Below are 72089 nucleotides of genomic sequence, written 5' to 3'. Positions count from 1 at the left end.
GGACAGTTGAGGGAAGTTACAATACTGCACAAAGGATTTTGTAAAATGACAGAGCCCAAAGTGAAGATCATGTGTTTTCTTTATTTTAAATATTTTTTTAATTGATTTCAGAGCAAAAGGGAGAAGGAGAGAAAGATAGGAACATCAATGATAAGAATCACTGATCAGCTGCCTCCCGCAGACCCCCTACTGGGGATTGAGCCTGCAACCCAGGCATGTGCCCCTGACCAGAATCAAACCTGGGACCCTTCAGTCCACAGGCCAACTCTCTGTCCATTAAGCCAAAACAGCCAGGGCCATGTGTTTTCTTTAAGTTCTGTGTGATTGTAATGGTCCCCAAATCTATACTAATAAAAGGGTAATATGCTAATTAGAGTGGTTGTCTTCCGGACATCCTTCCAGACAAAGTCACAGCAGCTGTGATGGCCGAGGCTCAGGCAGCCATGGGTGGCTGTGAAGGGCTGAGGTTCAGGTCGGCAGTGGCAGCAGCAGCGGGGTAATGGGGGTGGTGCCTTCCCCTGATCCGCCTGGTCACCTCCGGCAGAAGGAGGCCAGACTGGGGGCCAAGGCAGAGGCAGTTAGGGGCAATCAGGCCAGCAGGGGGGCAAGGTAGGGACAATCAGGCCAGCAGGCAGAGGGGTTAGGGGCAATCAGTCAATCAGGCAGGCTAGTGGTTAGGAGTTAGCGGTCCCAGATTGTGAGAGGGATTTCCCAGATAGGAGAGGGTGCAGGTTGGGCTGAGGAACTGCCCCCCCCCCATGCACAAATTTAATGCACCAGGCCTCCAGTCTTACCTAATAATAGACAAACATGTAATTTGACCATACCTCTGCTACACCCACAATCAGAGTGAGTATGCAAACTAACCCAAAAATATGGCGAGTTAATTTGCATATGCATGCATGGGGTGGCCGGGACGGGTGGGACGCTTGCTATGATGGGGAGGAGGGGTGGCGGAGGGAGCTACAGGAGTGGTGCTCTGGTCAGAAGCGAGGACTTGCCAGCTCCCGAGCGGCTGGGGAGCGGGGACGTGCCGGCCCCTGGGCAGGCTGGGAGCGGGGACTTGCTGGCTCCCAGGCAGCTGGGAGTGAAACCAGGGGAAGGAAGGCCTATTCTTACATGAATATCGTGCAATGGGCTTCTAGTATATATATATAAAAGCCTAAGCGACCATTACGACTGAATGACCGGAATGACCAGAATGACTGAACATCCGGTCAACAAGTTGCTATGATGTGCTCTGACCACCAGGAGGCAGATGCTCAACGCAGGAACTGTCCCTTGGTGGTTAGTCTGCTCCCACAGCCAACCTCCCACAGCCGGACAATCTCCCTCAGTCCCTCCCCATGGCCAGCCAACCTCTCACAGTCCCTCCCCCTGTCCCTTCCCCTGGCCAGCAGGCCCTGATTGGCCTGGCCCTGACTGGGAGTGGGTGAGACGGCCCCGATCAGCCCTGATCACCGGCCAGGCCTAGGGATCCCACCCAAGCACAGATTCGTGCACTGGGCCTCTAGTATTTTCATATGACTGTTCCACAGAAATTATAAACAATATATTTGTCATTTTCACTCATAATTGATCAAATAAGAAATATAGGTATTGTCCTTACTCTTCATTCTTTCTCACAAGCAATACCAAATTAATCATAAAATTGTAATGCTTCTTTCTAAATATAGCTAAGTTAATCCACTCTTCTGCATACCTATTAAACTATTCTAGTCTAAGACAACATCACTTATTACTGCCTTCAGTAAGTTTCCTAGTTGTACTTCCTACATGCAATGTTGCCATTATACAAAGAAAAAAAAAATGAAGCTGTTTGCTGTGCAAATCTTATCTGTCATCACATGTTTAATATTTTTAAATATTTTACATTTCTCTTAAAACAAATTCCAAAAGGTTTAAAGGCCCTATGTTATTAAGTAGGCATTGCTCATAATTATGAAGTTAAATTAATTTGTGAATATTTTATTCTGTAAAACTATATAGGTTAAAAATAAAATTCCTTTAATATTACATCTCTTTAATACAACAATGTATAAGAAAGGTAGACACCTTCCTTTGTTTATGATTTAAGCTATAGAGTACTTCTAAGTGGTATCAAGCCACTCCTCTTGTCCAGAGACTTATCTTTCTTGTAGAAATATATTCTATTTTAAAAATATATATATTTTATTGATTTTTTACAGAGAGGAAGGGAGAGGGATAGAGAGTTAGAAACATCGATGAGAGAGAAACATTGATCAGCTGCCTCTTGCACACCTCCTACTGGAGATGTGCCCGCAGCCAAGGTACATGTCCTTGACTGGAATCGAACCTGGGACCTTTCAGTCCACGGGCTGATGCGCTATCCACTGAGCCAAACCGGACAGGGCTAGAAATATATTATTTATTATCTGCATCACATTTAGTACTATGGACCATTTTGGATGCACAAACTGTTCATTAACATCATTTATTACAGATGAGAAAAAGGTAAAATATTCAAAGAAAAATTTAAAATCTCAGAGATAACACAACCAGTATACATGCAATTACATAATCTGATTTTTAACTAAAATAGCATTCTGAAGCTGCTCACCTTACATTAATGATTTCTTGATGTGCCTACATGTAATGGTGTCATACAAGGTCCTTTCAACCAAACAACCCATACTGGGGAATCTCAGCTCCTCCAAAGCTAGATATGAAAAAGCAAGTTCTGGACAGAGACAAATATTTTCTTCCCACCTTCTTAAAACCTTCTCTCTTGATTCTTATTTATTGTCTAACACCTTTCTCTTCACTCTATGACCAGCAGTATAATATTTATACCTAATAGGAAAAAATAGAGAGAGAAAGGAAAACACAGAAGGTAGGCCGAGTACATAGTGGTCAAAAGCTACTTTGTAGTTCAATAATCTCCTCTGTAAAATGCAAATAATGAAAGTAACTACCTTAAAGGGTTGTTATAATGATGAATTGAATTATTTGTAAACTGCTTAGACCAATTCCTGGGGCTGAGGACAAATATATAATTGTTAGTTATGATTACCCAAGAAAATTTTTGCATAGAAATACACACACAGTAAAGAAATACTTTGTATGGAAATTCTTCAAATATTTTCAAAAAATAATGTCCCTCTCAAAACTCTTCACCTTTTTTACAATGCCTAATCCTGTCATGCATTTATCATAGAAGAGCATTTTAAGTGTCTGAAACAGTCTGCCTATTAATCTCTCAACATACATATATATATATATATATATATATATCACTTAAAAACTGAAAAGTAAAACCTATAGGAAACATAGCCTGAAAGAATAAACTAATAGCATCACCTCTATTTCATTCATCTGTCCATTCATTTATTCATTGAACAACTTTGTATTAAATGCTCACTGTATGCCAAGCACTAAGCAAAGTTTTAGGGATAAAAAGATAATTAGAAGCAACCACTTCCCTTAAATAGGTCATTGTCTACAGAGAAACTATTTAAATAACCCTGTACCATCAAAGATGCCAAGGAGTAAACTTTGGTCAATATAGTGTCTCAGGTCTAGAGTTAAAGAAGAAAGTGGAGCCCCGTCAGTCTGGCTTGGTGGTTGAGCATCAACCTATGAACTGGGAGGTCAGGGTTCAATTACTGGTTGGGGCACATGACTGGATTGTGGGCTTGATCCTCAGTGGGAAGCTTGGGGAGGGCAGCTGATTGAGGATTCTCTCTCATCATTGATGTTTCTATCTCCTTCCCTCTCCTTTCCTCTCTATGAAGTCAATAAAAACATATTAAAAAGAAGAAGAAAGTGCCTTAGAGCACAGCAACATTTAAACCGGATGCTGAGATTCAGCAAGGCAAAGGGAATCTTGAGGTATTTCTGTAGAAATTGTTATTAAACCTGGGCTTGGACTGCAGGATTCTAGATGATAACCACTTAAATGAGATTAAAGGTTTCCATGTAAACATGATTTGGATTGGGGCTGGTCAGTGCCTAGAATAATTTGTTTTATTAGAATGTTGCATTTCTTATCCTGACCAAGGACAGGGTCTATGAAATAGCCATAGAAAAGAAGGAAATACATTATCCTACCTAATAAAATGGTAATATGCAAATTACCATCAATCCGCTACACCCACGATTGGGCCGTTGGGAGGCTGGGGGAGGGACTCAGGGTGGCCAATTGGACTGGCGGGGGGCGGGGACCCGTTCCTCCTGCCGGCCCCAACGGCCGGCAGCGCTGGAGGAACTCCGGGTGGCCGATCGTGCTGGCGGGAGGCGCTCTGATCGGCGGGTGGCCAGAGGAAAACTGGTGCTGGCGGAAAACTGGTGCCAGCAGCCAGGTGAAGGAAGGTCTTTTGCACAAACTTCGTGCAATGGGCTTCTAGTTTTAACATAATAGGGAGGTGTTTTTCCCTAACATTAATGGGGCCAAGAATAAGGGGACAAGTTATATTTAAGAAATACATAAAACAAATTGTTAAAATATGTTCTCTCCTCTTACTGTCATGATTACACCTTCACACAAACAAATGAGATAGAGAAATTACATAAAAAACTCTGGTATTGATATTACAATAATAGCAAAATAACAGAGAACATTTAATTTACTATTTATATTTCAGGTTTGATTGCATAATTGATGATGTAGCAATATTTAAATTAATGATAATTGAAGGATAATTAATAAATTACTACATAAGTATTTCATAAAATTATTTTTGTCATCATGGTAGCAAAACCTCTTTTTCTTGGTACAATAATGATTTTCAAAAACCTTATCATTGACTAGAGAGGCCCAGTGCATGAAATAAGTTCATGGGTAGGGTCCCTAGGCCTGGCTGGTGATCAGGGCCGATCTGTGGGGTGACTGGCAGGGTGATCGAGGGGCCCCTGCTGGCACCCACCTTGGCTGGCCTGGCACTTCCTGCTCACTGGCCCCGCCCCCTGCCACTGCCTGCTTGCCGGCTAGACCCACCCCCTGTCACCACTGCCGCTGGTTGCCTCCCTCTGCAGGGTAACCAGCGGGGTGATCAGGGGGCCCCTGCAGGCACCCACCTTGGCTGGCCTGGAGCCTGCAGGCTGAGGGCAGCTCCTGTATTGAGCATCTGGCCCCTGGTGGTCAGTGTGCATCATAGCAACAGGACATTCCACCGGTTGTTCTGCCATTCAATTGATTTGCATATTAGGCTTTTATTATATAGGATAGTAAGGTTCTCAGAATAAAAAGTATTGTACCAAAATGTACAATTTGTATATGTTCTTCTAAAGCTTAAAGTGAAAATTTCAAACATATTCCTTTTTCAAAACTATGTCTTTTCAAATAAAAATAGTTATTTACTAAAGTAAAATCAACAGTTTAAATTCAAAATGATATAATCAAGTTAGTAATTTAATTTTTTGAAAAAATTATTAACTATTAAATTTTTATGAAAAATAAAAACTATTCAAAATTCAAATGGTCAATTTTCATTTTATTATTGACTAGAGGCCTGGTGCACAAAATTCGTGCAGGGTAGGGGTGCCACAGCCCAGCTTACACCGTCTCCATCCGGGACCCCCCAGTGGGATCGGGCCTAAACCAGCAGTCAGACATCCCTCTTGTAATCTGGAACCGCTGGCTCCTAACTGCTCACCTGCCTGCCTGCCTGATCACCCCTAACTGCTCTCCCCTGCCAGCCTGATCACCCCTAACCGCCTCTGCCTCAGCCCCCACCACCATGGCTTTTTCCGGAAGGACGTCAGGAAGGATGTCTGGAAGATGTCCAGTCTAATTAGCATATTACCCTTTTATTAGTATAGATGTCAAGAATTAATATCATGCTATACATACATTTCATCTAGACCTACATATATATGTACACACGCATAATAAGAGAGATTGTTTAATATTTCCATATATTCTTCAGTCACCATGTGAAACTGTTCTGAATACCATGTAATTCTTGAATATCTCTGGAACCACAAATTGAAACAAAAGTGAAGAAAGAATAAAAGGTCACTCAGCGCTACTGGGAAATTATACTTGGTTATGCAGGAATCTATTGCATTCATGCCTAGAGAAAGAATTTGACAAGTTAATTAATTTGTCTTTTCTCTTAACTAAATGCTTCTGCTGCTCAAATTGTCTCCACACTCTGTCACAGTGCATTCTGTAGTATAGGCAGCAGTACAATCCATAAATATTCTCAGTATTCAGACATCCATTATTTCAAGGACATGTGCAAGTGATGCGGTGAAGCATTACCCCAGGTCCAGAAAGGCATTACTCACAGGAGCAGACATTTAGGGTTATGGTCACCCTATGTCAACCTTGAGCATTGGATCCAGAGAGACAGATGTGCCCAAGTGTACTTTATTAAATTAATTTTTTCTATGTGTTTATGGACTGTGGATCTTCTAATGTGCTGGTAAAGATCAGAGGCCTCTTCTGCCCTGCTTTAAGGCAGGTACTGCTTAAGGTATATATGTGTACCTTAAAAGCATGTAAAGGACATAAATAGACATTTTGGGGGAATGAAGAGAAGTTTCATAATTGTGTGTGTTCTTTTCATAAGTGTTAAACTTTAAGATAAGTTGAAGAGGGTGGGTAGTAAAGTATCTATAGAAGTATATAAGAATTTAGGCCTGAGGGCAAAGGTGAAAATCTGACTACAGGAGTAAACAAGACCTTACATCACATGCTAATGAGCTTGGACTTTAATCTTTAGGATAAAAATAAGTTATTTCATTATTTTTATTGGAAAAACAGTTATTTTTAGAAGGATGATTGCCAACATATGGGATTGTAAGGAAGCATGTCTGGATACAGGAGAAGAGCTAAGATGAAGTTGAAAAAGATTTGGGGAGAAATGTAAAGACTTGTACTAAAATGATGTCAGGGGTATTGGAGAAGGCAGTACTTGAAACAATGTAGGAGATAGTTACTTGGCTATCTCTGTAGTTGAGGATCTCATTAGGTCTTTTCAGAGCCACATCACAGGAAAATAATTATTTTATGTAATAAATTTAAAGATGCTTTATTTGAATTAAAATATATTTATCAATGCAATTACCAATGTAATTTTCTAAAAAAATATAAGTACTCAGAATTAAACATTTAAAAATAGAATGGAAAATAAAATATTAATCCAATTTACACATTTTTAAGACAAACACACCGAATATCAAAGATGGAAATAGATTCCCTTAAGATTCTCCAGATGATTAATACTAGAGTGGTGGCTAAATCGTGGTTTCTAGAGTTCTGTTCAATTCACAATATTTTTCTCTAAATAACACCAAAGTCTGAGAAAATTATTTTTATAGGCAATATAATTTTTAATATGCTACTGTACTAGATATATAAGAATATAAAACATGACTTATTTTATAATACTTTAATTTGTGGCATTTAATTTATTGTGCATAATAATAATCTTGATCAGATATTACAAGGAAAAATAAGAAGAGCTTAAAGAACCCATGAAACCCCAAGTTTCCAAAACCAACCTTACTAGCAGTTCCCATAGGAAACTGAGACAGGAAGTAAATAAAAACTAGAACAAATAAATTTAAAGAGGCTGACATGCCCCAATACCCAGAGAAAATGTGTGGGGGAGAGATGATTCCTTAAAAAATACATATGCCCTTGAAAATATATGCTATATTATAAAGAAGATTATGTATATTTCTCAAAAATAAAAAAAATCAAATTGTTAAACAATTACAGTTTGCTTTCAGAATTTTCCAGGTCAAAAATATCAAAGACTATAAAGGACAGAAAAAAAATCAAATTGTGCCATTTTTAATCTTGCAGTTAAAGATAAAAACAAGTGGTTTATAAACAGCATGCAAATTCAGGCAACTTTCATGGAAAGTGATTTACAGCAATTGTGGATATTTTTCAACAGAGATATTGTACCTATAATCATTTACGTTGACCAAGCATTAATAAGCAAGCCTCTGCTTATGAGCAATGAATGCAGGATATTGGTTTATGTGACTTATTAATGAGGATAATGACAACTGTTTTAAAGCTAGTCTCCAGTGTCTAAGGTCCTATTACCCTGAATTTAAAATATGTATACCAATCTCTTCTAACATGGAAACTTCACACTTAAGAGAAATAAGTGAAAATAAATATGTTATATAATTCAAAATGTGAATAGCTAAAAAAACAATAACACTCAACTCAGAGATGTGTGTGAAAACTTATTAGCATCTATATCTAAAACATGCTTCCTAGTATTATTTTAAAATATATTTGTATTAATTTTAGAGAGAAAGATAGAAACATCAATGATGGGAGAGAATCATTGATTGGCTGCGATCAAGACCGAAACCTGGGCATGTGCCCTGACTGGGAATCAAACCTTGACCTCCTGCTCAATCACTTAGTCACACTGGCCAGGCACTTCCTGATATTTTTATAAATAGGGGCATTTCAACTATCCTATCAGTATGCTCTGTGAATACATAATATTTTAAGAATTACAAGGACTAAATGATAAGTAAAAATCCCTGCCTTGTTTTAAAAACGAAGAAATACTAACTTTGTTCCTCATATTTTAATATATAAAGACAAACTAGGGCCTCAAAATGGAATTAATAACAAATTACTATTTTGATACATATACACTGAGTGGCCAGATTATTATGATCTCTGAATGCATAATAATCTGGCCACTCAGTGTATATCCTATATAATGAAAGGCTAATATGCAAATTGTCCCTTTGACCAGGCATTCGACCAGCAGGCAGGCCAGCCAATCACCCATGTCCCCACCCCCTGGCCAGGCTGGCCGGACCCCACCATGCATGAATTCATGCACCGGGCCTCTAATATATGTATATATACACTGAGTGGCCAGATTATTATGCGTTCAGAGATCATAATAATCTGGCCACTCAGTGTATATCGCTCATTTATTAGTAACATTTGAGTTTCTAAACTAAAAACTGTGTTCTGCTTGTGATGTTTATGCTTATAATAATACCAGTAGCAATCATCTTTAAAAAACAGGAATGCCCACTAAGTAAGCAGGGCCTTTCTCTCATAATGTATGGCACACACTGTGGAAGCTTTTAGAACATTACACCATCAGAGCAGGAAGGTCCTGAGTAACCAAGTAATCCAGTTGTCTTGTTTAGCTTAGGCATCTGAAAGCTCCAGAGAGGCCCAGTGTCTTACCGACAATTAGTGGCTGAGCTAGAATGGGAGCCTTGTATTCCCAGTGTCGTGTCAGTGGTCTCTTTGCAAAGGTTTCTTAACAAATTTTCCTGCCTCCAGTCATGCCCACAACCAATCCATTCTCCTCACTGCTGCCAGAATGATCTTTCATAAATACAAATCTGACCAACGTATTCCCTTGCTTAAAAGCCTTTAATCGGCCCCATTACTCACAGGACAAAGTTCAAATTTCTTAGCATCTACTACAAGATTGTGACATCTGCTTGATTTTCTGGCTTCCTCTTTTACCAATTCTTAAAACATAGAGCCTGAGTCGTCTGTGTGTACTTCTGCAAATACATAATGCTTTGCCAAATTCTGCATCCAAAACTCATAATTTCAAATGGCTATTTTCTTATTATCTCCTTTAATTATCACAGAACAATCTACAGAAGAAGATTTTTATTTTTTTATTTTGTGAAAGAGAAAATATTTGTCTAGCATAAATGCATACATGGTTATTTATTGATATAAAATGAAAACCTTCATCATTTGCCCCATGTCTTCATCAAGATCACCATGATCATGAACAGAAAATTAAAGACATAATGAGCAATTTTTAAAAATATATTTTTTAATTGATTTGAGAGAGAGAGTGGAAGGGAGAGGGAGAGAGATATAGAAACATCAATAATGAGAGAAACATTGATCAGCTGCCTCCTTCACGTCCCATACTGGGAATCGAGCCCGCAACTCTGGCATGAGCCCTGATCAGGAATTGAACCAGTAACCTCCCCGTGCATGGGACAATGCTCAACTAACTGAGCCACACTAGCCAGGGCAACATAAGAAATTTAAGGTAATTATTTTAAAGAAGAAATGTTAGCATTAGAGAATCTCAATGCTCAATTTAATTTTTCTTTTTAGATAATGAAAGTGTTTAATGCCATTTTATCTTTCTTCATATTAAAGAGTAGGGATAAGATATTAAGATAAAGAACTTCAAGTTTATTTGAAAGTAACTATACCCATATTTAGATTCCACTCAAAACTTGATCACTATATGAAATCAATGCATATCCTGTTTTTTAATTGAGAATTTAAAAATCAGGATAAAGCATTAGAAGAGAAAATTTAATTTGAATGAATCATGACCATAGTTATGATAAAAACAGTGGGAATTTTAAAGAGGAACTAAAACAAAAAAAACAAAATAAAATCAAGAAGATTAATATGAGATTTATATTAATTTATTTTTAAAAGAAAGCTACATTAAATGTGTTTTAAATATATTACCAATTATATAAACCTCATTACCATCTGATATATGTGTGGACATTTCTTATTCCTATGATGAATTTGGTCTCAGGGTCTACTAATGAAAGTGAAAAGCACTAATTTATCCAATATTTTATAAAACAAACATGCAATAGATATCTGATCTTAAATGATATACCAATTGATTTGATGTATTTGAAATTAAAGCTATGATATATATATATATATATATATATATATATATATATATATATATATATTTAAAACATGAGTATGTAAAGAGTTAAATGAACAGATTATTTTTTGTCAAAAATAAGTGTTTAATATAATTCTAGACTTGGAAATAAACCAAATATTAAACTCATATAAGAAGACAGTTTGAAATTTATCTATAATGAACATAAACTACATAGAACATAAAATATAAATATAGCCCAGCTGTTGGGCCTCAGTGGTTGAGCATCAACCCATGAACTAGGAGGTTGCCAGTTCAGTCCTGGTCAGGGCCCATGCCTAGGTTGCGGGCTCCATCCCAAGTAGGGGGAGTGCAGGAGGCAGCCAATCAATGATGTTTCTCTCTCATCCATGTTTCTATCTCTCTATCCCTCTCGCCTGTCTCTCTCTAAAATCAGTACAAACATTTACAAAAAGATAAATATGTAGAAGACACTCCAAAATAATAATGCTTACTTTAGTGTATTTATTAACTTATTTTAATTTTATTTATTACAGCAATTAATTGGGTAAAATCAGATCATCAAGATGTGGTAAACTTAAACTAAGTGAAGGCCATATCAATCACTTATTATTGTGTCCAAATCAGAGAGAAATTTCCAATCAATTAATTTGTTGTGTCCTGTGATAGAGATATAGCTATCATATAAAAGAGAATAAGAATTTTTAAATACATAAGAAAATGAGCATTGTGAGTTTATAATATTTTACTTAAATTTAAAAGTTGTTCTTTAGCACTCCATCAATATACTAGTATATGTAAATATTTTCCCAAGAATTTAAAAATATTTAAAGTGTTGTCAAATTTTATTGTTACTACTTTTAACACATAAAAAAGCTGAATTAAAAAAAAAAAACTTCTCAATTAAAGCATCTGCTTTTAAGTTATGACAATTAGACATACAAATGTGGTATTTTGATATTTACTTAGTTTATAAGCCAACAGGAACCTGTGTCACATGTTAAATATATAAAAGGTAATTGCAGTGAGTAGTGAAGAGTGGTTTTACCAGGTTTGCTTTAATGTGTGAAAATCTGCTATTCAAAAATTCCAACTTCCAATATAATGTTTTATGTCCTTTGGGTTCTTCATTGTGCATAAGATACTTATTTATTTAAATTACAAAGGAAGACAATCAAATGTAGTTAACTAAAAACCTGAGATTCTAGATCTGGTATTTGTGACTTTAGAAATGGTTTGGTTCCTTAGTTTCTGTCATTACTATGTTATTGTAATATGAAACACTTCAGAAAAATTACTACAAGTTCCTCTACCAATTCCATTATTGTTGAATCTACAAATATTCTGTTACAAAAATATTTTCTCCACAATTCCCTCTGATTAGATATATTCAACTATGACAAAATGATTATTGATGATTCTTGCCTTCAAATGTCACTAGTAACATTATTAATGTTGTTAATATAATTATTAACTTCAAAGGGAAATATAATTGATATGATCATTGAAACAATTCAGTTTGCAAAACTGCAAACATAACTCTTTCAATAAATAAAGCAAAATATCATTTATAAAATCATCATAATGTCTTTAATAAGAAGTCAAGCTTCTGTTAATAAAATATTTTATTAGATGCCTCACATATTTTGGTTTCATATATTTTTATAATGTCACTAGAAGCCCGGTGCACAGATTCATGCACCAGTGGGGTCCCTCAGCCTGGCCTGCGCCCTCTTGCAATCCGGGACACCTCGGGGGATGTCAGACTGCCAGTTTCAGCCTGATCCCCACAGGCCCGACCCAGACAGAAGCCTTGGCGGATGGGGGCCGAGACAGCTGCCACAAAGGCGGGGGCTGAGCCCTTTGCACGAATTTCATGCATTGGTCCTCTAGTATTTAATAATATTTATAATATTATTTTTTATGGTATATGGAATATACAACTCTCTCTTACAGTGTTGGAGAGGAAAACTATTTTTTTCTGTATTTCTTTGGGTTCTCCAACTGAGGTCCTGTAAATTAGCTAACAAAAGGCAGACTAACAGGAGAAAACAAACAAGCTTATTAACATGCACATCGTGCATACACTTCGGAGGCTCACAGATGAGTAATTCAAATGGTTTATTAGAATTTGGGCTTATATACCCTTTTACAAAAAGAAAAATACATTTTTAGAGAAAGGAAAAGACAAAATAAAAGATCTTTGAGCATAAGAGTCAAGAAATTGTCAGAAGGCAAATATATTAGGGAAATATATTATGGCCGATAATGGCCAGTTTTAGCAAGGTTTGTTATGTAGATTCCTGTGGTGACATCTCTGAGCTAGAGTTCTCCAGAGTTGTCTCCAGTGATTAACTTCTGTTCTTCCTGGTAGAGTGGGGAGGGGTGCCACTTTTACAAAATTATGCCCTAGACATGGGCAAATGGGTGAGGGCAGAGAGCTTTTCTTGTATTATTTTGCTTTCAACTCAAAATATTCTTATGTAAAAGCAGCATATTATATGAGAGTGGTATGTTCTGCTACCCTTTAAAAGATATAGGCTCTTTATTACATATTATACTCTCTATCATACTAAGCTTTAGTATGTGATACTAAAACATTTATTGGCAGTAGTGCAGAAAAAAATATCTCTGGGCATAATAAATGATAAATATCCTTTACACTTTTTCCCGTAAAGGAAATAGCATAATTTTAATTTATATATATTTGTATTAAAGATTGGGGAACATTATTTTCTATATACTTGAAAGCAGAACTAGTTTAATGAAGTCATCATGATTTATTTTTTTTTTAATAAAATTCATCCATATCTTTTCATTTTTTTGTTTATAAAACACTAGGATTGGATTTTTAATTATTATTTTTTAAATTTCATAGTACTCTGGGTTTCTTCTGACTTTATTTCAAGATAAATATCCTATATAATATCCTATATAATAAAGAGGTAATATGCAAATTGACTATCACTCCAACACACAAGATGGCTACCCCCATGTGGTCAAAGATGGCTGCCCCCATGTGGAAATAAGATGGCCGCCACAAGATGGCCACAGGGGAGGGCAGTTGTGGGCGATCAGGCCAGCAGAGGAGGGCAGTTAGGAAGGACCAGGCCTGAAATGGAGGGCAGTTAGGGGTGATCAGGCAGGGCAGTTGGGGTGACCGGGCCGGCAGAGTAGGGCAGTTGGGGGTGACAAGGCCTGCAGGGGAAGGCAGTTGGGGGGACCAGGCCTGCAGGGGAGGGGAGTTGGGGGTGACCAGGCCTGCAGGGAAGAGCAATTGGGGCAACCAGGCCTGCAGGGGAGGGCAGTTGGGGGACCCAGGCCTGCAGAGGAGGGCAGTTGGGGGAGACCAGGCCAGCAGGGGAGGGCAGTTAGGGGTGACCAGGCCAACAGAAGAGGGCAGTTGGGGGCAATCAGGCCAGCAGGGGAGCAGTTAGGCGTCGATCAGGTTGGCAGGAGAATGGTTAGGGGGTAATCAGGCTGGCAGGCAGAAGTGATTAGGTGCAATCAGGCAGGCAGGCAGGCAAGTGGTTGGGAGCCAGCAGTCCTGGATTGTGAGAGGGATGTCCAACTGCCCGTTGAGTCCCGATTCCACCGGGACCAGGTCTAAAGGGGCAGTTGGACATCCCTTGAGGGTTCCCAGATTAGATAGGGTGCAGGCTGGGCTGAGGGACACACACCCCCCCTCCCACCACAAGAATTTTGTGCATCGGGCCTCTAGTAAAATATATAAAGTATTACAGTATTTTATAACTATTGAAAGCATAACAAACAAGGTTATTTTGTTAAATAAACAATTTCATTTTTTTTTTTTATTTCATGACCTTAGTAAGCCTGTTTTTTGTTGTTCTTCTGCTTGCTCTTTGTTCGTCTGTTTGTTTGTTTGTTTGTTTGTTTTCATGACCTTACTAAGGCTGATACAAAATATTTCTGGTATAATGGCTTTAACTTTTTGTGGCATATATATACCAGGAATATATATGTATACATGTGTTATGTGAAATAAAGGCATTAATTCTATAATTAAACTTTGATTTGTACCAACCAGAATGGAGCATTTGGTTGGCAATATTATTATGTTCCACATCTTGTCAACTGAGCCTGATAGTGCTGGGCCTCGGAATGTCTTACCCCCTATGTGGCAGGGTTCCAGAGAAGCACACGGAGCCACGTTCCAGCAGAGGCCCATTGTTCCCCACCTTCTGCTCACGTTGCATCTTGTAAACTTGGGTGAGTTTTTCTTGGAATTCTGGACTTCCCTGTTTTAAGGTAACCAATTGGGAAAAATAATGATTTCAAAGGAACCTCCATAAGAGGAAGCTAATCTTGAGACTGACTGCAGTTGGTTAATTTTTCCTGCCATGTCTGTGCCCTCCCATACCCAGGGGTATTTGGCAATTTATGATCTTCTCACAGAAGGTTGACAGGATTTTCCCCCAGGGCCTGGAGTGCTGTCTCTGTCTGAACAGCCCAGCTAATAATCATAGGTCACCAGGGGTCTTCTCTGATCCCTCTTGGTTCCATGTCTTTTAAAACACCTTTTATGTGTACTTCCTAAGACCCATGAAACTAGGAAAGGGACCATCCTCAACTCTTCTACACTTCTCTAACCATTTTTTCTTCATTATTAAATTCCATGGGAGCCTCAGGGACAGCCTAAAAGGGACCTTTCCTTTCCTTCTATGGGCTGCTTTCCTCTCTTCCTACTAGGACTCTTAAAGGACCAAGGTTTCTGGGAACATGAAAGGCAGGGCAACATGTCACCAGTCCACTGAAGGCCAGAGTTATAGGATGAGTTTTCCACCTAAGGAGACAGAGGTACTAAGCACCCGTTGTATGGATAGACACAAAGGGGCATCTCCAGTATGCTGGCTAGGCCAGAAGTCATCAAGCAGGGACCCCTGGCTTGGGAGAAATGGACCATATTTATTCTTCATGTAGTGTAGAGTCCACCTGTCTGAGCAGAGTAAGTTCATTGTCACAGCGCCTAGCCACTAATGTGACGACTGCTAAGGCTTCCCTCCGAATATGTAGTAAGCCCTCTACACCCTGGGTAGCTCCCAGACGACAGGGTACCCACACTACTATACCTTAGGATGGCCCAAAACAGCCCAGAGACTTGCAGGTATGCCTCTGACTCTTGACTTGTTCCGTATCTGTCTCTTCATAGATGGGAGACTAGTCCACTCTACTTCAAGATACCCCTTTTTGGATGCATAGTCACCAACTGGAAAAAACTTAACCCTGAGTCCCTCAAAAAAAAAAGGGGGGGGGGTTTAATCTTGTTTTGTAACACCACCTGGCCCTGGCATAAATTGGGCAATGGAGTAGTTGGGCCAGTTAATAGCACTATTAATTTTAATATTATCTTACAGCTAGATCTATTTTGTTCTCCCAAGGGAAATGGATGGGGGTTCCATCATCCAAGCCTTTATGGCTCTGAGGGATGACCCTAAGCTATGTACTCCTGTAAACTAGATCCCTCTGTAATTTCTATAGTACACAAACAGTTGTCACCTTATAACCTCTCCTCCACTTCAGAGCCCAAAAGAAAAATGTACTCAGGTGAAAAGAAACATCCCCAAAAGGGGTAAATGGATTTTTCAGTTCTTTGCCAAAATTTAGGTGGCAACCCAATTCTTGAGGTATTAAAACAACTATCTTTTACAGGGTCAGAGATGTGGTTCCAGAAACAATTGAGATCCCACCAATTCCTTTTACTTCCCCCAAATATCTACTATTCATTTCAAAGGCTTATAAATAATTGTTTTTTATGAAACAAAAGTCCTTCTAGGAGGAGTTTTTACATTTTTCTCCCTTTACCTCTGAGGTATAAATACCTCCTCTTCTTCAAGAACTTTCATCTGGGCTATTTTTTTAAATTCAAGTTTCTAGGTGGTAATTCTTATTTAAACAAACAAACAAACAAAAAGTAGCTATTTGAGCAGACCAATTTATTTATTTATTTATTTATTTATTTATTTATTTATTTATTTATTTATTTTTAGCTGGTTCTTTCTAAATTAGTGAGTTTTGCTTTATGGTACCTGTCTCATGGCTAAAAATATCTTTGTGTCTGTTTGTCTGTATGTTCATGTGTGTTGTGGCATTTTCCATACTTGATTAGAAGTATGTCTCTTGAAAGTGTGTGTGTGTTTGCCAGTGAGGGAGTCTGTTTCTGGAAGTTAGGAAATGTTTTTGTCAATCTAAAGAATGCTAATTGCTTATTGTTTACTCACTAGAAATTGAGGTTTCTAAGAGTTAATAATTCTAATTAAGTGGAAAAGAACTATATGGTTTTGGTAACAGAAGTTATAAGATATGGAGATACATTTTGAAGGGACCAGGAAGATTCTAGAAGGTTTGTGAAGAGAAATCTTGAGAAGAAAATATATGGTTAGCCTTAATAATAAATTTAATTAAGTATATGAATTTAAACATATTGCTAAAGAGTAAGCTAATACAGAGTTGGAATTTGGTTCTTATTTCCTCTGTTAAAAGGACAAGAATTTTACTTTATCTTTTCAGGTATGAGTAAACTTATTTTTTTCTTAAAGCAATTTGGTAAATTATACCATTTTAAGCAATATTAAACATTTATATTTTTCTTCCTACTAAATCTCTGTTGAACTTGGAAACTCTTAATAAGTGAGTATTATTTTCATGGCAATATATTTTTTGCATGAATCCAATATGAATATTATCTTTTATAATGGGACACAATTGAAAACTAGTTTAATTAACCAAGATTTTTATAGGATTGTCATGTTTGAAAGAGACATGTCTACAACTTGGATGTCATCAGAAAGCTTTAAGAAATGGAAATTGGCTTTGGAAGCCAAAAAAAGCCCCTTGGAAAAATAGCCTGTTACCTTGCTTATTTACATGGTTTATGTCAGTCTTTTCACATAAGGAATGAAGATTGCATTCCTGGGAGATGGCAAAGAAAGAACATCCCAATATTTTGGGGGACCTCAATAACCTAAGGAATTCCACCCAAAACTATAGGCATTGCAGGCAAAGCCTGATGATAATTTTGTGGCTTATTTTCCCTTAGAGGCTAATTGAAACTCAATCTAGAGATTCTTATGAGATTCCAGTAAAGCAAATTTAAGAGCATATATGTACAATTACTATTTTTGTGTGTTTATGCAAATAATCAGGCAAAATTAAAACAGGACTTAATGTAGTAAACAAATTGGTCTTAGTTTGTCTTTTTATAAAAATGAGAATGGTTTTAGGAGGAGCAATTGTGTTTTAGCAAAATCTATAATGCACAGTTGTAGGTATTAGACTCTAGTTCAGTTAACTGTTTTTAAAGCTTTAACTTTTACCTATAAACTGAACTGGATCCTGAATTTTCTAGTGTTCTTCAAATATTTGGCTACAACTCTTCAAACTAATGTTTCATTTTTCTCCCATTCTTTGACTTGGAATTATTGAGAACTAAAACTTTGTTCTTAGTTTTGCACTCACAAATTTCAGCCAAAGGACTTGACACAAGCTTGAGATATTGCCACAACAGCTCTTACTTGAACTATCTTAGTGACTGATGCTGTGTAAACCATGCAGAATTTACCTGAGCACCGGTGACATCACCAGAGGTATGATTTATTAGTCAAGGTAAACAACATCCAGAAATTTAGGCCAACTAGCCTGGGCACCCTCCCTCTTCCCAGTATCCTTACCTGAAAACTTCGAATCCTCAGACCCTTTGTCATAATTCTTGTCATTCTACCTTTTCCCCCAGTAATATTAAGATGTATAACACAATTTGACTCCACCACATTACATGCCCTACTTGTATTCTGGGAATACTGTTTTTTACCAAATCTACACACCATTGCAACCTGCCCAGGCCTCTGATGGAAAGCAAGAACCACTTGCCTTTTCAACAGGAAGCAGTTACAGAAAAAAAACCCTACACCCCTTTTCCTTTGAGAATTCAAAGCCAAGAATCCTCGAGAGGGAAAGGTAGAGTAGGCAGTTAGGCATGAGCAGAGCAGGGATGATAGGCCAGGTACAGCATGTCAGGGTGGAAAGTGGCGGGTGGCTAGCAATGGGCAAAACTGGGAAAACAAGCATTACAGGCTAGGACCTTACCTCCAGGGTGACCTTCCATCCCCGAGCATGTGGCTCAGTCATGCAGTTTAGACACCCAATGTTTCATATTGCTCATCCTGTGCTACAGGCTATTTAGAGGAGGAACAAGTGGCCAGAGAATATACCCTCATACAACATCCATACAAGCCTTTGCACAGCCACTGCCTTAAGCATTAGCGCTCAGGACAATGAGGTTCTGCTTGTCTGTTGACCACAGACACAGAGTTTTGGTCCAACGAGAGACAACATCGAGTCCTCAATAGTGTTTCAGCTTCACATCCAGAAAAGCAGCAAAACCAGATGAAGTGACACCATGGCTGACATTAGGACCAGATACAATAACTAATAACCCGGTCCCCTGGCACTAACCAATCACCCTAAATGGACACACCTGGAAAGCTGATGAATCTTTTATTGATATCCTCCCCTGAGTCCTTCCCTAAAATGTCTGCCCTTAAAGCACAGATAAAAAAATCTTAAGATGAAAAACCCAGAGCACACACTCTCTCTCTAGAGCGAGCTCATGACTTTCCCTCTTCTTTCCTCAGGTGCGTTATCCTTGCCTTTCCCCCCCAATCTTCATGGGTCCTTCTTTTTGCCTCCTTCACTTGTTTCCTGAGTCCACGCAGCCCAGATGTCTCACTTCTTCTACCTCTATGACTTTCTAAATAAACTTCTGCGTTAGAATTCTTAGCTCTGAACTTTTTTCTTAGCTAAACTCAAGAACAAAGATCCTGCTCTGCTGCGAACTATAGTGATAGCCTCAGTTACATGATAATTTACACATATAGTTTCAACAGTGATTGAAATGTTCAAGCACCATCTGGAAATTTTAAATTTAAATGTCAGGGGCTATGATATATAAATAAAGTGAGGAATATATTTTAAGCTATTGAAACTAATAATATTTTTGATCCATGTAAAATAGTCAATTAAGACAATTTTAAATTTTAAAGTATTTTACTGTAATTGTATAAAATTTTAAAGCTAAGTAATTTAGTTATTAACATTTCTATTTCATTTTATTCTATGTCAGTCAAAGAAGTCAGAAATTTAAAATTTATCATAGCTTTTAAAATGCTGCACTTTAAATCACTTTAAATTAGGCATTTTGATAATTTTGTGTAATAGATTACTTGAAATTTTCCTAGTGAAACTCAAAATCTTATTTATTTTTTAAGTTATACTTTATCTTCTTCCATAAATTAATTTATATAGCAAGGTCAATCTTTAAGAAATAATTTGCAGTGAAAGATATATGAAATCACATGAATTTTAAAAATTATGCTACAAGTTATTTCTTTAGGTCTATCCTTTTAGTTTAACTTACACTTTTACAAAATGTTCTAGGGAAAGACAAAAATCAAATAAAAGTTGCCATGAAGAAAATATCTCAATATGTCATAAAAATAAAGCATATTTAACACTAGTGAGGGAATATACACATATTTATAGACCCTGCACAATTGTTTAACAGGGAAAATTTATGATAAGCATTGGCCTATGAAGTTTTCCAAAGAGAAAATAGTTCTCCTTAGTGATTAAGGTTATTCTGTCAAATTATAATCAGTGTAACTCAATCTACTTTAAAAATGCATATCCTTTTATTCCCCCTACACTTCTCTAATTTTAAGCCAATGATTTTTTTAACCCTATAAAAGAGCTGATCATTTGAGGCATAGCTGATATACATATATGCATACACATTTCATAAGAATTTCACATATAAATAAAAGTGATTTCTTCATATAGAATTTATAGTTTTAGAGAATATGACAGTTGGTGTTTGGGGAGTAGAGAAATTTTATCTAATAAGAACAAACTAAATTCTGAAATATGCAGCAATGCTTTCTCCTAGTCTTTTCTCCATAAATGCTCTAATATAGCCACAGGCAGGATTCAGTGCTGGCTCAGGGGTCAAAGAGAAATTCAGTGTCTGTCTTTCTGAAGCTGCTGTTTTTCAAATTAGTCTGCCTCATGGGGAACCCAATGGCCTTTTCTGGGAGATCATCCTGAATTATAAAATTTGGTACTTTTGGCATAGTTCAATTTAACCAGAGAGGAAACATTTTAAAGATTATTTAAAATAATATTTTATTTCTAATAGATAAAATGAATGTGTAGTGTTTAAAAAATATATATAGCCATTCTGCCATATTTAATGATATTATCATTAAAGATCACAGTTTATAAACCAAAAAGAATAATATTATGCATGCAAGTTATCAGAGTTTCATAGACCTATGACATCAAATTAAATTATGTTTTGCTTTAAATTGCTCATCAGGCAAAACATTTCAAAATGCAATATTAGGAAAAGGAATATGTGTAAACTATTAGATAATATTTATCATAAGGTGCTGTGTGTTTTTGTGTTTATGTGTGTGTGGGTGCATGTGAATGTATTTTCTGGCTGGCCCTACTGAAGTTCATAATTGAGGAGTTTTTGTTTAAGCTTTCCTAGTGAATTCAAAGGGCCAGACACTAGTTCAGGATATTTTAGGCAAATTCATATGTGTGAGTGAGCTGGGTTAGTCCAAAAACAATTCAGTGCGACACAATAAGAAGCTGAATCTTGTGGTCTCTCTTGGGGACATGAAAGCAGAAAACTGCACATTTGAGGAACCTTAGGAGGCAGGTACTTCATTAAGGAAATTCAACCAGTTTTTAGCCACTGCTTCTGGTGAGTTCTCTCTTTGAAATATTTTCCCCTCATGTCTAGTCCATATACTGTATGTATTCCATGGTATTTTCTAAACCATTATGTCACTTGGAATTTTGATTAATATGAAATAATTTATTTTTCATTCTGTTCATTCATTACTTTGTAATTCCACGTTTCTGCCATCATTTCCTAATACAGTTCTCTGAGAAGTGAGACTTAACCTAAGCTGGAAATAGACATTTTCACACTGTCCTTCAGTGACCTTGCAAGCCTAATGGTATCCTTACCTCCAATACCTACTACTGGTGCAATTATCTCCAGTTGGGCTATAAGGGTGGAGAATTTACATGCAAATTTGGATGGGCTTCTAGGGCTACCTAGCAGTGGGAACTACAGAGAGACATATTTTAAGGGATGAAGTATGACAGGCTCGACGATGATCCCTATGCATTTTCTGAAATTAGAAGCTTAAAACATTATTTTTTTCACTGAACAAAATAAAAAGGTAAATATTATGTGCATTGCCTTTCTTTTAGAGAATTTATAGAAGTTTAAAAATAAATTTGCAAACCCTCAAGCCATTTGCTAACGCGTCTCAAAGGACAGCCTAGGCCCACTCTACTTATTTCAGTACAGAAGAGTTAAAGGAAGTTTGCTGTCTTACAAATTACGCATGAGCTGCTCTGACTGATGAACAAAAGGAGCATTTGAAGTAGTGATTCTTATCAAAAAACAAAAACAATGTATCCACAACTACTACTGAAAAGTTACCTGAACATTCAAGATCTCAGTTACCATCAAGCAGGAAATAAAGGATAGTTTGGCGGGGTGGGGGGGTGGGGAAGTTTACTAATGAGTTAAGACACCATGAGAAAAAAAATTGTATTCTTCATATTTAAAAAATAATTAAACATATTGTAGGATCTAACTTTGTTATGCAAGTGACATCAGCTAGATAGAACAATCCTATATAATAATAGAGGAATATGCAAATTATCCGAGATTCGGGTAACCAGGACAGGAGCGGGTGGGCGTGGCTGCGTGCCACTCCAGGCCCGGGGACTGAGGCTCCATCACATAAAAGAAAATGCATTCACATGCCCTAAAGCACAAACATCCCAGCAGGTAACTCAGTGCAGGTTATTGTGTAATCACAGTGATTACACAATGAATCACAATGATTACACAATATTGATTTACCACAATAAACTTATTTTCACACAAAAAAATTACATCTTCATTTAAAGATGCCCCAGTAAGGCTGCTGAGGCTTTCATCTGCTCCTTTCTACACCGAAGATGAAGACGACAGGGTTCAAGGAGGAGGGCTCCAGTTTCGTTTCCTCAGCACCCAGCTAGGAGGCCTCCCTGGGGTGGCTCTCCCCTCCGAGTCCAGTGCAGGATGGGTGCTCCGCTCCGGCCGGGAGCCCCAAGGGGAGGCGGAGGAAGTGCTTTCCCTCCGGGACCCCGCTCTCCCTGGGAGTCCTGCCTGGAGGGCGCTCTCCCTGGGAACCCAGAAATCCGCCTCCCGGGGCGACTGTGCAGCAGCCAGGCCTGGCGAGAGGCGGAGAGGGCGACCCTCCCATGCGGATGTGTAGCTGGTGGCGGCCCCGCAGCTGCCATAGTTGAAGTCGTCCTGGATGGAGGAGCCGGGTAATGGGGATCGGAGGCGGCCATGTGAGCAGTGGAACCCCAGCTCCCCTCCGAATGACTACAGCACACGGACCTCAAGGGTCCTCGGTCACTTCCTGAGCAGCAGTCAGCCCGGACCTGGGATCAAACCGGAAACCTAAGTAGGTGCCCTGACAGAATGGAGCCCACACCTTTGCTGTGGCGGAGGAGCTCGGCCCACAGCAGGCCCAGGGCACCCAGAGGGGTTTTGCTGAGGGGCCCGGACAGGCAGCCCGCAGCGCAGCGGGTTAGACCCTCCTCCTGACACAGCAAGGCTGCCGGGTGGATCCCTGGTCAGAGCACAGACAAGAAGCAACCAAAGAGAGCATGATCAGTGGAACAACACACTGGTGTTCCTCTCGCTCCCTTCCTCTCTCTAAAATAATCAATCAATAAAAATTAAAATTAAAAATAAACCCTCTGGCTTGCAGAGTTGCTAAAACAGAAAGTGAAGTCCCATCCCTTCCTGTTCATTCAACAAATACTTCATATGTTCCTTCAATAATCACACTGGCGATGGGTGTTTGTTTCTGTTTTGGTTAATTCTCACCTGAGGACATTTTTGCATTGATTTTTTTTTTCTTTTCTTTACAGAGAGTGGAAGGGAGGGAGAAAGACAGAAACTAACGTGAGAAACATCAATTGGTTGCCTCTGGCTGAATTCCTGACCAGGGCCCGGATTGAGCCTGCAACCCAGGTACATGCCCTTGATCAGAATCCAACCCGGTACCCTTCAGTCCATCTTCAGAAGCACTATCCACTGAACCAAACCAGCATTTTTTTCTTTTTAAGTCCTCCTCTAAGGATATGTTCTTTTTCATTGATTCTAGAGAGAGAGGAAGGGAGAGAGAAAGAGAAAGAAAAACATCGATCAGTTGCCCAAGCAATCCGACAGGGATGGAACCCACAACCTGTGTATGTGCCCTCACCTGAAATTGAACCCATGACCCTTTGGTGCGTGGGAGGACACTCTAACTACTGATCCACACTGACCAGGGCCTGGAGGCACATTAAAAAGGTTTTCTTCAGATATGCCCTAGCCAGGTGGTTTAATTGGTTGGAGTCTCAATGTGTACACCAAAGGATTTCCTGTTGGATTCTAGGTTAGGGCACATACTTAGGTTCAGGTTAGATCCCGGTGGGTAAGCAGGTGCAGAGGCAGCCTACTGGTATTTCTCTGTCACATGATGTTTCTCTCTCTAAAAATCAATTTTAAAAACATCCTCAGGTAAGAATTAAAAAAAAATAAATATATTAAAAACTTTTCAGATCTAAAATTTTATTTGATTCTTTTTTAAATTTTCTTTTTCATTTACAGTTCACATTCAATATTCTATTCTATATAATAAAACCCTAATATGCAAATCGACCGAATGATGGAATGACTGGTCGCTATGAACTGACCACCAGGGGGCAGATGCTCAACGTAGGAGCTGTCCTCTGGTGATCAGTGCGCTCCCACAATGGGAGCGCCGCTCAGCCAGAAGCCAGGATCACGGATGGCAAATGCAGTAGCGGTGGTGGGAGCCTCTGCAGTAGCACTAAGGAGCAGCGAGCTGAGTGGTAGGGAGCAGCAAACAGGTGGGTGGTAAGGAGCGAGGGGTTCCGGACTGGGAGAGGGCACAGGCCGGACTGAGGGATCCCCCCCACCACCCCCTGTGCATGAATTTTGTGCACTGGGCCTCTAGTTAATTATAAAAGGAGTAATTAGAAACTATACAACCTAACAGATAGGGCCCATCCAGTATGGTGACACAGGGCTCAAGTGAGTACAGGAGGAAGGCACATCTCAAACACAAGGGCTCACTGCCCTGTGGTTACAGGACTCTAGCTGGCTAGCATTTTTGTCCTGAAAACAATATGGGAGAATCCTTTGAGGAAGCAGATTGGTTAAAAGAAAGCAGATTCTGATATTGACATTTGTGGGGCAAAGTGAATCTAGTTATATGACCCAGGTAGGGAAGAATAAGAAAGGTACCAAGAAAAAGATTTGAATCTTGAAAGTGAAAAAGAGGTAAGATAAAAATTAAAGATAAGTTAGAAGATTACTTGTGACCAAAGAGAACAATGTTGCTGGTGTTAATAAAGAGCCCTGACACGATCCAGAAACAAATGGCAAATCAGAAGCGAGTTTTCTACTTTTCCATGGACATTTTATTTTTAAAGGTTTTTATGAACAAGGGTCCAGGACCATCCAGAATCCTATTTGAAATATCAAAATAATAGAAAATATTGTGAAAAGCTTATTCAAAGATTAAGTTAAAATTGTTATAACTGGAAATATTTCGTAAAAGCTTATTACCATTTTGTACTGTATTAATACACTGTAGTATGAACTGTACATTGATACACTTCTCTCACTGTGTTTCCTATCCCTATGAATTCATTTAAAAAAATCACGTATTTTAAAGCAGCTACATTGAGTCTATTGAATTTAAACTTTGTTGTTATTTTCTTTATATACACTGTAAACTGTGTTTTGTTAGTGTTGGGGGACAGGACAGGGTAAAAAAATGGAGAGAAATAGGAGGATAAAGACATTTAAATAGCAAATGATTTAACTGTAGCTGGCTAGCATACATAGCTAGATGATGTATATTAATCTATTATTACATGTGAATAATAATACACAGCTAGTTAATGTGTGTTATTAATCTATTATTACATGTGAACACAATGATTTAATGTATATTAGAATATGTATAAGAACAGGTTGAAGATTCTCCTTGATCTGGATTGGACTGTCTGGTCTTAAATTCTGACTCTGCTGCATAGTTACTTGAGTGAGCTATTTTGTCCTGTCTGTATTCTTCATCTTTAAATGAAGATAATAATGAGAACTAGCCCACAGTATTTTTGCCAGGTGCTACAAACTGAATATTTGTGCCCGCAAAATTCATATATTTAAACCTAATCCCCAAGAAATGGTATTTTAGATGGGGCCTTTGAAAAGTAATTAAGTCCTAAGGGTGAGCCTTCCTGAATGAAATTAGTGCCCTTATAAAAGAGACTCCAGAGAGCTCCCTTATTCCTTCTGCCATGTGAAGACAGAGCAAGAAGACTGTTTACGAACCAGGAAGCAGGCAAGGAACCAAATTCACCAGACACTGTAGCTGCAAATGTCTTGATCTCAGACTTCCTAAGCTCTAGAACCATGAGAAATAAATTTCTATTGTGTATATGCAATCTGGTCTATACAGTATTTTGTTATAGCAGTGCAAATGGACTAACATGAGATTAAATTGAGTAATGTTTGTAAAGCTCTTAGAAATGTGTTTGGAACATACTAAGACTGAAGTCCGTGTTAAAGAAATAAATATCTAAAAAATTAGATATTATATGAAAATTGAAAATAAGATATAAATTAAAATTGAAAAAGTATTTTCATATATAATTATATGAGTTGCAATTTTTGTTCTATATATAAAATATACAAACATTACTATGTCATTATAAAAATAATAGCAGTTAAATAGCTGTGGGAGCTTTGTTAATCTTTATACAGGCGAGGGGGGAAGCAGGTTTACAGTTGTGCGTATGTGAAACAGAGTTAATTCTTGTATTATTTATTAATTATTTCACTATTTCCCATACAAACAACTATAAACCTACCTTTGCTCTCCTCTGTACTTGTAATTGTTTGAAACCAATTATTATGTACTAAAATTCAGACTGTTTAAAGGGAAATTAATTATATATGTCAATAATTATTTATTGTTGAAAGTATTACATATGTCCCCTTTTTTCCCCCCATTGACCCTTTCCAGCTCCCCCACCCCCACACTCACCCACCCCAGGCCTTCAGCACCTTACCATCAGTGTCCATGGGTTATGCATATATGCATACAAGGCCTTTGGTTGATTACCTCCCTCCACCCACCCTCTCCAGCTTTCCCTCTCAGATTCTGCACTTTGTTCCAGGCTTCCATGTCTCTGGATCCACTCCATTCATCTGTTTATTTTGTTACTTAGTTCCACATATAAGTGTGATCATGTGATACTTGTCTTTCTCTGACTGACTTATTTCACTTAGTGTGATTCTCTCTAGGTCCCTCCATGCTGTCTCAAAGGGTAAGATAGTCTTCATTTTTACTGCTGCATAGTATTCCATAGTATAAATCTACCACAGCTTTTATATCCACTCATCTACTGATAGGCACTTGGGCTGTTTCTAGATCTTAGGTATTGTAAATTGTGCTGCTATGAACATAGGGGTGCATACATTCTTTCTGATTGGTGCTTTGGGTTTCTTAAGATATATTTCCAGAAGTGAGATCACTGGGTCAAATGTCAATTCCATATTTAATTTTTTGAGGAAATCAAAAAATAAAGCTACCATAATCAAAACAGTCTAGTACTAGCACAAGATCAGGCATATATATCAATGGATTGGGTTGATTTCCTGCCGGCAACTGGCGAAGAAAAGCAGCCGGGATCCTGGGTGCCAGAGGGAAGCCAGTGCTGGCAGCCAGGGGAAGGAAGGCCTACTCTTGCACAAATTTTCATGCATCGGGTCTCTAGTGTTGAATAAGAGTGGTGAAAGTGGACATCCTTGTCTTTTCCTGTTCTTAGGGGAAATGCTTTTAGTTTTTATCCATTGAGTATGATGTTGGCTGAAGGTTTGTCATATATGGCAATCACTATCATGGTATGATATGCTCCCTCTATTCCCACTTGGCCTATTCAGGTTTTCTAATTCCTCCTGATTCAGTTTTGGGAGATTGTATTTTTCTAGGAATTTGTTATATTTTCTTAATATTTGTTATATGACATTTGCATGTTCTTTGCAGTATGTGGGTTACCTATAATTTATTCTATCTTATAGGTCTTGGAAGTCAAATTATGTGCTTTTATATAAAGAGTACATAATACAATTAATATGCAATAAAACTTTTATGCTTTAACTGTCATTTGTGATATTTATAATTAACTTGAATTTAATGTGGAGCATTACTTTTCATGAAACTTGGCATTATCTAAAAGTTATTATAATATTCTAATTAATTTTATATTTGTCTTTTTGGATTTAAACAATTTCAAATTATATATTTTTATGTAATTAGAGTTTTCACATACATTTTAATCATACTATTCATGCATATTTTTTAAATATGCAGACTTGTGATCTGTGAATTTCATATTCTAACAATCTATCTTATATGTTTCTCAGTATAATTTATGGTAAATAGTCATTAAGCATAAAAATGCCACCCTGACCGGTTTGGCTCAGTGGATAGAGTGTCCCCCTACGGACTGAAAGGTCCCAGGTTCAATTCCGGTCAAGGGCATGTACCTTGGTTGCAGGCACATCCCCAGTAGAGGGTGTGCAGGAGGCAACTGATTGATGTTTCTCTCTCATCGATGTTTCCAATTCTCTATCCCTCTCCCTTCCTCTCTGTAAAAAATCAATAAAATATATTAAAAATAATAAAAATGCCTTTTCTGTGTAGCCATATATCAAAAACACATATAAGAAAAATACAAAGAATTTATATTAGTGAAATTATCATCTATCTGGATATTTTTATATCCATAAAATGGATATTATTTTGTATATTAATATTAATTAAATACTAATATTAGCAAAAAAGTTCCAGAAACATTTTAAAATAAAGATCAAGAAAGGTTATTTCACATTGTTTTACTGCCATTTATAAGAATTCATTTTTTGAAATTTTAAGGATAATAAAATGTATTCATATTATATTTATATATGTAACTCATAAAAAAATCCTGAAAATACCTTTCTAGATATTTAAAGTATATCCTTTCATGTCAATCAAATAGTATAAAATAATATTTGTATTTTAACTTAAAAAATTAGAATATGCTCATATAGTTGTTGTTGTTTTTTCCTTTTAATCATCACTAGTATTTTTCCCTTGTATTCTTTCTTTTGCTTTTTTTTTTTCTTAATAAGTTATATAACTGGCTGGCAATAACATGGTCTAATGTATATCTCAAACTTAAAAAAAGACACTTTATATTAGAATCACATTAAGCTTTAAATTCTTCACCAAAAATCCCTTTGGTCTTTCAAATCATTTTATCTGTGACTATGATATCTTCTCCCTGGAATGACAAGGCAATACCCTCTCTTTACTCAAGTCCAGACTTAAAGCATTCTCTGTTTGTTCTAAAATTTCCAGGAATTTAGCTTTTCTAGCCTTGGAGCTTCAAGAACACTTGATTCAAAACTTTGTTGTATGTTATTCTATATTTCTGCCAACCTTAACTAGATCATGAGCTCTTACTTTAGGACAGAGATATAAATGATTTATCTTTATATTCTTGGCAGTTATCATAGTTCCTGTCACATAACAACAACTTAATAATAAAGGTGGCAATTTAATATCACTACAATAACCAAGTAATTGGCTATGGGTCTGTTTTAATCTACATCAAGAAAACCCAAGTATTTTAGGAAGAGTATCTAAATTAATTAACAAATACATTATCTATCTATAATAATAAAAGCATAATATGCTAATTAGACCAGACATCCTTCCAGATGACCTTCCAGAGGAAGCTGGGGCTGTGAGGGAAGCCTGGGTCCTGGGTGCCTGCTGGCAGCTGGAGAGAAGCCAGGGTCCTGGGTGCCTGCTGGCAGCTGGAGAGAAACCCAGGTCCTGGGTGCCAGAGGGAAGCTGGTGCCAGCAGCCGGGGAAAGGAAGGCCTCTTGCACGAATTTCATGCATCAGGCCTCTAGTATTATAATAATAAATCAAAGTTCTATGTGGCCCCAAAACATGATAAAGGAATTCTATATAGAACTTGGTTTAGGATAAGAATGGTTCTTCTCAAGAAGGAAAAAGAATACACTTTGACATATTCTGTTTCAGAAGATACTATAAAAAACAAATGTAGGCCCCCCAAAATTTATAGAACTCTTATAACATTTACTCATCTTATTTTGAATGAGTAAAATTTAACAACAAAGTAATATCACTAGAGTATACCTTTATCCAATAACATTCACCAATAAAATTATTATAAAAAAGCAAACTGTCAGAGATAACATATTTAATTTCCTGCATGAAGTGTTAACACATAGCTAATTTAATAAATTATCTCTCACCTCTAGGCTAAAATGACAGTGAATTGTTGTAAGATAAAATACAAATGACATAGATACCTGAAAACATATTTGCTTCATGACGTTTTGTCATGTGATTTATAAATATTAAATAAAAAGATGCCTTTACTAGAGTCATCAAACTCATTTTAAGTCATCATGATCTAAACAGAAAATAAACTGTAATGTTAAAAAAATTCCTGATTCCACAAGTTCCTAGGTATGTAACCTTAGGCAATACATTTTATCTCTTTGTCTGACTTAAACTCACCGTTTCTATTAAATTAAAATATTAATACTTACAATGTCCTTATGAGGAGAAAATTAAGCTGTATGCAACTACCACAAATCGCTTCCTGGCACATGGTTGAGCTAGACAAGATTTAATAAACAAAATTTAAATTAAAACAAATTTGTCTCCAAATTATATTCTAATACAATTTCTATTCTCCATTATTACATTGTTGTTCATTTTAAGAGAACATACTTATGTGGGTTTATACTTACTTGCTTGCTAAGGAATTTTTAAAAAATTATTATTGTTGAGAGTATAACAGATGTTCCCTTTATTGTTCCCCCAATTGCCACCTCCACCTGGTTCCTGCCCCACCCTAGGCCTTCACTACCTATTGTCTCTGCCCACAGGATAATGTTTATATGTATCTAATCTAATAATAGACAAATATGCAAATTGACCGCACCTTCGCTACGCCCAAGCCACGCCCACCAGCCAAGCCACGCCCACCAACCAATCAGGACGAATATGCAAATTATCCCAACAAAGATGGCGGCTAATTTGCATATCGCGACAGCGTAGAAAGAAGCCAAGACCTGCAGAAGGGAGCAAAGCTGCAGAGAAGCAAGCAAGCCGGGGGGAGGAGAAGGGAGGAGCGGAGGCGGGGCCGGGGGAGAAGGAAGTTGAGCAGGCGGGGCCGGGGGAGAAGGGAGGAGCAGAGGCGGGGCCAGGGGAGAAGGGAGGAGCGGAGGCGGGGCCAGGGGAGAAGGGAGGAGCGGAGGCGGGGCCGGGGGAGAAGGGAGGAGTGGAGGCGGGGCCAGGGGAGAAGGAAGGAGAGCGGGCTGGCAAGTTAGAAAAGCAGGGTGGCTGGTGGAGATCGCAGGGCGGGGGACAAGGGAGGAGAGCAGGCAGGGTGGGGTAGAGTGCAGCAGGAAACCCTATTGCAGGATTTTTCCTGCAACGGGAACGCTAGTATGCATATAAGTTCTTTGGTTATTCTCATCCTGCCCACCCCCCTTCCTCCTTCTGTCCGAGATTCATCAGTCTGTTCCATGTTTCCATGCCTCTGGTTCTATTTTGTTCATCAGTTTATTTTGTTCATTAGATTCTTTGTTTATTTATTTTGATTTTGGGATTCAATTATTGATAGATATATATGTATTTCCACTTTATTATTCATATTTTTATTTATCCTCCTCCTCCTTCTTTTTCTTCCCTTTTTATTATGAAAGAACTATAGGTCCGGTACATGAAAATTCATGCACTGGAGGGGGGGTCCCTCAGCCTGGCCTGCCCCCTCTCACAGTCTGGGAGCCCTCAGGGGCGGGAGGCACCCAGTGATCAGGGAAAGGTGACACGCTATCACACCTCTGCTGCTGCCACTGCCAGCAGCACAAGCCTCGGCCGGCCCTGGTTACCTGAGCCTCGGGCGGCCCTGGGCAGCTGGGCAGCTGCCATCTGAGGCTTGCCTGCACCTTGTGTCGGCCCTGGGTGGCTGGGGGGCTGAGGGGACTGGGAGACTGTGGAGGTAGGTGCCCTGGTGGGGCTGTGGGGACTGGTCGCCGCCATCTTGTGGCTGTGGGTGCCACCATCTTTGAGGGTGGGGCAGTCAATTAGCTTATTCTCTCCTTATTGGCTTTGGGCGCCACCATCTTTGCGATGGCAGGAGGGTCAATTAGCATATTCTCTCTTTATTAGATAGGATGCACTTCTACATTTTATGTAATACCTGTTTTGTGGTGTTGAACTCCTCTAGCTTTTTCTTGTCTGTGAAGCTTTTTATCTGACCTTCCATTCTAAATCATAGCTTTGTTGGGTAGAATAATCTTGGTTGTAGGTCCTTGCTATTTATCACTTTGAATATTTCTTGCAACTACCTTCTAACCTTAGAACAACTACCTTCTAACCTGAGCTCTTACTTTAGGACAGAGACATAAATGATTTATCTTTATATTCTTGGCAGTTATCATAGTTCCTGTCACATAACAACAACTTAATAATATAGGTGGCAATTTAATATCACTACAATAGCCAAGTAATTGGCTATGGGTCTGTTTTAGCTTATTGCGACGGCAGGAGGTTTCTGTTGAGAAAGCAGCTGGCAGTTGTTTGGGCACTCTCTTATAGGAAACTGGCTGCTTTTCTCTTGCTGCTTTTAATATAATCTCTTTGTCTTTTACCCTTGGCTTTTTAATTATGATGTGTCTCTTTGGGTTTCTCTTGTTTGGGACTCTCTTCACTTGCAGGACTTGTAAGTCTAGTTGTTTCCCAAGTAGGGGAAGTTTTCTGTCATTTTTTCAAATAGTTTTTCAATATCTAGCCCTCTCTCTTCTCCTTCTGGCACCCCCATAATGTGAATGTTGGTACGCTTGAAGTTATCCCAGAGTCTCCTTACACTATCTTCATGCTTTTTTAGATTTTTTTTTTTAATCTTCTGATTGGGTGTTTTTTGTTTCTTTATATTCCAAATTGTCGATTGCTTCTCAGAATCTTCTACTCTACTCTTGAATCCTTGTAAATTATTATTTTTTTTTTTCTGTTAGCGTATGCTTAATTTTTGACTGGTCCTTTGATATTTTTACTAAGGTCCTTGTAAGTCTCACTAAGTCCCTTGAAGTTCTCATTAAATCCTTGAGCAACCTTATAACCCTTGTTTTGAACTCTATATCTAGTAGTTTGCTTGCTTCCATTTCATTTAATTCTTTTTCTGGAGATTTCTTCTGTTCTTTCATTTGTGACATATTTCTTTGTCTCCACATTTTGACTGCTCCCCTGTGTTTGTTTCTATGTATTAGGTAGAGCTGTTATGTCTCCTGGAATTGGTAGAGTGGCCTTATGTAGTAGGTATCCTGCCTCTCCAGTCACCTGAGCTTGGAACTCTAGGTGTGCCCCTGTGTGGTCTATGTGCACAGTCTTGTAGTTGAGCCTTGATTGCTTTTGACATCATAGGGAGGAATTGACTCCCAGGCCAATTTGCTGTGAGGACCATCTGTGACTACAGTGGAAGAGCTGCTGTGCAGGAGACACCCCTATGGAGCAAGACTTACTTTAGTGGAGGTTTGGTGTTCACTGAGTCTGTCCTTGAGTGTATTACTTGTGGATGTGTACAGTTGTATTCTCCTATGGTCTGAAGCTGTCCACCAGGTGCACTGGCTCTGGGGCCTCCAGGGAGGTACAAAGTCAGCCATTGCCTGGGGCCACCAGGCTGGAGCTACAGAATGATCTGAAGATGGATGCTACTTCTGCTGGGCTTGGAAGTGCTAAGGTGAGGCCAAGTTCTCAAGTAAGGCAGGCTGCTGCTAGTGCCAGGTTTTGGGCACACTGTTTGCAGCTGCTGCTTGTTTTAGAGATTTTTAGGAAAGTCTGAAGCCTGAGTCAGTACAGGCCATTCATACAGGAAAACCGCCATTCATAAGAGGCCATGCAAACAGCTTGGGTGAGGCTGCAAATTGGATTGGGTATAGTCTCAGGGAATCACCAGGGTGTAGAGAACAGTGTGCATTATGCTGATGGAAACTTAGATATGGTTTCCAGTCAGCTCTGGAATGGCGGAGGTCCCAGTATAGAAAAAATGACTCTTGTAAGCACCCCTGTCTGGGAGAAAGCCACCCCCCAGTTCTTGCTCCAAAGCCAGACAATTCAGTTTCTCCCCGTAAGTCTCTGGATCCCCCCTAGCTGCTGCTCCAGCGCTAGCACTTAGAGGGAGTCAGATCATGTAAGTTTGTATGTTGGCCCCTTAAGGGGGACTGCCTGGGTCTTCAGCAGCCTTCCTATCACTCAGCCACAATCTCTGCTGGTTTTTACAGCCCAAAGTTATGGGGACTTCTCTTCTCAGCTCTGGAACCCTGGGCTGGGGGTCTCTTATAGGGCAGGGACCCCTTGCTCCTCATGGGAGTTCTCCACAGCTGAGATTTTTCCTCCTGATTAAAAAAACACCACACATGGGTGTTTGATCAACCTGTTCTGTGCCTCAGCCTCTGCTACTAGTCTCAGTATTTTTTCTTCTTCACTTCTCTCATTGTAGAACTTCCATTCAACCAGATTTCAGGTGGTTCTGAATGATGGTTGTTATGTATTTTAGTTGTAATATTGATGTAGTTGTGGGAGGCAGTGAATACGTGCATTTACCTAAGTAGCCATTTTGGTTTTTTTAGCAGGAATTCTTAATGATTTGGGAAATCTCTTCACTGAGGTAGTCCCAAATTCTTATTATTCATTTTACCATCATTATGTTAACCCCTCATGTTAATAAAAAATTTTCATAATCTGTTTTTATTTTTAAAAATGTGTCTGTCTAGCCCTAGCTGGTATCGCTCAGTGGTACATATAGCATTGTCCCACAAACTGAAGGGTTAAAGGTTCAATTCCTGGTCAAGGGCACATTCCTGGCTTGTAGGTTTGTTCCCAGCTCAGCCAGGGCATGTGCAGGATACAACTCATCAATGTGCTTTTCTCTCTCTCTCTCTCCCCTCCCATTCCCTCCTTCCCTTCCACTCTCTCTAAAATTCAATAGAAAAAAAAAAAATCCTAGGATGAAGATTAAGTAAACAAACAAATTAATAGAATCTGATTGTCCCATAAGATTATAATGGAGCTGAAAAATTCTTATAAACTTGTCATGTTGTATCCATCATAACTTCATATTGCATGCATTACTCATATATTTGTCACAATGCTGCTGTAAACAAACCTACTGTGATGCCAATTGTAAAAGTATAACACATACAATTATGTACAGAACATAATACTTGATAATGACTACAAATGACTATGGTTTATGTATTTACTATATGACACTTTTTATAGTTATTTTAGAGTGTATTCTTTCTACTTATTAAAAAACAACCCAAAAGTTTGTTGTAAAACACTGTGCCATATTGCACAGGCAGCAACACTGATTGTATTAATTTAATTGACATGCAGCACTGACAGTTATATTTTATCATTTACATCTGATCACACATTCCTTCAAGTTAAATACATTTGATGATTATTCTTCACCAGAAAAATAGTTTAAATTTCTTATTATGTCACAAAATAGTCTTAATAATCAGGCCTCATCTAATTTTCCCTCTTTACCTTCTCTCCCCTTATTTAACATTTTTTTTTCCCCTGAAGGAAGACTCAGCTGTGAGACTTTATTTCAACACCGAAGGATATATCCATCCCTTCTGATGCTTCTCAGTGTGATAGGCTGATCTGTGGAAGTTTCCTGACAAGGAGCAGGAAGAGCCCATGCAGTTGGGCGACCCTGCCCAGTGACTGGCCCTGACTGTTGCTTACTTGGCATATTCAGAAATACATAAAAGGTCAGATTTAAAATGTTAAAAACGGTTGATCTGGTTGACAAAGGCAGACTCTGGGGCTCCTCTGGCTACAGACAGAAGTGATGTGACGCCTGATGCCTGCAGGGCATGTGACCTTGGACCACACAGGTGCGGCAGGCCAGGCTAGCCCTCCTCCCTCTCCGGGTCGGTGAGGTGAGCCTGCTGCTTGTGCACGTTCCAGTGCAGACTCTGGGCCAGGCTCTGGGACCAGTCGCTCACAGGGGCTCGCACGCAGATGGAGGGGAGCCGGTAGCACTAGGTAGTGCTGCTGATGCTGTCTCCCTGGCGGATCTCCTGCCTCTTTCGTCCCACATGGTGTTCCTTGCTTCCGGTGACAACATGATCTTGAACTCGACTCCTGAAGGGACCCCAGATTGGCCGGAATGACAGTGAGTGGGGACAGATGGGCATGATCATGATGGCCGGCATGTTGGGTTGGATCATGGAGACCCGCGCTGCCACCTGGTACACCGCCCTTCGGGGTGGAGACGATCACGGCATCACCCTGCACTGTGGTGATGAGGTGTCCGTCCAGGTGGGCGTCCACATTGGACAGGTTGGAGGAGGGGACTCTGTCAATCACCACTTCGTTCAAGACCTGGTACCGCAGGACCTGCTTCTCGGCCTCCGTGTCCCAGTTGGAGGCCCGGACCCCATTCTCACTGACCCCATTAGGCATGTCAGTCTTCTTTCCTCCGAGCTCCTTCACGACCTTGACCTTCAGCCAGCTCCGGAGAACAATAGCTGCATTCCCCTGTATCACCTGAGTAACTTGGGTCTGAAAGTTCTGGAAATTGAAGGGGGGTCAGGAAGCCCGGGGAGCCCAGGTGCAAAGCCAAGACCGGAGGCACGCTGCCCTGGGCACGGGCACTCAGCTGCAAGAGGAGGCCGGCGCAGAGCAGGATCCGGTCCTGCCCTCCTCCTCCCCCCCCTCACCCCCCGCAGATGATGAAATTGGTCTGGTCAGGAAGGTCGTCATAGTCTTCTCTGCAGGTGCAGAACTTCTTCTTTACCAGCGGAAGCTATCATCTCCCATGATGGCAGGGTTTTCTAGAACCTTCTCCACATACAAGATAGAGTTGGTCTCCTCCATGAGGTACATGCAGAGCGCCTTGAAGGCTGCAGCATGCTGGCCTCCCGGGTCTTCTTGATGGCGAGGACACTCTTTGGGGACTTGCTGCACGTCAGCCGCTGGCTGGCAGGTCCTGGATGTGCACAGTGGTCTGGGGGTTCTGCAGCACACAGGCCTTGGGTCCAAAGTGGTCACCGGGCACGGCCTTGCAGAGAGCGGGTCCTCCTGCACTCCTTGGTGCTCGCCAGGGCGGGTGAGGCAGACAGGCTGCAGGACTGGGTGCGACCCGGTGGGGTGGCCCAGAGTGGCTCCTCATCCCCGTGGCAGGTGGCACTGCCGTAGGAGGACCTGCGCTCAGCCCCCTCTGCACTTTGACTTTCTCTGGCTCCATCTCCATCAATGATAAAGGAGCTTCCCTCAGAAGAATGCTGATCCCTGTTCCCTGGGGGCCGGCAGGGCCCTCCCCTCCACCGGCTCCCAGGCGCAAGCACACAGCCAGTCTTAACTTCTTACTCCACCCAAATTAATAATCCCAAAAGTTATTTCATAAATTATGATATCTCACAACTTACAAGAGCCTATTTATTTATTTATTGTTGATCCTCACCCAAGTATATTTTTCCATTGATTTTTAAAGAGAGTGGGAAGGGAGAGGGAGAGAAAAGCATCTATGCACGTTGATTGGTTGCCTACTACATGAACCCCAACCAAGGCGGGAGAACCTGCAACCAAAGTATATGACTTTGACAGTTAAATCCATCACCCTTCAGTCGCCAGCTATGCTCTATCCTCTGAGCCAAACTGGCTAGGGCACAATAGCCTTTAAATGTACCGTTCTCTATACCTATATTCTGTTTTCTCTGGCAAACTTCATATTCCCATCATCAGTGCTGTGTTCTGTACTCAAAATATAGTATCTACACATATATTTTAATTAGATAACTTAAAGTTTCCTACCTAAAGTTTCATTAGATTTTAGTTCATAGCTACATAAAGTATATATTTTTTTCTATATCTCCCAGAAATGTTCTAGTAATATCTTCTGTGCTTTAGTACTCTGCCTATTTAATTGTTTATTTTTTAGGGTATATTTTTGCAACAAAGAAATTAATTAGTTGCTAAAACTAAATAGTATTAAAATGCTTTTAGTGAAATGTAACAAAGTTCACACCCACTCCTCCATACCATTAGATCCACTATGTAGGAAAATATTTCAACTACTTCTTTAAGGTATCTTTGAAAGTTATATCCAGACTCCTAAATTATACCATCCACTATTATGTGTATTAGTTATAGACATCATCAATTGAGTCTCTCTACAAAAGTTGAGAATCAGTTTACACTATAGATCTCATCCACCTCTACTCATCCTTCCATTTTATTAAATTAAATTATTCTATTTTGTATAGAAAAATATGTCCTCAAGAGTTCTTGATACTTAATTTTGATCCATAACAGTTTTTCTGTTATTTTCTATAATAATTTATTGGGATGTTAAGGCATTGATAGATCTGATTATCTATAATATTATGTATTACATGAACATTTTTTTAAATGTTCCTTAATTGTTGAAAGTACTATTACAGATGTCCCCTTTTTTCCCCGATTGACCCCTTCCAACCTGCTCAGCCGCTCCCCCCAGCCCTCCACCCAGGACTACTGCACTATTTTCTGTGTCCATGGCTTATACTTATCCTATATAATAAAAGGCCAATATGAAAATCACCCGAATGGTGGAACGACCAGTTGCTATGAGGCACACTGACACCAGGGGCAGATGCTCAATGCAGGAGCTGCCCCCTGGTGGTAGTGTGTTCCCACAGGGGGAGCATAGCTCAGCCAGAAGCAGGGAGTGGGCCTAAGCTGGCAGGCAGACATCCTACAAGGGGTCCCAGACTGCGAGAGGGCATAGGCCAGGCTAAGGGACCCCCCAGTGTGTGAACCGGGCCTCTAGTATGCATATAATTTCTTTGGTTAATCACTTCCCACCCCCCTCTCTTCTCTTTCCTCTGATATCCATCAGTCTGTTCTGTGCTTCCATGTCTCTGGATCTATTTTGTTGTCAGTTTATTTTGTTCATTTGATTCCACATATATGTGAAATCATGTGATACTTGTCTTTCTCAGACTGGCTTTTTCATTTAGCATAATTCTATCCAGGTTCCGCTATAATGCTTCAAAGGATAAGAACATTTTAACTTTGACCTTTGAGATCTTCCAATATATAAGATAAACTTTGTAATAGCAGTAAAAACAAAATAGTTTATATTGCATACATAATGAATGACTATAAGCTATAGATTTGTGTTTGATTATGAGGCTATCCTACCTAATAAAAGGGTTATATGCAAATTGACCGCACCTTTGCTACACCTAAGCCACGCCCATCAGCCAATCAGGGCGAGTATGCAAATAAACCCAACCAAAATGGCTACAGCCACAGAGATCAAGGTTTCCAAGGCAATGGAGGAAGCCAAGCTTTCCGCCTGCCCTTGCTAGGCCTAAGCCTCCACTCAAATTACAAAGTTTCAATTATAGAAGGTAAACAAATCCAAACAGAAATGGCGGCAGCCACGGAGCTGGAGAGAGCAGGCCAGGGTTGCCCCTGGCAATAGAGAAAGAAAGCTTTCCGCAGACCCTGGCCAGGCCCAGGCCTCCGCTTAAGGCTACAAAGTTTCAATTATAGAAGGTGAATTAACCCCAACAGAAATGGCTGCTGGCCACGGAGCAAGCAGGAGGCTTGGATCCGCTCCAGGCTACAAAGGTTCAATTGTAGAAGGTAAATAAATTCCAGATACCAGGACCTCCTCTTGGGTCACCAGGGGGCATGGCTGGCCTGCAAACCACCACAGGCCCCTTGCTCAGGCAGCCCCACACCCCAAGGGAACCCCCATCCTGATCTGGGACAACCTTCACGGCAAACCAGCAGACCCCCACCCCTGCACCAGGCCTTTATCCTATCTAATAAAAGAGTAATATGCAGATTGACCATCACTCCAACACACAATATGGATGCCCCCATGTGGTCAAAGATGGCTGCCCCCATGTGGACACAAGATGGCCACCACAAGATGGCCAGCAGGGGAGGGCAGTTGGAAGGCACCAGGCCTGCAAGGGAGGGCAGTTGAGAGGGACCCAGGCCTGCAAGGGAGGGAAGTTGGAGGCAATCAACCCTGCAGGGGAGGGCAGTTAGGGGTGACCAGGCTGACAGAGGAGGAAAGTTGGGGGCAAACAGTCTGGCAGGGGAGCAGTTAGGCATCAATCAGGCTGGCAGTGGAGTGGTTAGGAGGTGATCAGGTTGGCAGGCAGAAGTGGTTAGGGGCAATCAGGAAGGCAGGCAGGCGAGAAGTTGGGAGCCAGCAGTTCTGGATTGTGGGAGGGATCCCAGATTGGAGAGGATACAGGCTGGGCTGAGGGACACCCCCCCTCTCCGTGCACGAATTTTGTGCAACGGGCCTCTAGTCCTATATAATAAAAGGTCAGGACCATAAGTGTAATGACCTGAACGACTGCTTGATCAGTCGCCATGAGGTGCATTGACCACCTCTTCGTCCCTACCCTCCCCCTCACCCCACAGGCTCCGATAGCAGCATGGAGAATGGGGGGGCGGTTGGCAGTGGGGCGGAACTGGGGACTGTTGAGCGGTGGTGGACTGTGGGCAGCAAGCAGTGGTGAGCATCCAGCAGTGAGCAGTGGCAAGCATCACGGGGCTGTGACAGCGGAGAGAGTTGTGAAGCATCGCAGGGTGGGGATCCTCGAGGAGCATCACGGGGCAGGGAGCATTGAGGAACATCGCGGGGCAGCGGAGGCAAGCATTGTGAAGCACCAGGGAGTATCATGGGGTGGCGGAGGCAAGAGTCACAGAGCATCAGGGAGCATCGTGGGGCAGTGGCGAGGAGCATCGCAAGGTGTCATGGGGCATTGCGGGGTGTTGCGGGGCATCGGACATGGCCCTGATTGCAGGCTAGGCCTAGGGACCCTACTCGCACATGATTTCGTGAGCTGGGCCTCTAGTGAATTTATAATTGCAAGTATAAATTTAGATTAGAAGTCACTTTCTATAGCACAGTTATAACTTTCAATGAGCAGTTGATATTTTCAATAATTCTGCCTCATTAAAAATTACTTTTACATCCTCAAATAAGTCTAGTTTTCACCAACTTTGTTTTTATAGTTTATTGCTTTTATTTAGTTGTTTGTTTTCCATTTTACATGTCAATAAAAGTATTTTAATTCTAAACTAGTATAATTTAAGTTAATTTTAATAATTCTCAACATGATAAAGGAGGATTGTAGTGGAAGAGGCAGACAATTTTTAATCATCTCATTACTACCATAATTTATCTTTTCAAACCCAATGTTCAGAAATATAATTAGTGTTTATCAAATGTTCTTTCTCCCTATCTCCTTCTCTCTTTCCTTCCTCTCTCTATTAAACTCTTATCTACATCTCCCCCCTCACCAGCACCCATTCTTTGTAATTCTGTCTCTTTGTAAATGGTCAAGGTAAATTAAATTAAGTCCTGTATATTGTAAAAATTTAGAAGTTTATTTGTTGTCTTTTGAACCATGACATTTATATTTTATTTCAAACAATTATTTGGAACTTATTATAAATTACTAATTTATTTATTTTCTCAATATATTTAGTTAAAACTAGCAGAGTTGAAGTGCCCTAGTGAAAGATAAGGTTTTGCTAACAGCTTCATATCTAAAGTTGGCTTTCTTTTCTTTCACACAGCATGACTATAGCTTTCAAATGCATTTTGCTCCTGGCAATGGCAACTTTTACCTATCATTTCTGATTAAAAATCATGTGTCACTTGTGTATTTGGGCATGCATACCATACTGAAATATTTAAGAAACAGTTCCTATTTTTATTTTATTTGATCCCTTTTTATTTTCTGAGGAATCTTGTTGAACATTTCAGAGAATATGTAACTTAACAGCCAAATAAGCTTTTAATTTATTTTATATATTTCAATAAATGCATTTGGGATCTGGATTATACATTTAGGCTTTTGGTAATTAAATGTGTACATGTTTTATTATAAATGACTTCACTCACTAATAGAAATATATGAATTTGCACTTTAGAATAAATTTTGTCCTATAAAAAACTAGAGGCCTGGTGCACAAAATTCATGCATGAGGTGGTGTCCCTCAGCCAAGCCTGCATTCTCTTGCAATCCGGGACCCCTTGGGGGATGTCCAACTGCCAGTTTAGTTGGGCCTAAACTGGCAGTTGGACATCCATCTCGCAATCTGGGACTGCTAGCTCCTAACCACTCTACCTGCTTGCCTGAATGCCCCTAACCACTCACCCTCCTGCCTCATTGCCCCTAACCCCTCTGCCTGCCTGCCTGATCATCCCTAACCACTCTGCATGCCTGCCTGATTGCCCCTAACTGCTCACCTACCTGCCTGATCACCCCTAACCATTCACCTACCTGCCTGATTGCCCCTAACGCCCCTAACTGTCTAAGCCTTGGCCCCCGCCACCACAGCTTTATCTGAAAGGACGTCTGGAATGATGTCCGGAAGGTCATTCAGCTGTCCGGTCTAATTAGCATATTATGCTTTTATTATTATAGATTATCTCAATGTATCTAATAACATACAGATGACTTTCCTTATTATTGTAAAAATTCAAAAATGACAAATAGTGAAAAAGGAAAAAGGATATTTAGGATAATAATATAAGTATATTACTGATATAAATATCTCTCCATCTTTTAGAGAACAATGAAAATTTTTAAGCACTAAGTAAACATTGATGATATATTATTTAATGAAATTTAAATACTTTTCTAAACAAAATATTTACAGCCTTTGTAATTAATCATGAATCAATACAAATTTCTATGAAAAATGCCCACATAGAAGCAAATTTTAAGTAGAATATAAATCTGTACTGCAATTTTTATAAAATTTTTGTTTTGCTTATAATACAGTTTTATTTTACTACTAGAGGCCCGTTGCATGAAATTCGTGCATGGGGGTGGGGGGTGTGTCCCTCAGCCCAGCCTGCACCCTCTCCAATCTGGGACCCCTCGAGGAATGTCTGACTGCCCGTTAAGGTGGGATTGGGCCTAAACGGGCAGCCGGATATCTCTCTCATAATCCAGGACTGCTGGCTCCCAAATGCTCGCCTGCCTGCCTGCCTGATTGCCCCTAACCTCTTCTGCCTACCAGCCTGATCACCCCGTAACCACTCCCCTGCCAGCCTGATCAATGCCTAACTGCTTCCTGTCAACCCAATTGCCCCTAACTGCCCTCCCCGGCCAGCACAGTCACCCTTAACTGCCCTCCTCTGCCGTCCATCTTGTATCCACATGGGGGCAGCCATCTTTGACCACATGGGGATGGCCATCTTGTGAGTTGTAGTGATGGTCAATTTGCATATTACTCTTTTATTAGATAGGATAGGCATTTTCTTTAGATCAGTGTTCCCATTCTCAAAACGATTAGAGTTTCTCTTTGTTTACTCTCAGATATAGGAAAAGTATCAGCATTTATTATTATCCACTAAAGAAATATATTTATAGTTCCATTCATGATGACAACTTAGGAAGATCCTAAACTCACCTCTTCCAATGGTCACACCAAATCTATAGCTATATGTGGAACACTTTTTTCTGATAAGGAACTGAAAACTGACAAGGTGACACCTTTACATCAGGAAAATGGGAGAGAAACCATATTGAACCAGGTAGAAAAGGCTGAAATACAATTTCATCATAAATCTTACCCCATTTATGGTGACCCACAATCAGGTAAAAACTCAAAACTCAGAGCTTCTCCCTAAGGATTGAAGGGTTTATACCACACATTAAACAAACAAGTATTAAGAACAACACCTGAGAGAGAAGCCTCCAAAATATCTGTCTTTGAAGACCAATAAGGCTTACACCCTCAAGACCCTTGAGGCTGTGGTGAACCGAGGAATATCTCCTAAAGCGCCTGCACAAAGATTTAACTCACCCCATTGCCTAGTGCAACAACAGTCCTTTGTAAAAAACATGCAGACATGTGAAAGAGACTAATTTCTTAGTTTTAAAAGTATCTGCATACTAGAAGCTGCTGATTGTCTGCCTTCCAATCATCCTGTATCTAGGTGCTGACTGATACTCCCCTTTGGGACAATGACTGGTCTTGGCACACCCTCAACTATGGGAAGCTATTAAAAATAATACAGGCTGCTTGACAATCACCAGGGTTTGAAAGACATCTAAGGACTAGAACAGGGTTGAATGATAAGCTTCATCTCCTACATAAGACCAACCCTTCAAGGAAAGATAGCTGCTTCATCTAATCCATAGAGACCAACACAGATTTAAGCAAATTGAAGAAACAAAGAAATGTATTCCAAATGAATGAACAAAATAAAACATTAGGAAAAACATCTTGATGAAACAAAGACAAGTAATTTACCTGATAAAGAGTTTAAAGTAATTGTCTTAGAGTTCCCATTGTTGAAAATAGAATGAACACAGAAAGAACATCAGTAAAGAGATAGGAGGAAAAAAAAAAAAAAAAAAAATATATATATACACACACACACACACACACACACACACACACACACACACACATAAGTTCCAAACAAAAGTGACAGAGATATAAAATATAATAACTAAACTGAAAAACATGTAATAAGGGTCCAATATCTGACTAAATGAAGCAAATGAAAAGAAAAAAAAATAATGAACCTCAAGTCAGGACAGAGGAACCCATCCAATCAGAGTATCAAAAAAAAGTAAAGATATCTTAAGAGACTCAGCAAACAGCATCATGTAGATAACATTTGTATTATAGAGATTTCAGAATGAGAAAAGGGAGACAAAAGTGCAGAAAACTTATTTGAATAAATAATGGTTAAAAACTTCCTTAATCTGGGGAAAGAAATAGACATCCACACACAGGAAGCAGAAAGTTTTTAAAAAGAGTAATCCAAAGCACCCCACACCAAGACACATTGTAATTAAGATGTCAAAAGTTAAAGAAAATAAGAGAATATTAAATGCAAGAAAAGAAAATCAACTTATTACATAGAAGGGAACCCCATGGAATATCAGCAGATTTTTCTAGGAGAGACTTTGAAGGCCAGAAGAAGAGGCACAATATAGTCAAAGTGTTGGGGAAATAATCTGCCTACCAAGAATACTCTACACAGCAAAATAATTCAGAATTAAAGGAAAGATAAATTGCTATACAGACAGGCAAAAACTAAAGGAGTTTATCACAACTACAGTGCTCTTACAAAAAATGTTAAATGTAATTTTAAGTTAAAACAAAAATGTGCTAATTAGTGACAAGAACAATGAAAGTATAAATTTTAATGAAAAAGATAAATACATATTATAGGTACTATATTAATCACTTATAATGTTAGTATGAAGGTTAAAAGACAAAGGTTGAAAAAATAACTAACTAAATAACTATTTAAAAGATTCTCGTGGTAAAAAGATTTAAAATGTGACATCAAACATACAAAATGTTGAGGAAAAATAAACATGTAGATATTTCAAGTGTGTTTAAACTCAAATTGTTATCAAATTAAAATAGTCTTATAAATATAACTTGTTATATGTAAGTCATATTGTCCACAAAGCAAAACCTTCTGGTGGATACACAAAAGATAATCAGAAAGTAATCAAGACATCACTAAATAATGTCATCAAAACACACACACACACACACACACACACACACACACACACACGAGAGAGTAGGAAAAGTAGAAAGAAAATAAGGAACTGTAAATCAAGATTCAAAAATTTAAAAATTGGCAATAAGTATATACTTTTCAATAATTACTTTAAATATAAGTGGGCTAAGTTCTCAAATCAAAATAGACAGAGTGGCTAAATGGATAAAACAGAACAAAACGTAACTACAACAAAAAACACACACAAAACAAAGCAAATAAACAAAAACACTACCATTCTACCATTTTATGTTGTCTACAGCAGACTCACTTCAGATGTAAGCACAGAGCAGACTGAAAGTGAAGGAATGGAAGATGATATTCCAGGCAAATGGAAACCAAAAGAAAGCTGGTGTATTTCAGAAAAATATACTTAAAAAAAAGACTTTAAGAAACAAAGAAGCTCACTACATAACGATAAAGGGTCAATCCAACATGAGAATATAATGTTAGTAAACATTTATGCACCCAACGTAGACGCATCTAAATATATAAAGCAAATATTAATATGCCTAAAGGGAGAAATAGACAGCAATGCAATAATAGTAGGGGACTTTATTTTTCACTTACACCAGTAGATCGATTATCCAGATTGAAAATCAATACATAAACATCAGACCTGAATGACACATTAGATCAGATGCACTTAACAGATATACACAGAAGATTATGGTCTATCCAAACACAACAGGATACACATTCTTCTCAAATTCTCGTGGAACAATCTCCAGAACAGATCCTATGTTAGGCCACAAAACCAGTCTTAACAAATTTAGGAAGCATTGTTTGCAACCACAATGGTACAAAACTAGTAATCAATTACAAAAGGAAAACTGAAAAATCCACAAATATGTGGAGATTAAACAAATGCCACAGAACAGCCAATGGGCCAATAAAACACTTAAAAGAGAAATAAACAATATATTTATCTCAATAAACCTTGAGATAAATGAAAATGGAAATGCAATATATCAAAAATTATTGAATGCAGTAAAACCAGTTCTAAGAGAAAATATTTATAGCAATAAAAGTTACTTCAAAAAACAAGAAAAAAATCTCAAGAAATGTAACTTTACACTTCAAGAAAATAGGAACAACCAAAGGCATGAGTTAATTGAAGGGAAAAGAAAGAACAAAGATTAGAGCAGAAATAAATGACATAGAGACTAAAAAGACAGAAAAGATAATAAAATCAAGAACTGGTTTTTGGAAAATATAAACAAAACTGGTGAATCTTTAGCTGGACTCACCAAATTAGATGTAAAAGAGAAAACTGAAACTGATATCACAGAAACACAAAGAATCATAAGAGATGACTATCAATAATTACATGTCAATAAATTAGACAAGATAGAAGAAAAAGATAAATTCCTAGAAATACAGCCTTCCAATACTGAATTCTGAATAAAGAGAAAATCTGAATAGACTGCATGCTAGTAAGAAGACTGAATCAATAATTAAAAACCTCTCAACAAACAAAAATCCAGAAACAGATTGCTTCACTGGTAAATTATATAAAACATTCAAAGAAGAATTAATATTAGTCTTGCTCGAACTCTTCCAAAAATTAGAAGAGAAGGAAATACTAGTACTTCCAAACTCGTTTTATGAGGCCAGTGTTATTCTGTTACCAAAGCCAGAAAAGAATACCACAAACAAATTAAATTATAGGCCAATAACCCTAATAAACACAGATGCAAAAATCATCAATAGTTTTCATCATCAGCAAATTTAACAATACATTAAAAAGGGTCACAGCATGATCAAATGGGATTTATTCCAGAAATGCAAAAATGGTTAAATATCCACAATGTGATATAACAAATTAACAAAAAATTATAAAAATCATTATGATCATGTCAATTGATGCAAAAAAATAATTTAACAAAACCAAACATACATTTATGATAAAAACTGTCAACCTAATCGGTGTAGAGTAGTTACTCTCAACATAATAAAGGCCATATATAAAAAGCCCACAGATAGTAACATACTTAATGTTGAAAATCTGAACTTTTTTCTCTAAGATCAGGAACAAGACAAAGATAGCCACTATCACTACTTTATTCAACGTAGTATTTGAATATTTAGCCAAAGCAATAAGGCAAAAAAGAAAAAAAAAGAAAACAGTAAAATAAAAAAGTAAAACTGTCACTATTTCCAGATGGCATGAAATTGTATATAGAAAATCCTAACTATTCCACAAAAAAAATCCTTAGAACTTGTAAATAAATTTAATAAAGTGGCAGGATACAAAATCAATATATAGAAATCCATCAAGTTTTAATACACTAATGATGAACAATGAAAAGGAGAAATTAACATTTACAATTGCATGGAATGGAATAAAATAACTAGGAATACATTTAACGAAGAACATGAAAGATCTGTACACTGACACATTGATGAAAAATATTGAAGAACACACACAAAAAATGGAAAGATATTCTATGAACATGGATTAGAAGTATTGTTGTTAAAGTGCCCATCCTACCCAATGAGATCTATAGATGCAGTGCAATCTCTATCAAAATTCCAATGGCTTTTTAAAAAGAAATAGAACAATCTATCTAAAATCTGTATGAAACCATATACACACAAATACAAAACCAAGTAGCCAAAGCAATCTTGAGAAAGAATTACAAAGTTAAAGGCATCACATTCTTTTTTTTTTTTTTATCAAACTTGGCATTGGCATAAAAACACATAGAATAGAGTGCCTCAAAATAAACCACTCATATGTGGTGAATTAGTTTATGACAAAGGAGCCAAAAATATACAATGGGCGAAAGACAGTCTCTTCAGTAAATGGTGCTAGGAAAACTGGACAGTCACATGGAAAAGAATAAAACTGTATCACTAACTTAGATAAGATAAAAAATTAACTCAAAATAGATTAAAGACTTTAATGTAAAACCTGAAACTATAAAACTCCAAGAAGAAAACCTAAGTGGAAAGTTCCTTGAAATCAGTCTTGACAATTAATTTTTTTCATCTGTCCCCGGAAGCAAAGACAACAAAATAAAAAATAAACAAGTGGGACTACATCAGACTATAAAGCTTTTGCATAGCAAAGAAACCATCTACTAAATGAGAGAAATATCTGAAAAGGGGTTAATATCCAAAATATATAAAGAATTCACACAACTCAATAGAAAAAAAAATCCAATTAAAAAATGGGCAGTGGATCTGAGGAGACATTTTTTTTTTCCAAAGTAGACATACAGATGGCTAACAGGTTCATGAAAAGATGTTCAGCATTCCTAATCAAAAGGTAAATGTGAATTAAAACTACAGTGAGATATCATGTCACACCTGTCAGAGGGACTGTTATAAAAAATGACAACAAAGAGCAAGTGCTAATGAGGCTGTGGAGAAAAGGGAACCCTTATGGTGAGAACGTAAATTGGTGCACCAACTACTGAAAATAGTATGGGCATTTCTCAAAAATGTAAAAATAGAACTATCATATGGTCTAGCAATTCTACTTCTGGGTTTTATCTGGAAAAAACAAAACACTTACTTATAAAGATACATACATCCTTTTTTTTGTTGTACCTTTACTACAATAGCCAAGACATGAAAGCAAACTATATGTCCATTGATGGATGAATTAATAAAGAAAATATAGCATATATATATATATATATATATATATATATATATATATGCAATAGAATATTATTCTGCCATAAAAAGAAATGAAATCTTGCCAGTAGCAAAAATATGGATGGACCTTGAGGGCATTATGATGAGTGAAATAAGTCAGAAAGAAAAAGACAAATAACTTGTATCTCTCTATTAATATATGTAATCTAAAAAATAAAACTAACAAACAAGCTCACAGAAGATACAAAGAATAAACTGGTGGGTTCCAGAGGCTGGGGGAGGGGAGATGGGCAAAGTAGGTCAAATATGTCAAAAGGTACCAACTTCTAAAAAAAAAAAAAAAAAAGGTACCAACTTCTAGTCATGGAAATAAATAGATTATGGAAATGTAAAAAAGAAAATAAAAAAAAAGCATAACTACTATACTTAATAATACTGTATTGCATATTGGAAAGTTGCTAGGGGAGTAGACCTTAAATGATCACATTGTAAGAAAAAACAAAACATTTGGCCCTTGCAGGTTTGGCTCAGTGGATAGAGCGACGGCCAGCAGACTGAAGGGTCCCAGGTTCCATTCCTGTCAAGGGCACTTACCTCCGTTGCAGGCTCCTCCCTGGCTTGTGCCCTGGTCGGGTTGCATGCAGGAGGCAAACAATCGATGTGTTTCTCTCACGTAGATATTTCTCTCTGTCTTTCCCTCTCTCTCCCACTCTCTCTAAAAGTCAATAGAAGAATATCCTCAGGTGAGGATTAAAAAAAAAAAAGGCAAAATAACTATAACTATGTATAGTGACAGATATTAACTAGACATTGTGGTGATCATTTCACAATATAAATAAATATCAAATCATTATGTTGTACACTTAAAACTAATATGATTTTATATGTCAAGTGTACCTCGATACAAATAAATTGAGGGAAAATGTATATAGTATGCTTCTTGAGGTAGCCTTTATTATCAACTTAGAATTCTCTAAAAATGTGATCATCTAGAATTAAATATTTTCTTTTTAATTTTTACATCTTTCTCCCTAGGTGCTTTTTGGTATCTTTTATGAGTAACAGAATGAAGATTAATTGACGTAATAAATGTTAAATTTTTTATCACTGACTTAATAAAAAAATTTTGTCATCAGATTTTGTCATCAGTTACATAAAACAACATGTAACAGAAACATGAGCCTTCATAGTTTTCAAATCTTTAGTGACTTCTTTAAAAACCAGTCTAGCCCAGCACTGAAGTTGGAGGAGGCGAGTTAGATAAGGACACATCTGATGGAGGAGCTTCTCTTAAGCAGACAGCGCTCTTTCGGCTTCCCACTACGGAGATTTGATATGTACGTCAAACCCACTCACTTTCAGTCCCATTTATGGCACTTACTTGATAGATCTGATCGTCAAATTGAGATGTTCAGTCAAAATCACTTTTGAAAAAAACTAGTCCCAATACAAAATGGTTTTAGTAGGTTATAAGACAGAATTTTATAAAGATTAATTTTTAAAATAATATTTTTATGACCATACAGAATAATGATATTTAAAATTACAATGTTTATTACACATGGTCATTTTTTGTTAAAAGAAAAATAGAGTATAACTGATTTTTACCTTTTGGAAAATATATATTCTTTAAAGTATTTACATTTTCAAATATTTTGCGGTTAAAGGACTGAAAGTACTTTAGAAGCTTGGACCTTACCTACCCTACTGGGAAAAATATGAAGGGATCTAAAGTAAAATAACATTTGTGATACCTTAAGAAATGATGCTAAATTCACCTGAGGATACATCTCGGTGATTAATTCTTTACCGGGATCTTAGAAAATAGAATCCGTATGAAATAAGAAAAGTGTCTCTTATTCTAAGAAAATTTCTTTGCTGTTTTCTTCACAAAAATATTATTTTATTTAATTAAATCCAAGATATCATCCAATCAAAATACATTCTGATTTCACATATATTAAAGTGTGAATAAATGTGCATTTTAGAAATGATTAAATATAAGAGAAAAGGCACTAATGCAAGACTGCATTTTTAGGGCAAACAAACAACAATATCAGTAACAGAAAGATAATAATTGACTTAATATTGTCAAATACCAAAATGTATAGAAAGCCACATGGCAGCACGTATTCAGGTGGTGTACTTTTTATTATAGAATGCATGGTAGCTATCCCCTCATTCTGTTTATAAAAGGTTGTGACAGTTTTAAATACAAAGAAAAATTTTATTTTCTGAGTATTTTAGACAATAAAATGTTGAAGCACAAATTTTAAGGAGGACACCTACAGGTTTCTTATTTTTGAAGAAAATGTGATATCCTCAGCAAGTACCACTACCTTAGCCTAACCCTTTTGTTGATAGAGATATTTTATTATGATTGAAATATTCGCCTTCCTCATACTTTTGTAATTTATCATATATTAAGAAAGGCAAATAATAGTGAGATCTGATATGAAAGATACAGAGTTTATACTTTTAGTTTCAATTAATATGAATACAAGGCAGACATGTTATTCCTGGTAGTGGAAAGGCTAAATTTGAAGAGGAATTTCCTATACTGTACTGCTTTTTTTGTGGTCAAAATCAAAGTGGTAGGTCAATCATATTTAAATATTTAGGATAAATATAGAGAAGTAATTTAACCAGAATGTTTTTCAGCTTTCATGAAATATTACTATATCCATTGCTGCTTCTGTTCAATTGATGTTATTAAAAAGTATTAAGGTAGGACAACCCATCCAGAAGCAGGACACTTCTGATGTGTAACTTTGGTTTAAGGGCTCCCCAGAAGCCTAACTAAACTTTTCTACTAGCTAACTGTACTGTGGTCTGGACTCTTGTCTCTGCATCCCTACTTTGCTCCTTCTCTCCTTCACAATGTTCAGAATTGCATCTCAGGTGGATGGCTCTCCTTGTCTGCTGTCCCTGCTCCCTGCCCCTGGAGGGAGCTCCCTCTGATAAACTTATTGCACATCTAATCTAATCTTGGTTTCTGCCTCTCAGAGGACTTGAACTGAGGCAATATTTATTTAAAAACAGAACAACAAAAACCACATATTGCATGACTCCATTTGTATGAAATATCCAGAATAGGCAAGTCCATAGGGAGAGACATATTAGTAGTTTCCCCTGACTTGGTGGAGGAAGGAATGGGGAATGACTGCTTAATGAGGAGGAGGTTTCCTTTTGGAATGAAATGTTCTAGAACTAGATAATGGTGATGCTTGAACAATACTGTGAATTTACTAAATGTTACTAATAGAAAATTGCATATATATTTTACAATATAGAAATGTATTACATTAAAAAGGGGGACTCATTTCTTTATTGTTGCTCATGGTGTGATATGTGAGATTCCATTATAGGGGTTTCTATAAGGGATTCTATGATAAATAAAATTGGAAAAATCTCAGTTTAATCAAATTAAATGGGTGTTTAGTTTTAAAACAAAACAACAAACAAAACAAAAAACTTGAGTGTTCCTATAGCTTCAATTTTTTAATAAAAATTAATATATTGTTTGATAGTGAATTATAGTATATCAATTGTATCACAATTTTCAGATTTCTAGCAAATATATAATTATTTCTTCTACACACTAAGTCTTTTTTAATGTTATAATACCTATATTACAGACTGAGGGGTCAAAGTAATTATTTTGTTTATTAGTAATATAGTTTTATAAGTTGCCACCAGATGTGATACAAAAGCATGAATGCCTACTTTATGTAAAATGTGCAATCATTTCAAAGTAAATGATAGGCTATCTTTCAGGTTCATTTTATATTTCACTGTGGAATTTGCTAGAGGCTCCTCAAAAGATTTTATTACCAGCAACCAAGTCCCAGATGGCTTGGAGGCCTATGTTGGACAGAATATTTCTGAACATTTCTGAAGAGAAAATCTGGTCTAACTGCTGATTCTGTTAGTAAAAATCTTAGTTATTTAGTATTTATTGAGCACATTTATGATGCTAACCTGCGCATATTAGGCACCAATTCTCTTCTTTTCCACAACTGATAGTGCCTTCACTGTTCTGTTTCAAAGGCTCCCGTTTTCTGTAGGAATTCCATAAGGCAGTAACGTATTTAAAAAATACTTTGTGCATCTCCTTTGAAATGCTTTACTTATAGGCAGTTGTGATTATGAACATAAAGGTTAACCTGAGTATGATAATGTTCTTGTTACAATATCACTTTTAAGGTGCTCATTAAGGCCAAGTCATGCCAATTTTTTTCTTTATAGATGTTTCTAAATATCTGGTTTAGTTATGTCAATTGATTATTATCTAAAAATGAGCTTAGATGCAATTCTATACCCCAACTTAATTTATTTCTTGTGAGATGTGAAACTATCAGTTTTACACTAAGACAATTCCTATATTAGTCAGAATAATATAAGAATACTCGGTCTCATAAAGTAACCATTTCAAAAAATATTTCATTATATCATAATAACAGTTCACCTCTTTTATAATAAAAAATATCAAGAAATCTGTGAATTATTATGAAAAGAACAAACACACTGGTTTCCATAATTTCCTGAAATCCCAAATTCACTTTTGAAAGTTCAGTAATGTTTAAACTCATACAAATAAAAAAGATACAATGAGGGATATCAATGGAGGAAAGATTACAATATATTTTTGGAGACTTAAACATGATGCAAAAATGCTGATAGATGAAAGGAAACATATGCTTTCCAATGCATATGTGAAGGGGCTTAAGTAAGGAGGAATTTAAGAGAGAATTTGTTCTCAGAGAGGTTTGGGCCAACTGTGGTTGAGAATATAAAATGAAACTTACAGTTGAGGTTTGATTGAAGATTGACATACATGACAGTCATCTACTTGCCCTAATCCCATGGCTATATTTAAAGTATCTTGAAATTTTTCAACAAAGACTCCACTAAAAAAACAAACAAACAAAAATCCATCCTCTAAAGAAACTGAAATTGAGCAATAATCTCTTCACGAAAGTAGAGAAAAATAATGTGGAAAATGGAGTTCAGGAGAGGGGGAGAGAGAGAGAGAAAGGAAGAGAGAGAGAGAGAGAGAGAGAGAGGAAATGTAACTGACACCTTGGGTACATCAGTGTGAATAGTTAAAATATATACAGCATCTTTACTGAATTACAATTTATATGCCATGCAAATACACATCTAAGGTATATTATTTAATGGTTTTTAGTATATTTTAGACTTGTATAACCACCACCATGATCACTTTTAAACATTTTCAACATCCTAAAAAAAAATTATACCTATTAACAGTACTCCAAATTCCCCCAATTCTCCAGCCCTAGGCAAGCATTAGGCTAATTTCTGTCTCTATAGATTTGATGTTGTGAACATTTTTTAAATAGTGGAGTCATACAATATGTGTCTTTGCTGACTGGCTTATATTTCTTAGCATGTTTTCAAGGTTTATCTATGTTGTAACATTTATCAGTACTTCATTCCTTTTTTATTGCTGAATAACATTTCATCATACACACACATACACATATATACACAATTTTGTGTGTGGTTACATGTTTTTGTCTCTCTTGAATATATATCTAGTAGAATTCCTAGTTTCTCTATATTTAATATTTTGAGATACTGCAAGGCTGTTTCCCAAAGTGACTACATAGTTTTATATTACAACCAGAAACATATGGGTGTTGCCACTTATTCATGTCCTGAACAAAATTTGATATTTAATGTCTTTTCTTATATCAGTCATCTTAGTAGATGAGAGGTAGTATATATCATTGTGATTTTTATTTCCATTTCCCTTATCTTACCTAATAATAGACAAACATGTAAATTGACCATACCTCCACTACACCCACAGCCAATCAGAGTGAGTATGCAAATTAACCCAAAAATATGGTGGTTAATTTGCATACGTAGACGCCCAGCTGCCTGGGTCCCGGGAACTTTCTCGGCAACCAGGTCACTCCAAGGTAGGCCCCGTGTGGGTCCTGAGCAACCTGGGAAGGGCTTGAGCCAGGGGGCTCCTGGGCAGGGGTGGAGCCGGTGATCAGAGAGAGCTGGGGGCCCCTGCCCAGGCCCCAAGCCTTGGCCAGAGGCTTTTGGCCTGGGCAGGGGCAGAGCCGGCAATCGGAGGGAGCTGGGGGGCCCCTGCCCAGGCCCTGAGGCTTTAGGCCTTGGCAGGGGTGGAGCCAGTGATCAGAGGGAGCTGGGAGGCCCCTGCCCAGGCCCCAAGCCTCAGCCAGATGCTTGAGGCCTAGGCAGGCTCAGAGCTGGCAATCGGAGGGAGCTGGGGGGCCCCTGCCGAGGCCCCAAGCCTCGGCCAGAGGCTTTTGGCCTGGGCAGGGGTGGAGCCGGCAATCGGAGACAAGTGGCAATTGGTGTGAACTACAGAGGAAACACCTTTTCTGACCGCTCATTGGCTAAGCTCCCTGTATGCCACTCGTAATATTCTTAGTAACTTGGGTATAAGAGTCTAAAAAGGTGATCTAGGGTTTTTCCACCACACTCCTGGAGAAAAAAGTGAAGGTCCGCTGCTGGAGGGCTAAGAAATGTCATATCCTGCCCTAGCCGGTTTGGTTTAGTGGATAATGCCTCAGCCTGCCAACCGCAGGGTCCAGGTTCAATTCTGATCAAGGGCATGTACCTAGGTTACAGACTCCTCCCTGGCTGGGGCCCAGGTCAGGGCTCATGCAGGAGGCAACCAATCAAAGTGTCCCTATCACATTGATGTTTCTCTCTGTCTCTCCTTCTCTCTTCCACACTCTAAAAATCAATGGAAACATAACCTCAGGTGAGGATAAAAAAAAAAATAAAGAAATGTCATATCCTATGAAAGACACATCTTGAAAATGCCTAAAGAAAGTTGTCATGTTTTCAGGTGAAGGGACTGGAGTCCGTGTTGATGAAAACACCTTGGTGGCTGTGGTGGCTGGCAGTGGCTGCAGCAGCGGGGTGATGGGGCTGGTGCCTTCCTCTGATCAGCCCGGTTGCCTCCCACAAAGGAAAGCTAGACTGTGGCTTAGGCCTGCTCCACACAGGGAGCGGGCCTAAGCCGTCAGTAGGACATTTTTGAGGGTTCCCAGTATGTGAGAGGGGCCAGGCTGGGCTGAAGGACCCCCCCCGCCCAGTGCATGAATTTCGTGCACCAGGCCCCTAGTGGCTAATAATCTTGAACATATTCTCATGTTTTTATTGTCTAACCTTATATCTTTTTTGGAAAAACAAAGTCTCAGGTGCATTGTCAAATTTCAAATTCAGTTATTTTATATCTTAATTATTGCATTTTAAGAGTTTTTTAAATATATTATAGATATAAGCCCCTTATATGCTGCATGATTTTCAAATATTTTCTCTCATTCTGTAGGTTGCATTTTTACTTTCACTTTCTTAACAGCGATCTTTAAACACAAAGTGTTTAATTTAGATGATATCCAGTTTATCTGTTTGTTTGTTTGTTTTTGTCACTTGCGCTTTGGTGTGATGTTTAAGACTTTACCTAACCCAGGCATAAAGATTTGCTTCTATATTTTCCTCTGAACAATGTATATGTTTAGCTTTATATTTACACTAAAGACCTGGTGCACAAAATTCGTGCATGGAGGGGGGGTGGTCCCTCAGCCCAGCCTGCACCCTCTCCAATCTGGGACCCCTCAAGAGATGTCCAACTGCCCATTTAGGCCTGATCCCGATCGGGCCTAAACGGGCAGTCGGACATCCCTCTCACAATCCAGGACTGCTGGCTCCCAACTGCTCGCCTGCCTGCCTTCTTGATTGCCCCTAATTCAGTGATGGGCAACCTTTTGAGCTTGGTGTGTCAAACTTCGCCAAAAAACTGAGCATAACTCGGGTAGTGTGTCACTTTGAGGAAAAAAAACTAACTCCAAGACTCTAGTCGCAAATGTTTCATCCTCAGGAGCAGCAAATATTTCATCTTCGGCAAGCGGCCGCGTGTCATCAGAAATGGCTACGTGTGTCAGTGCTGACATGCGTGTCATAGGTTCGCCACCACTGCCCTAACTGCTTCTGTCTGCCAGCCAGATCAACCCCTAAACACTCCCCTGCCAACCTGATTGATGCCTAACTGCTCCCCTGCCAGCCTGTTTGCCCTTAACTGCCCTCCACTGCAGGCCAGGTCACCCCTAACTGCCCTACCCTGCAGGCTTGATCGCCCCCAACTGCCCTCCCTTGCAGGCCTGGTCCCTCCCAATTCCCCTTCCCTGCTGGCCATCTTGTGGTGGCAATCTTGTGTCCACATATGGGGCAGGATCTTTGACCACATGGGGGCAGCCATCTTGTGTGTTAGAGTGATGGTCAATTTGCATATTACTCTTTTATTAGATAGGATAGAGCCCTGGTGCATGGTTGGGAGCCAACTTGTTTGCCCTGAAGGGTGTCCCGGATCAGGATGGGGGTTCCCTTGGGGCATGGGGTGGCCTGGGTGAGGGGCCTGTGGTGGTTTACAGGCTGGCCACACCCCCCAGCGACCCAAACAGAGGCCCTGGTATCTGGGATTTATCTATCTTCTACAATTGAAACTTTGTAGCCTGGAGCAAAGCCAAGCCTCCTGCTTGCTCCGTGGTGACAACCATTTCTGTTGGTATTTATTTATCTTCTATAATTGAAACTTTGTAGCCTTAAGCGGAGGCTGGGCCGGCCAAGGTGTGCGGAAAGCTTGGCTTCCTCCATCGCCGGGGAAACCCAAGCCTCCCTCCTGCTTGCTCAGTGGCCACAGCCAATTTGGTTGGGGTTAATTTGCATACTCACTCCTGATTGGCTGGTTGGCATGGCTGATGGGCGTGGCTTGTGGGTGTAGCAGAGTGATGGTTAATTTGCATATTACTCTTTTATTAGATAGGATCATGATTCATTCTGAGATAGTTTTTGTGTGTGTTGTAAAGTGGGAGCCCAATCTCAGTCTTATGCATATGGATATCCACTTGTCCCAGCACTATTTGTTAAAAAAAACCATTCTTCCTTCATTGCATTATCCTGGCATGCTTGTTCAAAAATAAGTTTTCTATTAATATATGCATTTATTTCTGGAATCTCTATCTCATTCCATTCAATAATATTTCTATCCTTATAGCACCATCACACTCTCTTAATTACTGTAACTTTGTAGTAAAATTGACTTTGGGATGTGTGAGTTTTCCAAATTTGTTCTTTTTTTTTTTTGAGAACAAAATTTTGGGTCCCTACTATTTCCATATGAATTTTAGGATCAGCCTGCCATTTCTGCAGAGAATCCAGTTGGAATTTTGATAGGGAATGCATTGAGTCTGTAGATCAATGTAGAAAGTATGGTCATCCTGACAACATTAAGTATACTGATCCATTTACATGTGAGGTTTATCATTTAGTAGGTCTTCTCTAAATTCTTCCAACAATATACTGTACTATTCAACATGCAGGTTTTGCACTTCTTTTTTTATATTTATTCCTAAGTATTTTATTCTTTTGCTGCTATTATAAATGGAATTTATTTTTTATTTTATTTCTGGATTATCCCTTGCTAGCATACAGAAAAACAATTACTTTTTAAACTTTGATCATATAGCTGTAAACTTGCTGAACTTATTGGTTCTAGAAAATTTTAGTGAAATGTTCTATACACAGATTATAATACCTGCAAACAGAGATTATTTTACTTATTTCTTTCCCATTTGGATGTTTTTGTTTCTATTTCTTAAGCAATTTACCTGGCTAGATATTCCAATACAATGCTATGAGAAGTAGTAAGAATGGACATTCTTCTTTTGTCTCTTGTGGTAGGTAGAAAGCATTAATTTTATGATGTTACTTCTAAGTTTTCTATAGCTTACCTATGTAGTGTTGAGGAAATTTCCCTTTATATTTATTATTATTTTTTATTTTTTTAAAATATATTTTTATTGATTTTTTACAGAGAGGAAGGGAGAGGGATAGAGAGCTAGAAACATCAATGAGAGAGAAACATCGACCAGCTGCCTCCTGCACACCCCCCTACCAGGGATGTGCCCGCAACCAAGGTACATGCCCTTGACCAGAATTGAACCTGGGACCTTTCAGTCTACAGACCGATGCTCTATCCACTGAGCCAAACTGGTTTTGGCAATATTTATTTTAATTAGTGTTTTCATCATAAAGGGATATTTTATTGTGTAAAGTACTGGCCTTATACACTAAATTGAAAACTAGTCCTTCTTTTAATTTTTGGAAGTTATTAACTTAGTATTTGCTATATAAGGTTTATTCAGATTTTTATTTCTTCTTGAGTCAGTTTTATTAGTTTGTGGCTTTAAAGGAATCTATCCATTTTATTATGTTATATATAACTTTTGGTCATTTAACTGTTCATGTTATTCTGTTATAATGTTTTAAAATTTCTATAATATTTGTAATAGTGTCACCTCTTCCATCCATGATTCTAATAATCTAGTATACTCTCTTATTTTTATTGGTGAATCAAGCTAGAAAATTGTTTGATCTTTTTAAAACACAATGTTTGTTTTAGTTGATTTTTCTATTGCTTTTTAAAAATTACTTATTTTAGGTTATTCTTTTTTGTTGTTATTGTTAAACCTCACCCAAGTATATCTTTCCATTGATTTCTAGAGAGAGTGGAAAAGAGGGGGAAAGACAGAGAAACATTGACATGAGAGAGACAGATTGATTGGTTGTCTCCCACACACCCCCTGACCCAAAGGCTGGGGATCAAGTTTGCAACTAAGGTATGTGCCCTTGACAGGAATTGAACCCATGACCCTTCACTCTGTGGGCCTATGCTGTAACCATTGAGCAAAACTGGCTAGGGCTAATTATTTTATTTAACTCATTTCTTATCTTTATTATGCCCTCCCTTCTATCTGCTTTACTTTTAATTTGTTCTTCTTTTACCAGTTCCTTAAGTCGAAGAGGAAGATAATAATTTGTGATATATCTCATTTTTTTTAAATATAAATATTTACAGGTATAAACATCCTTCTAATCACTTTAGCAATTTTTCATTTTTTGTACATATTATATTGATTTTCACTCACTCTAATTCCCCTGTTATTTCTTGTTTTGTATTTTAATTTTTACATAATTATTAATTTCTCAATTAAAAATGTACATATGGAGAGAAAAGATGGCGGCGGAATAGACGGACGTGTCCTGAGCCTTATCTCGGAGCAGGTAGAGTGAGCAGCTGAAACGAGTGGAATTCAGCCCAAATTTTGTGAGGAGATGCAGCTGGTGAAATAGTTTGCACCCGGGAAGGGCAGAGGTCCCCTGGATAAAGGTAAATCAAGGATCTAGTCAGGAGAATCTTCCAAGCCTCTGTGGCCAGAGGGTCAGGGTAAATCTACAGGGTGCCGGGCCACGTCCCTGAGGACAGGCAAAGCATCGGTCTGTGAAAAAACAAAAAGGGACCACGGGACTGCGGGAGGTAGGGGATTTTGGACCTTGGAGTCTAGATTTTGGGTCTGAGCTCAGAGGCAGCTCTGAAAGGCTGACCAGACCATGCAGTGCCAGCAAGAGAGGAGCTCGCGGGGACACGGTCCCTCCTCGCACTGGGGCCTGTGCCTTTCCCCACTGAACCTGGTTCGTGGGACCTTTCAGATACAGACACCCGTGGCTGAGGTGTGGGAGAAGGTGTGGGCTTGTGGAATCTGGAGAGAGTAGGCGGCGGTCCAGGGGAGGTGGTGGAGGGTCTAGTGCTGAGTCACATCTAAGCCCCAGTCGCCATTTTCTGCTGAGAGATGGCCCCTCCCTCCAGTCTCCAGGCAACCAATATAGCCACACCCAGATCACACCTTGAGTAATACAAGGAATCTGAATACTCCCTGAGGACATAGGAGGGGCCTAAAGAGTAATCTTTAGCCCCAGCAACCGGAAACTGACAAACAGTATAGTACAGACAAAAGGAATCATAAGCCAGCCAAAGGAAGATACTCCACTTTTTTTCACTTTTATTTTTATTACCCCTTTTTTCTTTCTTTTTCTTTTCTTTTTCTTCTTTCTTTCTTTCTTTCTTTCTTCTTTCTTTCTTTCTTTCTTTCTTTCTTTCTTTCTTTCTTCTTTTCTTCTTTGTTTTACTGTTTTGGTTTGTTGCATTTTTTTATTTCTCTTCGCATTATTTTTCATCACTATTTTTTATTTGCTATTTTTAATTTTTTATACCATTTTTGAAATCAATATTTTTGTAAATTTATCATTTTTTCTTCTCATTCTCTTTTGTCTCATCCACTTATTCCCTTTCTACTTCCTCAATACTAAATTGAGGTCCTCCCCATATTCACCCAATTCTTAATCTTATTTTCACTATATAAGCTCAGCCTCTACAGATTCTGCCCTAATCCTCTTATTCCTTTGTCTTTTATCCCATATCTTTTTCTCTCTCTTCCATAGCATTTGTGCTCTCTTTTCTCTGCCCTATCTCTCTTTTCTCAGGTGGTCACTTATATTGGGGTTATTGGTGTCGTGAGTACATTTGTGCTTAGTTCCCTCAGTGTTGTGTCTTGTTGAGGTGAATTTTATCCGGTCAGGCCAAGGGGCTTGAGAGCAAGCCACATAACCAGACACCTGGAGAGGAAACTCCATCCATGAAAGGGTCAACAAGACCCCAGACCTAACTACAGAGGCAGGAAGGATGCGGCAGTGAGGGGAAAAAGCATGAGTGAGTGAGGGAGTAAAAGAGGAGCGTGTGGTCAGGTGGGGTATGTGTGTGTGTGTGTGAGTGAGTGAGGCACAGTTAGATCCCACAGGATCTTCAGGGGCAAGCTAATCAGGCTCGCCTAACTAGGCAGCTTCTGCTACCATTGCAAACAGCACCGGAAGGCCAGCTTGTCCTTAGGGGCCTAGCCTTTTTGAAGGGGAGAGATGCTGTAACCGGGTTCCCAGCCTCAATTCCACCCAGAGTGCCCTCAGATAACACCTGGGACTCTACAACCACCCCTTCCAGGGATGGCTGTAGAGTAGGATTGGGCCTAAACAGGCAGTCAGACATCCCTCTCACAATCCAGGACTGCTGGCTCCCAACCGCTTGCCTGCCTGCCTTACTGATTGCCCCTAACTGCTTCGGCCTGCCAGCCAGATCACCCCCTAACCACTCCCCTGCCAGCCTAATTGATGCCTAACTGCTCCCCTGCCAGCCTGTTTGCCCCTGACTGCCCTCCCCTACAGGCATGGTCATCCCTAACTGCCCTCCTCTGCAGACCTGGGTCCCCCCCAACTGCACTCCCCTGCAGGCCTGGTCCCTCCCAACTGCCCTTCCCTGCAGGCTTGATCACCCCCAACTGCCCTCCCTTGCAGGCCTGGTCACCCCTAACTGCCCTCCCCTTAGGCTTGATCGCCCCCAACCTCCATCCCTTGCAGGCCTGGTCCCTCCCAACTGCCTTTCCCTGCTGGCCTGATCACCCACAACTGCCCTCCCTTGCAGACCTGGTCCTTCCCAACTGCCCTCCCCCGATGGCCATCTTGTGGTGGCCATCTTGTGTCCACATGGGGGCAGCCATCTTTGACCACATGGGGGCAGTCATCTTGTGTGTTGCAGTGATGGTCAATCTGCATATTACTCTTTTATTAGATAGGATAGAGGCCTGGTGCATGGGTGGGGGACAGCTGGTTTGCCCTGAAGGGTGTCCCGGATCAGGGTGGGGGTTGCCTTGGGGCGTGGGGTAGCCTAGGTGAAGGGCCTGTGGTGGTTGGCAGACCGTTGACACCCCCCGGTGACCCAAGCGGAGACCCTGATATCTGGGATTTATTTATCTTCTATAATTGAAACTTTGTAGCCTTGAGCTGAGCCAAGCCTCCTGCTCTCTCCAGCTCTGTGGCCACAGCCATTTTTGTTGGGATTTATTTATCTTCTATAATTGAAACTTTGTAGCCTTGAGTGGAGTCCAGGGCTGGCCAGGGTGTGTGGGAAACTTGGCTTTCTCCATTGCTGGGGAAACCCAAGCCTCCTGCTTGCTCTGTGGCCACAGCCATCTTGGTTGGGTTAATTTGCATACTCGCTCCTGTTGGCTGGTGGGCGTGGCTTGAGGGTGTAGCGGAGGTACGGTCAATTTGCATATTACTCTTTTATTAGATAGGATAGTTATCTAGCTATCCATTTACTATGCTATACTCTATAGATCTACCTTGGAGACCTACTATACTGAGACCTTTTGGAGAGAAAAATGTCATGTATCTTTTTTAGAGAAAATATGAGCAGAGAAAAATGAGCTTTCATAAGAATCTTTCAGTTACAACAGTACTCAGAATATGTAATGAATTCCTACTGCTCACTTCCAGAACATGAAGACTTCAGGACCAGGGCTGTCAGTACATCATACTTACCTGTAAGGCACCAAGAGAATTTGTGAAGTTACACAGATTTTTTTTTTTCTCACTGAAACAATTCTAATGGTTTTGAACAAATTTCTGAGATGCTTTCTTCAAATAAAATATGGTTTTGAGGGGTGAGTGAGATCATTGATAAAGAGGTTTGAAGGCACCAAAACAAGCATTTTATAAATACTAATTATTATTTGTGCATTTATAATAAAGCGCTTAGATATTGATACCTTCAAGACTCATGGGTGGTGCCTGAATATACTTTCAAAAGTCCAGAAAGTTTTATCTAAAAGACATTTTTAGAGATCTTCAAGTACCAACTAAATGGTAATTGATAGTCACCACTAACAGAGAGAGATCATTGCAACACTTGATTAACTTTGCTAAATAGGAAGATTTATCCTTGATAAGAGAAGTTGTCAGAGGGGAAAAAAAAGGAAGTCAGAAGGAAACACTTTAAACATTTGTCATTTCAAAGTAGTATTAGTGCTGACTACTAGTATTTCTACTAGTATTATGAATGGAAGGGCCCATAGGAGTGGCAGATAAGTACAGTTATAGAAAATTTGATTGCTTAGAGACTTTATGTGTCATACACTGTTAAGAAAAAGAAGGAAGATAAGGATGAGAAGAAAAAGTGAGAGGAGTCATTTTGAGGAATAGGCACAGACTCATGAAGAAACTAAGAATTCATAGAAGGATTTTGTATTGGTGGCAGCCAATGCAATTTGTTTTTCTTCCTTTTAAAGGTCAAGCTTGGCACTTTCCCATATTTAGTGAACTCTAAATTAGAAGAATCAATTTGAAGCTAAAACTTTTTCTCCAGGCATCATCCAAGGTTAGTTGTTGTGTAGGCCAGGGTGCTCACTCATTTGCCATCAATTGAAATCTTGGCATACAATGAACAAAAGATTAGGCACTGCTATTTCCACCTATTTCCTACTATGAGAATTAGTGGTAATGAAATAAGTATCATTTAACTTTAGAAAATGTTTCCCTTTTTTCTATAGGAATAAAAGTCTTGCTTGTGAAAAATTTCAGTTTTAAATTTTGAGTTACTATGGTAATTTTATATCTTCCTACAGTTTTAAATTAATTTTAGTTTAAAATTGACATGAAGTAATTTAAAGAAGGATTTTAAAACTGATTACATTACAAAGAGTGTTTCAAATTTCACACCCTTTTAAGGCTCATGTAAAATGTATAAGGGGCAACTGGATATTTTTAGTATTCAAATGAATTGATTTCTTTTTACCTATATTCATTATTTTTTAACTTTAACTTTTTATATATATATTCAATAAAGTTTATTTAAGAATTCTAGTATCATGTGAACATATAAGTACATACCATTTTTTATTAAAACAAAACAATATATATATGACATATTATTTTATCAAATTGTCTCACTATATTACCCTCCCTTTACAATAATCATCCTCTATACGCATTTTTCAATTTATATGTGAGGTAAGTGGTCCTATGCAAAAATATGTATGCATTAACATTTCTGTTTGTCTGCAAACCCGCTTCAATTAGTAATCACATATTAGAAATATTAGGTAGCTCACTAGTCACATGTTAACTTCTATAGAGGGTAAGGTAAAAGTAGGCTTACAGTTGTATGTGAAACAGAGTTTATTTTTGTATTATTATTAATTATGTATTATTCTCCATACAAACAATTATAAACCTACTTTTACCCCACCCTGTACATATACATAAACATTTTCAAAAATAATACTATAAAGTAGTGCTTAAAAGTTTGTAAGTCATTGCCCCAAATATTTCTGTGTGATTAAACTAATTATTATATGAAAGTTTGCATGTAAATATATGTGAGGTACATCTGAGTGTTTAAAGTTTTAAAAATTGTTTCATCAGAGGCAATCTGGCTAAGAAGTCACAAAGTAGGTGTGGGACAGGAAACCACGATTTTCAACTCATAGTATAACATTTTCTTGTCTTTCCAATAGTGCCTTTCAGAAATATTTTAGCCCTATAACTATCTTTTTAAAAAATATATATTTTATTGATTATTTTACAGAGAGGAAGGGAGAGGGAGAGAGAGTCAGAAACATCAATGAGAGAGAAACATCGATCAGCTGCTTCCTGCACACTCCCTACTGGGTATGTGCCTGCAACCAATGTACATGCCCTTGACCAGAATCGAACCTGGGACCCTTGAGTCTGCAGGCTGATGCTCTATCCACTGAGCCAAACTGGCCAGGGCTATAACTATCTTTTTAAAAGAACACTAACACGAGAGCCTAATAAAATTAGAACTATTCTAGCTAAAATTAGAATAACCTATTATTCCACTTATTCTTTCCACATATCCATACACTCTTGTGGTATCTGGAGATACCTTTGGCTCCTTGGAGAACTTTCAAAACATTTTATCGCACCCAGTTGACAATTCAAGAAGGGTGGGTTTTCAATTGATGTTGATCATAAATGTAATATATTTAAAATTGTAATACTTATAATTAGCACACATATGCAAGTGGATTCATAAATCAGAAATCTTTTCAGAAGTAGATAACAAAAAGTAAGACCTTGCTTTAAGAGAATAGAGGATTATTACTTACTTAATATAATAGGAGAATTGAAGGTAGGTGGCTACTGATTTTGTTCAGTAGCCCAAGATTTGAGATGACTTCCTTACCTGTTTCTCATGGTCACAAAACTATCCTTGAAACTTCAAGTTTTTTAAACCATCATTTAGAAAGAAAGAAACTTCCTTTATCAGAAAAACCCCTTTCCCAAATGCCCTCCAGTAACCTTTCACTTACATCTATTAATAAATAAAGTTAACTGAGTAAATTTGAAATCTAATTGTCTTTGTTAAATGACTCATTATTCAGGCAGCATCTCATCTAGCAAGCAGAGAGATACTCTGAAGAGTTATACAAGATGGAAGGCTTTTCTAGAAAGAAGGGCAGGACAAAGACGTCATCAACAAGAGAAAAGTAAAAGTTCATTGGAGGAAAGTAAGAGTTCAGATGACAATGGCTTCTGATTGGCTGAGCTGTGGGATTTAAATTGGCTGGGTTCAGTGCTAGGCATTCTAGGTTAGGAGTGCAAGGTACTGTTGGGGTTTGTAATTGACCTCTTCCTGTTTGGAGTAATTTACTTCAAATGGTAAAGTGTGAGAGCCTTCTCTACAGGTCTTCCTATCTCCAAATTTAGTTGAGACTTCCATTATTTATTTTTTAAAATTTATCTTTATTGTTGAGAGTATTACATATGTCCCTGTCTCCCCATTGACCCTTCTAGCCCATTGCCCCCCATGCAGGCCTTTACCACAAGATGTCTATTATTAATTTTAATACACCACATAACTCCTATATGCTTTATATGGCAGCTGTTAACTGAAAATGGTACTTGACAACAGACATACTTAACTTTTTCAGTCCTATAATGGAGATAAGAAAGGGATGAGAAAATTGAAATATGGGGTTTAACCAAGATAACCATACAATACTGTCTTACACAGTGGTATTCAAAACTGAAGTAGAACTTGCTAGATAATATATAGACTTTTTCACTTGAAAATAATTTATTTTTTTCTTCTAGTCTTATAGTAGTAAGGATGTTATTGGTGATTTCATTCCTATATTAATTAAAAATTACTAAGATTTCTGAAAATAAACTTTAAAACCTCAGAATCTTAATTTTATAGGTTATTTATTTTTCTTTCTTATTCATTTACTAGAGGCCCGGTGCATGAAATTCGTGCACAGGGGGGCCCTCAGCCCAACCTTCACCCTCTACAATCCAGGAGCTCTGAGGGGATGTCCTACTGATGGCTTAGGTCCACTCCCTGTGGTTCTCTGCTCTCTGCAGGCCTGGAAGTTTCGCTGCAGCCATGGAGATGAAGCCCCCATGCCCTGCTCTCCGCTTTCTGCCAGGCCTCCCCATGCGCCATGTGAAGGAAGCCCCAATGCCCTGCAGTGTGCTCTGTCTTCCAGGCCTGGGGGCTTTGAGGACACTGATACACTAAGGAAGCCCCCATGCCCTGCTCTCCGGGTTCTGTCTGCAGGGCCTGGGGCTTCCCTGCTGCCGTGGAAGCCTCCATGCCCTGCTGTCCAGGCTCTGTTTGCAGGGCTTGGGGCTTCCCCTCTGCCAGGGAAGCCTCCATGCCCTGCTGTCCCATCCCGGCTCTGTTTGCAGGGCCTGGGGCTTCCCCTCTGCCAGGGAAGCCGCCATGCCCTGCTGTCCCGTCCCGGCTCTGTTTGCAGGGCCTGGGACTTCCCCTCTGCCAGGGAAGCCTCCATGCCCTGCTGTCCCAGCCCGGCTCTGTTTGCAGGGCCTGGGGCTTCCCCACTGCCACGGAAGCCGCCATGCCCTGCTGTCCCAGCTCTGACTGCCGTGTCTGGGGGCGGATCAAAAACCCCTCTGGAGGTGGATCCAGCTTCGCTGCTCCTGCCCACAGGCTGGACACTCCAGCAGCGGAGCGGAACAGACTGGGTGCCGCCATCTTGATCTTCTCAACAACAGCCGGATAGGCCACCCCAAGTCCCGCCCCCCAGCCTCCTGCCGGCCCAATCATGGGCGTAGCAGAGTGATGCTTATTTGCATAGTACCCTTTTATTAGGTAGGATTTATTATTTTTTTTAATTAAGGTATTATATGTGTACATATCTTAACATTGTCCCCACCACCCCAAACCCATACATGCCATCACCCCCCAGAGTTTTGCGTCCATTGGTTATACTTGTATGCTTGCATGCATACAAGTCCTTCGATTGATCTCTTATCTCCCCCTAAACATCCCCCTGTAATTTGACAGTCTGTTTGAGGCTTTACTGTCTCTGTATCTATATTTTTGTTCATCAGTTTATAATGTTCTTTATTATCCATAAATGAGTGAGATCATGTGGTATTTTTCTTTCATTGACTCGCTTATTTCACTTAGCATAATGTTCTCCAATTCCATCCAGGTTGCTGCAAATGATGAGAATTCCTTCTTTTTTATGGCAGCATAGTATTCCATTGTGCAGATGTACCATAATTCTCTGATCCAGTCATCTGCTGACGGGCACCTAGGCTGTTTCCAAATCTTAGCTATTGTAAATTGTGCTGCTATAAACATAGGGGTGCATATATCCTTACTGATTGGTGTTTCTAGTTTCTTCGGATATAATCCCAGGAGTGGGATTCCTGGGTCAAATGGGAGTTCCATTTTCAGTTTTTTGAGGAAACTCCATACTGTTCTCCACAGTGGCTGCACCAGTCTGCATTCCCACCAGCAGTGCACGAGGGTTGCTTTTTTTCCACATCCTCGCCAACACTTGTCGTTTGTTGATTTGTTGATGATAGCAATTCTGACAGGTGTGAGATGGTACCGCATTGTCGTTTTGATTTGCACCTCTCAGATAATTAGTGACTTTGAGCATGTTTTCATGTGTCTCTTGGCCTTCCTTCTGTCTTCTTTTTAAAAGATTCTATTTAGGTCTGTTGCCCATTTTTTTATTGGACCATTTATCATCCTTTTATTAAGTTGCATAAGCTGCCTGTAGATGTTGGAGATTAAACCTTTATCAGTGATAGCATTTGCAAATATGTTCTCCCATAGAGTGGGTTTTCTTGTTGTTTTGTTGATGTAAAAAAGCTTTTTATTTTGATGTAGTACCATTTGTTAATTTTCTCTTTAGCTTCCATTGCCCTAGGGGAAGTGTCAGTGAAGAAGTTCTTTTGGCATTTGTCTGAGATTTTGTTGCCTATGGATTCCTCTAGTATTTTTATGGTTTCCCATCTTATGTTTAAGTCCTGTATCCATTTTGAGTTTATTTTTGTGTATGGTGTAAGTTGGTGATCTAGTTTCATTTTTATGCATGTATCTGTCCAATTTTCCCAATACCATTTATTGAAAAGACTGTCTTGACTCCATTGTATGTTCATGCCTCCTTTGTCAAATATTAATTGAGCATGGTGGTTTGGGTCGATATCTGGATTCTCTATTCTGTTCCATTGATCTATATGTCTGTTCTTGTGCCAGTACTAGGCTGTTTTGAGAACAGTGGCTTTGTAATACAGCTTGAGGTCTGGTATTGAGATCCCTCCTACTTTATTCTTCTTTCTCAGGCTTGCTGTGGCTATTTGGGGTCTTTTTTTTTATTCCAGATGAATTTTTGGAGAGTTCTTTCTAGGTTTGTGAAATATGCTGTTGGTATTTTGATGGGGAGTGCATTGAATCTGTAGATTGCTTTGGGTAGTATGGACATTTTAATGATGTTGAGTCTACCAATCCATGAACATGGTATGTTCTTCCATCTGTTTACGTCTTCCTCTATCTCTTTTTTCAGTGTCCTGTACTTTTCCGTGTATACTTCTTTTACCTCAGTTAAGTTTATTTCTAGGTATCTTAGGTTTTTTGGTGTGATGGTAAATGGGATTGCTTTTTTAGTCTCTCTTTCTGTAACTTCACTATTGGTGTATAGAAATGCCATAGATTTCTTGACATTAATTGTGTATCCTGCTACATTGCCGAATTCATTTATTAAGTCTATTAGTTTTTTGATGGAATCTTTTGGTTTTTTTTATGTACAATATCATGTCATCTGCAAATAAGGACAGCTTTACTTCTTCTTTTCCAATTTGGATGCCTTTTATTTCTTCTTCTTGTCTAATTGCAATGGCTAATACTTCCAGGACTATGTCAAACAGGAGTGGTGAGAGTGGGCATCCCTGTCTTGTTCCTGTTCTTAGGGGAAATGGTTTTAGTTTTTGCCCATTGAGTATGATGTTCGCTGTGGGTTTATCATATATAGCTTTTATTATGTCGAGGTATGATCCTTCTATTCCCACCTTGTTGAGAGTTTTTATCACGAAAGGGTGTTGGATTTTGTTAAATGCTTTTTCTGCATCTATTGATATGACTATGTGGTTTTTATCTCTCAATTTGTTTATGTGATGTATCACATTTATTGATTTGCGGATATTGTACCATCCTTGCATTCCTGGGATAAATCCTACATGGTCATGGTGTATGATCTTTCTGCTGTAATGCTGGAGCCGATTTGCTAGAATTTTGTTGAGGATTTTGGCATCTATGTTCATGAGGGATATTGGTCTGTAATTCTCTTTCATTGTGTTGTCTTTATCTGGTTTTGGTATTAGGGTGATGCTGGCTTCATAGAAGGAGCCTGGAAGTGTTCCTTCCTCTTGAATGTTTAGGAATAGTCTGAGGAGGATAGGTTTTAGTTCTTCCTTGAATGTTTGGTAAAACTCTCCAGTGAAGCCATCTGGCCTTGGGCTTTTGTTTGCCGGAAGCTTTTTGATGACTGCTTCAATTTCTTCCATAGTTACTGGCCTATTGAGCTGTTTAGATTCTTCCTGATTGAGTTTTGGAGGGTTATATTTTTCTAGGAATATGTCCATTTCCTCCAGGTTGTCCAGTTAGTTGGAATAGAGTTGTTTGTAGTATTTTGTAACAATCCTTTGTATTTTGGCGGGGTCTGTTGTTATTTCACCTCTTTCATTTCTGATTTTGTTTATTTGGGTCCTCTCTCTTTGCTTATTGGTGAGCCTGGCTAGAGGTTCATCAATCTTGTTTATCCTTTCAATGAACCAGCTCTTGGTTTTGTTGATCTTTTTTATTGTTTCTTTGGTCTCTATGTCGTTTATCTCTGCTCTGATCTTTATTATTTCCTTCCTTCTGCTTACACTGGGCTTTTCTTGTTGCTCTCTCTCTAACTCTTTGAGTTTTTGGGTTAGGTAATTTATTACCATTGTTTCTTGTTTTTTGCAGTAGGCTTGTAGAGCTATGAACTTCCCTCTCAGGACTGCTTTCGCTGTGTCCCATAGATTTTGGATTGTTGTGTTTTCATTGTCACTTGTTGCCATGATGTTTTTTATTTCTTCCTTGATGTCTCTGGTAACCCAGTCATTGTTTAATAGGATGCTGTTTAGTCTCCATGTGTTTGATTTCTTTGGATTGTTTTTATTGTAGTTGATTTTCTATCTTCTTGAATTTGGAGAGACTTTGCCTATGTCCTAACATATGGTATATCTTTGAAAATGACCCATGTGCACTTGAGAAGAATGTATATTCTGTGGCTTTGGGGTGAAATGTTCTGAAGATGTCAATTAATTCCATCTGGCCTAGTGAGTCATTTAGGATTGATGTTTCTTTGCTGATTTTTTGTTTAGAGGATTTGTCCAATGGTGATAGTGGGGTATTAAAGTCTCCTGCTATGATTGTATTGCTGTCAACCTCTCCTTAGATATCTTCCAGGAGATTTTTTATGTATTTTGGTGTTCCTGTATTGGGTGCATATATGTTTACCAGAGTTATTTCTTCTTGTTGGATTGCTCCCTTTAGTATTATGAAGTGGCCTTCATTATCTCTTATGTCCTTCACTTTGAGATCTAATTTGTCAGATATAAGTATTGCTACCCCAGCTTTTTTTTCATTTCCATTCCCCTGGAAAACCTTTTCCCATCCCTTCACTCTCAGTCTGTATGCGTCTTTTTTTCCGAGGTGGGTTTCCTGTAGACAGAAGATATATGGTTTTTGTTTTCTTATCCAATCTGTTACCCTGTGTCTTTTGATTGGGGCATTCAATCCATTTACATTTAAAGTTATTATTGATATGTACTTATTTGTCGCCATTTTTATTCTATACCCCTGTGTTCCTTCTTTGCTTCCTATTTCTTTTTTTTTTACAGCAGACCTTTTAGCATTTCTTGCATTGCTGGTTTGGTGGTGATAAACTCCCTTAGTCCTTTTTTGTC

General features: G+C 38.8%; 1 pseudogene across 1 annotated transcript; it reads right to left on the bottom strand.

Annotated features, from left to right (window-relative positions):
- Positions 1–35802: 35802 nt before the first annotated feature.
- On the bottom strand, positions 35803–37148 carry LOC307094714 (NAD kinase-like; annotated as a pseudogene). Its single transcript has one exon. The product of its transcript is annotated as an NAD kinase-like (transcript).
- Positions 37149–72089: the final 34941 nt, after the last annotated feature.

This window comes from Cnephaeus nilssonii (assembly GCF_951640355.1).
Source record: "Cnephaeus nilssonii genome assembly, chromosome: 3".
NCBI lineage: Eukaryota > Metazoa > Chordata > Mammalia > Chiroptera > Vespertilionidae > Cnephaeus > Cnephaeus nilssonii.
Note: the sequence above shows the minus strand (reverse complement) of the source record. Positions and strands in the feature narration are given on the sequence as shown.